This window comes from Squalius cephalus, assembly GCF_949319135.1.
Source record: "Squalius cephalus genome assembly, chromosome: 24".
Lineage (NCBI taxonomy): Eukaryota > Metazoa > Chordata > Actinopteri > Cypriniformes > Leuciscidae > Squalius > Squalius cephalus.
Genome location: NC_137145.1, coordinates 7,002,494 through 7,074,582, shown reverse-complemented (window position 1 = coordinate 7,074,582; position 72,089 = coordinate 7,002,494). Strand labels below are relative to the sequence as shown.

The window sequence follows — 72,089 nt, the reverse complement described above, 5'->3', positions numbered from 1 at the left end:
TGAAAAAGACGCGAGCTCTTTTACGAGTGTGTGTCGCAGGGCGAACACACACACACACAGAAGGATAAACAGAAAAGGATATGGGCGCCGGAAAGCGCAGCAGGAACGGCAGTCGAAGGCGGCGTCGGCCAGCAGCTTCTGTAAGTGACTCGTCCCGCTGAAGTGCTTCTCAGACGACGCGTTGCTTCTTCTCGTGATCCAACGATGCGTGAGCTTCGCTGAAGAGATGAAAAATCAGTGAATCAGCCTTTTCGAGCTCCCTTTATAGGACTAAGCCACGCCCGTTTCGGCGGGAAGTGGCAAGGAGGGCGCGAAGCGCCCTCATTGGCCTGACGTCACCGCAGGCCTCGCTCGATAGGCTTATGCAGTTGCCGCAGAGCAGCCAATGAGCGAGCGAGCCGTCTCGCCCATGGCTGTGTGCTGCTGCAATGCGCTTTACATTATTTCTTAATTAATAATTTTTTGCTTCAGTATTTCGTGAAAAAGAGTTTTTCCCCTAGCGTTTTCAACGCAGTACGAGAGACCTCTCGTAAGAGAACTATCTTTGTGAGGAGCAGTTTGAGTTTTAGACCATTAGAGTGAGGACAAAGACAGTAAAGTGAGGACATTTTGGCCGGTCCTCACTTTCTGAGACCCCTTTAAAGGCCTATTTGAGGGTCAAGACTTGGTTTTAGGGATAAGGTTATAATTAGGTTAAGGGTAGGTTTAGGGTAAGGGTTGGGGTTAGGCACTTAGTTGTGATGGGTAAGGTTAGGGTAAGCGGCTAGAGATTGCATTGTGTCAATGAATGTCCTCATAAAGATAGATGTATAAGTGTGTGTGTGTGTGTGTGTGTGTGTGTAAATGAATGAATACTGTATATACACACGCACCACACATGTTGGGTGTCGATGTTTTATGGGGACATACCAGAGAGAGAGAGAGAGAGAGAGAGAGAGAGAGAGAGAGAGAGAGAGAGAGAGAGAGAGTGAGAGAGAGAATCAGAAGAAAGTTCCACAAGCCGAGACTCAAACTCAGGTCTCTCGCAGAACATGTCGGCGCACTTGCCCACGAGGTGTGATATATTTGAGTAAAAAGTATAGTCTCATTAATACCTTTGGCTTATTCCAAATACTATAAATTGCATACTTTGTCTTCAATAACAAATGTACATTATTAGACAAATAAAACTTAGCTATACTTTGTACAAAATACTAACTATAATGTATTTTGAAAGTATACTTTCAATGCATTGTTACAATGATAATTTCCAGCACACAGTTAAAATACCTAAAATATATTTTTAATAAAGTGCAAATAAATACACTTTTAAAAAATATTTTTAGAAAATATACTAAAGTACAGTGTTAAAAGTTGTATAGTGAAAATTTGTAAAAGCATGATGCTAATATACTTTTAATATAAAGATAGTACAATTTTTGTTAGTATATTTGCAATGTATTGTTGAGAAAGGGAATATATTTCAAATACAATAAAGTATACTTTTTTAACTAGGGTAAACGTCATGATTTTTATATTGTACAAACTATATCCCCTTTTTACATTTTCAAAAAACATTATTTAGCATAATTTATAACATGTTTTCTTCATGGGGATCATAAAAAAATATCTCCACAAGGTCAAACATTTCTGATATTACTATCTTTGTGGGGGCGTTTGGGTTTATCAGGACACACACACACACACACACACACACACACACAAACTGTGATTTCTAATCCTGGAACCATGTTTGAGAACTTTGAGAGCCTTGGTGGAAGAGTGGGGTAACATCTCACAGCAAGAACTGGCCAGTTTGCTGCAGTCCATGAGGATGAGATGCTCTGTGGTCCTTAAAGCAGCTTCTGGCTACACCAGATATTGTTTCATTTCTGTTCGTCAAATGTCTGTGAAACTTTATGTCTTGTTCATACCAATATTTATACATTAAGACATTTTCTGAAAGTTAGAGGACATCACTTTTTTACTGAGTTTAGTTTACTGTCCTTTTTTTTGTCATTATGTTTTTGATCTTTAATAACACAGATGCAACATGACTGATGCAAGTGCATAAAGCATAAAGCGCATAATATCTCCCTTTACCATTTATTCCAGTACATTGAGGATTTATGCTGCTTGCTCAGTTTATTTAATAAGCTAATTTAATAAGATTTATTAACATTGTGTCACTTAATTTCAATGTGTGTGGAAATAAGTTTAATTATTAAAATTGAACATCAAATGCATCAAACTTACTCTCTGAAATAAGCTACATACTACGATACATGTAGTGTAAATTACAAATATAAATCATACAAAGATAATCATATCCTTTATAAGGGACAGCTTTACCAGTTTAATTAATATTGATGCTCTGTAAAAATATCAACCAGAGAGGATGCTGGCTGAAATATTTTCAGAGTTAGGATGTGTTTAACTGTCTTTTTAAACCAGGGATAAAATAAAGCATAGACCAGAGGATTCAGACCTGAGTTTGTGTACACAACCCATGTCAATAGATTTATGGTTGTGGAAGAGATTACTGATATAGAACAGATATAGTATGGAATAAAGCAAAGCAGATAAACTGTCACAATGATTCCTAATGTCAGAGCAGCTTTACTCTCAGATTTCCTCCTCACTGATCCTTCAGTTACACATTTACCACCCTTAATCAGAGAGTTTATAACTTTTACTTGCTGATTTGCAACATAAAAAATCCTCAAATATATAGTTATGATGAAGGTACAAGGAAAAATAAAAGACATGAACAGATCAATGACTCCCCAGGCAAAACCCATCATAACAGAACACTCTCCATAACACATGTCTGTTCTGACTGAAGTGTCTAAAAATCCATTATTAATTACAATTGTAGCATTATAAGTTGAAAAACAAACCCAGCTCAGACAGATGCTTATTAAGGTTTTAGTTGTGGTTATTTTCTGTGGGTACTGTAAAGGGTGACACACAGCCACATAACGATCAACAGCAATTAATACTAAATTACTGATAGATGCTGAGAAGACCAATCCAAGGATTATCATAAACAGTTTACAGAAACTGTCTCCAAAGTACCAACACGTCTCAATCAGTCTGGTGGCATCTATGGGCATGACAAGTCCCATAAGCAGGTCGGCCACAGCCAGAGAGAGAATAATCAGGTTTGTTGGAGTGTGAAGCTTCTTGAAGTGAGAGATGGAGATGATCACCAGCAGGTTCAGAAACACAGTCCATGCTGATAGCAATGATACAAACACATACATGATATTGTATTCATATTTAGAGCGCATTCCCTTGATACATGATGAGTTGATGGCAGGAAAGCAGTATTGAGTCTCATGATCCTCTGTCTCATTGGCCATGAGTGAGTTTCCTCCTGTTAGGAGTTTGTTCTGCTCTCCTTACTGTCCTTTCATTTATATAGTCTGAATCAGACAGCCCACCCATCTACTGCCCACTGATGATGTAACATATAAGTATTTTTTATTATTCTTTTTTTTTTTAATCTTTTTTTTCTCTCCTCCCTCCGTCGTCTCTGCCCTGGCCTGATCTTCAAAAAACTTCCCTCTGCTTTAGGGCCCTAACCTAACATTACCATATAGGCCTACCTGAAGTATTGCGAGAACCACTGATAGTTCACACGATATTGGAGGGGGGAATCATAATATATACAATCACAAATATATATAAGAGTCCACAGAAGCCTTATAAACCATTTCTCTTTATGCTCTTTCTCAATTGAAAATTACCTCTACGCAAAGGTTTTCTGTCAATTAGATTTTGTCACAGTTCTTTGAAAGTGACAGTGACAAAGGAGAATGTGTCTGAGATAGACGATAATGTTGAAGAGGACCCTGATTATAAGGCATCCTCCTCAAATGAGCATGAGACTCCTAGTGTTGACCTTCATGTTGTCTAGCAGATAAATTACCTTCCAAAATTGGAACATTATTATGGTCCCACTTTCCACTTGAATGACAGGGTACAGCTGTGGCAAAATTTGAAAATTTTTCTGCTTCAGTTGTTATGATGTTGATTCACATTTTTCTAGATTATTGTGCAGAGTGATCAGAGGCATTTTACATACTGTATTTGCAAAAAGTTTTATCACAAAACCCCAAATTTCACTGTTTTTGTCCTTGGCACCAAATGACCAGCTAACATAATTTAACTAATCTGGGGTGCGTTCTCCGAAACTACCTTAACGCTACGTCGTTCTTAAGTTGTACCTTAAGAAGCAGAGGCGGACAGAGTACACAGCTTCATTACTTGAGTAAAAGTACAGATACCCCTTGCTAAATTTTACTCAAGTACAAGTAAAAGTACTACAGTCAGATGTCTACTTAAGTAAAAGTACTGAAGTACTTGTTTTTAAAAGTACTTGAGTACCAAGAGTACAAGAGTACATTTTCTAAATATTGCATTACTACTGCCATAGAGCTTACATTTATGTACAGAAACGTCCTACATGGAGTTATGAAAAATGTTAATGTTAATACTAGGGGTGGAACGGTACACAGAAGTCACGGTTCGGTTCATACCTCAGTTCAGACATCACGGTTCGGTACGAGTTCGGTACAATGGAGGGAAAAGCAAAACAAAAATGCAGAAGGCAATTTTTTTTTTATTGTGCATGTCTCAGGCTGTACCACCTAGTGTCATACAGTCTCTCCCCTGAGCTAGCTGCAACAGCCTGCCCTGAAGTGTGTAAAGTAAGATGTAAACAAAATAAGACAATCAGCTATAAAACTGAAAATAAAGCATCTCTTATTTATGTGCGGACGCACGAGCGCGAGGGTGTTTTATAAAAAGGTTCACAAAACTAAATAAAAATGTTTAGAAATTATGTAAGATAACGTTAATTTAGTTGTAGGTTACGTTCTCATATCCATTTTTTTTTTCTAATGTCACAAGGAATAATCTGGTTTACTGCTTTACACGATTATTTTGCTGTGTGGTTTTGGTGTACTAAAGTGTTGTTTTACTAAAATAAACATTCACGAGTGTAGCCTACCTTACTTCAAACCGCTGATTCCTGATGGTTTAGAGGACAATTACACCCTGTCGCACCCTGTCGTTTCAAAGAATATACACCGGCGAGCGCGAAGTATAAATGCCTCGTCCATTTGGGGAGGCGCGCGCACGGTCAGCGGAGGCTCGCGCTGCGGAGGCAGGCGAAAGTATAAACCATAGACAGTATAAGAAGGTATAAACAAACCTAGCTTAAGGCGGGGCTACAGATTAGGTGTCCCTAAAGAACCCGCGTATCTAACAGTAGTTCCGCATTACATTAATTAATTTGCACGCGAGTTTTATTTATTTTTATACCGTATTCTCCGTGTAAATTCATGTACCGAACCGTGACGCCCGTACCGATTCGGTTCAATACGAATACATGTACCGTTCCACCCCTAGTTAATACCTTGGAGAATGTAAAGAAATTGAAAGTAAAATCAAGTCATTTTCATCTTTTTACCATGCTGCTTTATTTAACATTTTCACTTGCCCACAAGGCAATAGCACAATGGCAACGCTCTGACAAACCTCTGCTAGAGTTTTAATGGATTTTTTGCACCCACATTTGAACCCGACTGTGTTAAACACACCGCATACTCAAAAACATCAACGCAAATGCTCAGCTTACATTAATGTGTAATATCAGAAAAGAAAATTCAGCTAACAATTGTGTGTACATGTGAGTTTCTCTTTTTTTCATCAATCAAATCACAGGGTTCCAGACTGCGACCAAATATGCGACCATTTTATTGAGAATGTGCGAGTTCAAATTGTATGTGGTGGCATTTGTGCGAGTGCATGGTCATGTACTACTCAGTTAAATTCACGCATGAATTTTCCTGCATTGAACTTGTTTTAGCGCCCGCCAAAGTGAATTTTTGTCCCGCCAAAGTCTTATTTGATCGGTGAGTAAAGTAGATGAACTGCCGCTTGTGACAGGGCGCATGTTTAACTGAAAGAACGAGCAGAGAGAGAGAGAGAGCCGGTCGCGCGCGTCTCTCTCGCGCACTGTCGCTCGCTTTTTCTTTTTTCCTTTTTTTTAATTTATTTTTTTTTTAGAAGAAGTAACGGGTACTCACGGTTATGGATAGAAATGTAGCGGAGTAAAGAGTACAATATTTGCCTCTCAAATGTACTTGAGTAAAGTCATGAGTACTCCCCAAAAATGATACTCGAGTAAAGTACAGATCCCTCAAAATTGTACTTAAGTACTGTACTCAAGTAAATGTACTCCGTTACTGTCCGGCTCTGTTAAGAAGTACCTTATCGTTAATACGTGGTTTCTGAAACCTTCTTAGTTAAGTATACCTTCTGTAAGTCATACGTTCGTAAGGTTGGTCTGGAGCGCTCTTAGCTATACCTTATCGCTGCTGACGGTTCATACCGCTAGTGGCCACCACTACGCAAAAAGCTTTTTTACATCGCAGTTTAATTACACATAGAAATTTTTATATGAACATTTAATATAAAATCTGATTTAGTATTAAAATTACATTTTTACTTTACTTTAAAATTTTACACATAAAATACTTAAGTTGTTATAGCCTACACCCTGTGTATGGAAGTGTTTTCATTAATAAAGTTTCCATACACTAATGGTTGTTAGCTTTTTTTAATCCTAAGGCACATCAGCTGGCGAACCATTTGACAGAAAAGGCTTAGGAGTCTATATAAAGAAAGATGAGTTGCACAAACTTTATAGCTATGGCAGCGAGACAGCGAGTACTTGTTTTAAATCAAAGATGGCGCCGTCCGCGGAGCCAGTTAGTGTATGTCAACTACATGGCTGGTGGATAATCAGCATACGTTGCGGAGAACATTAACACACTTATGGCCGTGAGGGTTTGGGATTGCACACTTGCTAAATTATAAACACATACTCATATTTATTTCTGCATGTACATATTTCAATGAGCCCCAATAAATGCAGTTTGTACTATTTCTAAAACGCTTCTTTATAAAGAACATTGTTTTCTCAATACTTTACCTATACCGCTGTGAAGGAAAGAGCGCACAATCGATCATCGAGGCATCGATATCAACCTATTCAGCGCCTCCACCATGGACAGCGCCTGCTAAGGTCGAACTTAAGAAGGTTTAACTTAAGCAACATCCTAAGGTATAGTCGGAGAACACACGTAGGAAAGGTATACCTGTAGTTAAGGTGTACCTTTTGAGTCTTCGTAGCGCGCTAAGAGACAACGTAATCGGAGAACGCACCCCATATCATCAGCACATGATTGCTATAAGAGGAAGGAAGAAATGCTTCCAATTATTGTGTTCTTCTGTTAGCAATGGTTTCCTCCAAAGAAAGATGTGCAGCCATCGTCTTTGCATCAAAATGGTCTCACATGTAAGGAAATAACTGCAAAGAATTTTGCACCTGAAAGAACCATTTACCAGATCATCAAGAGCTTCAAGAATAGAGGTTTGGCTGCAGTGAAGAAGGCTTTAGGACGTCCCAGAGAGTCCAGCAAGTGCCAGTAACTTCTCCTCCTGAGGAATCAGCTAGGGAATTGTGTCACCATCAGTGCAGAACTGCTCAATATTGGCAGCAGGTGGCTGTAAGTGCATCTGCACACACAGCGAGGCCAAGACTTTTGGACAAAGTCCTGGTGTCAAGAAGGGCAGCAAAGAAGCCACTTCTCTCCAATAAAAACATCAGAGAGTGACTGAAATTCTGCAGGAAGTACAAGAATTGGACAGCAGAAGACTGGTGCAAAGTTATTGTATCTGATGAAGCATACTTATGACTGTTTGGAACATCTGGGAAATCGATTGTCCAGAGAAGAACAGGTGAACGCCACCATGAGTCCAGTGTCGTGCCAACAGTGAGGCATCCTGAGACTATCAATGGGAGTGTCAAATTGACCCCAAACCTATCCTTGATAAAATAAATTGTATAATATAAAGCTATTAGCACCAAAAATATATATTATTTTTTTATTTTATGTCAATCAGTGACATTTTATAGTGATTTGCTAATTTGTCCATAGGCGTGCAATAGGTATTCTGGATGTATAAGGGGCAGGGGTGGGGTTGGGGAGTTGGTGGCGTAGATAAAGTTCCGACGTCCCGCCCGCGGGCCAAATGGATGTTTAACAGGATTAACTTCTTGAAAGACAAAACTCCAAAAAATGTTTTAAACATGTTACATATCTTTGGAAAGCTAAGATTCTTGTGATTCGAACGATGTAAACCATTTTAGGCTACAATCAACACACGGTGTCTTTGTCAGACCACCTGCAACAATATAAACAACAACAAAACGGAAGAAACTGTCTTTACTCGGACGCGCGCTTCAATCCGTTGCGGATACTCTCTATTCGGTCTGGTGAAATCACAAAACATAATGCACACAAACGTGTACCTGATTGATATACAACCACTGATGAACATAATCGGTTTTGATGAGAAAAAAAAACACAGCGCTACCTGAGCTCTAAACCAGGCGGAGTCTCCGAGTAGGGTATAAACGGAGGTCGGAGCCAGCTGCAAATGGGTGGGTTAGCAGCAAGTGGGTGGAGCTTTAGCCGCAAGTGGGCTGTACAAACTTCCAGAGGATTTTGATTGGTTTATTTAGTATCACCTGTGTTGTAGTAGCTATTGGTTTATGCTCCACAGTTGGTGGCGGTAATGTGTAAGTTTTGTTGCGATCCATCAGAAAACAAAGAAGAAAACCGCTTTCACATGTCAGCGTGCCGTTGAGATGAAGGGGTAAGCTTGTTGTACAGTTTTTAGTTTTGTGAAAAAGCAGTATAAGTTCTGAAAAAGACCATTTCATAATGGCGTTTGTACACTGTTTTTAGTCTTGATGTATTAAAAAAAGAATAAGGGTAAAGTGTATCCAAATAAATTTCTGTAGTTTTTGTAGTAGCACACAAATTACAAAATCTGTAACGTGCATGACAAGATCTTTTCTGCATTCCATTTCTACAATTTGCTCTCCAGATTATGGATTCTGAAGACCATAATAAGGTATTGTGGCAGTGTAATTTTTGTACGTTTTAAGGACTGCATTGATTTTCAAATTGTAAATGTCTTAAACGTTTTGTAAATGGATTTGATATTAGAATACAACTCCTAACTTAATTGTACAATGCATGCAATTCTTTTAAAACTTGTTTTCATTGTAGTTATGCTTTTTTCTGCGTAATCCACAATGTAATGTAATGTAATTGAAACATTTGTTTTAATATCATAATTATTTTATAAAATGTATTACTCATAACAATCAGTGAAATAAATGTGAAACGCATGTTATTGTGCTTCTTATGGCTAGAAAGTAAATATTGACATTAAAAAATAAAATGCATAACAAGAACATCATTGATAATGTTAAATGTTATGTTCATATTTTTTTTTCACCTCAGGTGTTGCATGCTGGAAAAATAAGTTGTCTCACTACAAACAGCTCTTCTGGAGGATATACTCAATCTCCACTAGTTTGGAGTGTGGGTTTGAGTACAAATGCTGCACACCTGGTACGTTTTGTGTAAATTGGTGATGAATAAACTAGTTAGTCTAAAGGAAAACTAAAAATCTAATTTACTTATGTCATCCCTTGGAGTTTAAACGTTCTGGACACCATTCATTTGCATGGCATGGACCTACAGAGCTGAGAAATTATTCTTAATATTTGTAAATGTTCAATGTCAACTATAAACCCTAGTTCTTATTGTGCTTCTTGTGTATCCACCAGGTTATGCTGGGAAGGGAAAGCGAGGCGAGCTCCAGGGCATTTATTCAGAAACCTTCCACCCTGGATTTTGCAGTTTTCACTGCATGCAGATCAGTTCTAATGAGCTGATGTAGTGTCCTTACAAATAACAAAAAAAAGACTAAAAATAATAAAATAAAATAAACACTTTTGCAATCAATTCTGAGTGACTTGTACATGATTTTATTCATTGAAAAAAATTATTTATCCACCCTGAGATTTAAATGTAATGTATGTGTAACACGTTCAGAAGAACATTAGTCTGCTATTTAAAAAAATTATGCAGTAAAGATGGATGGTAACTTTGTTTTTGTTTTTTTACATTAGCCAAATGTTTTTCATGTATTTAAACATTCACTTCACTGAGTCCAATTGCATCACATTTTAATATGTTCATTTACTTGATACTGTAGAATTGTAGAATATATATCTAATATTCAGAAATATGCTTGAATAAGGCCTACAGCCTGATGAATTTAAAACACCATCACTTTAAGTATGGTAAAAGGTGTAAAGACGTGACTTCGTCATTGACAGTGAGTGGTATTGGACACACACAATAATAACAAAGTTGTAAGAAATCAGACCATGATGAGGAATGTAATATTTTATTGTTTATTTTCATTACTGTCGCTACTTCCTGCCATACTCATTCACCGCCGTCCTCGGCAATGACAGCTTAGGGATTTCCGCATAAGCTCCTCCCACTTGCGGCGTAAACTCCTCCTACTTGCACATTTCTGAAATCCCTCCTACTTGCGGCATAAGCTCCTCCCACTTGCGGCGTAAGCTCCTCCCACCTGCAGGTCTCCGGGCTGCAGGTACATACATACATGGAGTCTCCTGGGCTTTGAGTTGAAAACGTTGATTATGTCATAAGTTCTCTTTTAAAAGACAGAAGTGCAAAGTTGTTCAGGCGTCCAGTCAGCATGATCTCAGGCGCGTTTGGATCCTGTTTGTTGCTTTCGGTCCGAAAGTTTCGGAGCTAACGCGGTGTTGCGTGATAGCATCACTGGACTGACACGTGATATGCCGACATAATATTTTTCTTTTGTAGCTATTTTTCGTAGCTACTGTACATAAATGTCCTATTTTTATTATTTAATAGTTATTATTAATAGTTATTATTTTTACTATTAAAATTAAATTATTTATTAATTTATTATTATTATTATTAAAATGAAAAATCTTTAATTTAATAGTTTTTATTAATCTGACTGGGTGGGCCACCGGTCAATCTGGGTGGCCCACCCACCCAGGCCCACCCATAAATCCGGACCTGCTATAAAGCCTCCTGTTAGTTCACTGATCCATTACATTCCAACAACAATGGTTTAGTTACACTGTAAAGGGTCCATACAATCCAATTCAGCGAAGTATTTAGTCCATAACACATTTATATATCAATCCATGGAATGTAGTAGTAGCATTTCAAGTTAGCCGACAGAGCTGTCACAACTTTGACGCATTCTGTGATGAAACTACACCTCACATGTAAATATTACCGATTTTTTTATGTCAAAATGGCCGCTGACCCCTGAACTTTTGAGTGACAGCTGATTTGAGCGAATCGAGGCATGCAAGGGGGTTTTCCAGGCAGCATTAGCCAGCCAGCGTGCAGTATGAGGGATGGTCCCTCCTTCTCTTTGAGTGATATTTGACTGCTCCAGTTGGATCAGAGTTCGCAAATGACTGGCTTATCTGATAGCTAATGAACTATAGAGCTGGTAAGTCCCGCCCATCCGTAAAACCCCACTGGACCTCTAGGTTGAAAAATCGTCAATGCAAGTGAATGGGAGAAAATAATTATTTTCTGGTCCCGTTTGAATTTTGCCATGAATGTGAACATATGTTGTCTGTGAATTTTTTATATAACTTTTCGTGTAAAGAATGCTACAATTTAGCGTGTAGAAGTTTGATACGGGTAGACTTTGTGTGTGAGCACTTTGTGGACTACAACTCCTCGCTGCTTTCGACGCGTTTGAAACGTCAACACCACTAGCACACGGACACTAGCTCACGGATCCCGCTAAACATGGCTGTGTCTTTGGTGCACTTCACCGCCTTCTTTCAGGGAGAGGACAAAATCATTGAGGTTGGCGAAAACCACGGGTAAGTCAACTTTATGGGGTGACGTCACATAGGCGACATGTAGTCTTTCTCGTTATGTCTTTTCCACAACTGCTAGCCAAAGAATCATACCATATACTGTCAAACTTGTAACATGAAAAGTTATATAAAAAATTCACAGACAAATTATGTTCACATTCATGGCAAAATTCAAACGGGACCAGAAAATAATTATTTTCTCCCATTCACTTGCATTGACGATTTTTCAACCTAGAGGTCCAGCGGGGTTTTACGGATGGGCGGGACTTACCAGCTCTATGGAATGCCAAAGCTGACTTTATTATAAATAAATAAATACATAAATAAATATACGAAGAAATGTAAAAAAAGCAAAAATACATAAATAAATACATAAATAAATATACAAAGAAATGTAAAAAAGTACAAATAAATGAGTATTTATACTTTTATTTCCTTATTTATGTATAATTGTATTTTTTCACACATATATTTATTTTTTTATTTATACATTTATACATTTATTTATTTCCACTTTTATTTATTTCCACATTTATTTATGTTTTTATGTCTACATTTATTTATTTCTACATTTATTTATTTCCACATTTATTTATTTCCACATTTATTTATTTCTACATTTATTTATTTATACATTTCTTTGTCCGTATGCTAATGAGGGGGACGTGTTTTACCTCAGACATCAGCAATCGAGCTCAGAGTGGCAGTTCTGAAGCTTTGAGGCCACAGTGACACATTGTGGTGTGACCAAATGAAACGCAAGAGGTGTGCGGACAATATCACATTTTAAGTCATGTAATATCACCCTAACTGTATGTAGGGTGGGCTATATAGGGTTAACACACATAGCACACATGAACTGAAACTGCACTTCAACGGGTCTGATAGCAGACACTTGGACATGGACATAGTGTGACGGCAAGTAACCGAGGAGACAATAGCAATAAAACTGGTTCTTTATTGAATCAAATAGAAACCAGACTCAGAACGTGTAGGAAGAAAACGGGAACAGACACAGTCAATGCAGGCAGTCTCACGATCCTCAGGGAGAGCTCAGGTTGCGTTGGCAACGCAGGCTTGCGTGGGCAACTCGGTGAAGCACGGTCAGATGAGTGAGGTGAAATCCCAGTGAAGACGCGACGTGAAGACAAAACTGCATCGACGAACAATCCAAACAGAACTCAGGCTGGAGACACGAGGAGACGAGGAAGAACAGGAACTGAATGGGGAACATCCACAAACAACGATCTGACAAACACAAAACGCACACGGTGAGTATAAGTAGCCATCTGGAGATGAGGATCACCGGGGGGGGGACGCGTACCCACCAGATTTCGTCATGAGTCATTTTGTACCCACCACTTTTAACTTCCGTCCATATTTTGACCGTTTTCAGTGGTTGTGAGGAGCAATATGAGAGAGAAATTTGGTAATCGTCTGACCCAACAAAAAAACATTATAATATTCATTTTATTTTATTTTATGTGTTCGCATTTATGAGGGAAAAAAACAACGTGTCAGTTCACGGTTACGGACGTGAGCGCTCTGAAAGCGGCACTAAAAGACTGCTTTAAAACTTTCACAGAGATCTCAAACAGAACAGCTGCCTTTCTTTAAAGTGAATTTCGTTTTGTATTAATTATATCTTAATTTTAATCAATGTTTCATTAACCAATTGCCTGGATTTAATAAATAAGAAGTAAATATAGCAGAATCACGACATGGAGGCGCATGAAGTGAACTGGAGTTTGTCTCATAAATGAACCGAAACTCAGCGTATAATGCACATTCACATTCACAGCGTATTTAGACACATTTAGACGCATTCATAATCATTACTTTTACCGGTTCTTTGTGGCAAGCTTTATGCGTGCGGTCGTGCGCTTGAGTGCGGCTATATTACGTAAGCTCATTATCCTGTAGGCTATATAAGTAATTAAATTAATATAAAGGGCCGATTTGTCCACGAATGACTTAAATGAACAACTACTAGTCGACTAGGAAAAAAACTTTTAGTCGGAAGCAGCCCTTATTCCACATATTTTCGAACCAGGCAACAGGACATCTGGGTTGAGCGAGCGACCCTGCGGAATGAACGAGCGGAGAGGAATATTCAGAAATGCGCTCTCCACTCACGAGCTCTGATCGGAACAAACCCGAACCTCACTGTCTGCTGAACTTGCGCAGAAACATCAAAATATAACCAGCTTTTTAAAATGGTTTTTAAAACTAAACACTATTTTAGCACAAATTATGAGCTTATTGGCGATTTTTTTATAATTATTGACAAAATTAGAATAGTAAAAGTTTTTTTTTTTTTTTTTAAGTTTTGGGTGGGCCTGTTGAAAAGTGGGGCCGTGCCTGAGCTACAGGACATCGTCTTTCAAAACATAACCTGCGCGAAAGAGAGAAAAAAATGAATGCGTCATTGTACCCAGCACTTCTGAAAATGCACTTCCGAATGCGTCTCTGTCCCCAGCACATTTCAAACCAAACTGACGCCCATGAGTGTTACACACACACACTGTAAGCATACACAATCTCTCTCTCTCTCTCTCTCTCTCTCTCTCTCTCTCTCTCTCTCTCTCTCTCTCTCTCTCTCTCTCTCTCTCTCTCTCTCTCTCTCTCTCTCTCTAACGATTGTCAAACTAACTTTTGTGTTCAGCAGAAGAAAGAAATGCATACAGGTTTGAAACAACTTGAGGGAGAGTAAATGATGACAGAATTTTGTTCGCCACTTATCCCGCGAATAAGCGATTGTAATACAGTAGTAAAAACTGATTTGTCCCGCATTTTTGTGCACAGAACTGTTGATTTCTCCCTAGCTTACCGCATCTAGGTTTCCTTCGGAGGAGCATTGCCGCTTTACACAAGAGCCACTCACAAGTTAGATAGAAAAAACAAAGCCAATCAGTTTAGCGATGTGTGTAAAGCAGGCGGGACTCAGATATATTAACCATTTGTGTACCATGAATTGCGCATTTTTCTCAGAACGCTCTTGTAAGAGATTTTAATCTAAATAAGATGTTTCCTGATAAAATAAATAAAATAAGGCTAATACATAAAAACCACAAGACGCAACCGGACAACAGTGGTTATATATTTATATTTTAAGTTTTGATCGAAATTATTGATAGGGACATATCAGTGTCACTGGATATTGGTAGGGACACGTCCCTAGCGTCCCTACTAAATTCTACGCCCCTGGTAACACTACATTATAGGGACAAAATGTCACCACAAAGATGGCAATATCCAGAATACTTGTCCTTGTAGGGATTTATTTATTTTTGGAAAACAGCTGAAAGTGTGAAAATGCAGAAAGTTTTCTGTGATAGGCAGGGTTAGTGTAGGGGGATATAATATACCGTTTGTACAGTATAAAATCATTATGTCTGTAAAAAGTCCCCATAAAACATAAAAACACAACATTGCTTGGTCTTGTTTAAATGAGAGGAATGTTTGATGAAGTTGAAACCCTTGTCATCCCAGTCTCATCAGCTGAGGCTGAAAGAAGTGTCAGTGCTCTTAGGACACTGAAAACATGGCTCAGAACAATGGCACAAGTATTGCTGTGTGCCATGTCCAACAGGACAAACTGGACATTATTGATGTGAAACAAATATGCCAACAGTTAATTGCTGTAAGTTCACTTTTAAATGAAAATTCTGTCATCATTTACTCTCCCTCAAGTTGTTTCAAATCTGTATGCATTTCTTTCTTCTGCAGAACACAAAAGAAGATATTTTGAAGAATGTCGGTAACCAGTATTGAGGGTTTTTTTCTACTATGGAAGTCAATGGGGTCCATCAACTGTCTGGTTACCGACATTCTTCAAAATATCTTCTTTTGTGTTCAGAAGAAGAAAGAAATTCATACAGGTTTAAAACAACTTGAGGGAGAGTAAATGATGACAGAATATTCATTTTTGGGTGAACTGTCCCTTTAATGACAGATGCAGCTCAGCTTCAGGGGATGTCCCCGTCCCCACCAATTTCAAAATCAAACCTACGCCCTTGCTTAGTTTACATTAACAATAAATTAACTAATGTGAAATTCTGTTTTGGTTGTAGTGGCCTACTGATGAGAACCTTTATAGTTTTAGCATTATTTTGCAAACTATAACATATTATAGTTTTTTTTTAATGAAATTTAATATTTACTTCCATTTTTATATGTGTTTAAAGGCAACTGCAACAAAGTGCCAATTCACGCCAGTGACTTCTAGCAAGATTCCGGAGGTAGGCCATTTGTGATAAATTTTGACATAAGTTTGCTGAAATGATTAGCAATATGTGAAAAGTGCTTTGGAGCCACTGGTGCAGACTAGGTAGCTTACAATATCTTATAAAATCTCTATAAAATTGGCTAACTTTATATCAAATAAGTGACCTTTGCATCATGTCTAACTTTATATTTATTAGTACACAGCAAATGAACCAGTCAGAAGATGGACCATTTTCTTTGTTCAGTCTCACCAGATTAAATGTATCCAGGTAAGCACTGCAGTAAAACTCTAATTAATTCATACCAAATCTAGCATTCTAAACAACTTAAGTTTATATTTTTGCATTATTTTGATATTTTATTTGGCAGAAGACTCTCTACCGTTGCAGTCCCACCTGACCAGGAAGGTCCTAATATCAGCGTTCAGGTGGGTTAACTACTGTAGGAAGGAGAACGATCATCACACAGTGATTTCTTGCATGTGTCTTACTGTGTATTTGTCTCAAACAGGTACCACTTCACTGCAGACAAGCTGAAATGGGCTAAAATCATCGATTTCGGTCTTTGTCTATGGATCTCAGCATTTTTGGGCACAATTTAGGATTTGTAAGTATTCAAATTTAATCTGGCATAATTTAATTTAGTTCTTTTGTATGCTACTTATTGACAAAAGCTGTTTACAAATATATATTCTTAAGTTTTTGTGAAAATAATAATAAATCTCTCTCTCTCTCTCTCTCTCTCTCTCTCTCTGTGTGTGTGTTTTATATAGTGTTGAAACCGGGATCTCCTCTGAAGGACTGAGTACATTTGTGTTTGTGGACACGCATACAGACCAGGGAACATTCTGATGTTGTCAATCAAGTTCTGAACAGGAACCAATCTTTGGAGAAGTTAATTTATTCTCAAAGGTGGACAAAAACATTGTGTTGGCTTTTTAAAGATTATTTTGATGATGACTTTTACTCCTATGCTGTAGAAAAGATGGAGGAGTAGACAGTCAGACATTTATAATAATAAGAAATGTTTCTTGAGCACCAACAAATTTTTGTAAATAAGTGAAATTATTTCTAAGGTGGGGTTATGTGTCATGTATTGTGAAAATAACTGTTTTTTGTGCTGTGTTGGACATTTCCTTGACTGCTTAAAAATGTATTTATATTCTGCAGTTTTATGAACGTAATGGTTGATATTTTATTATAATACTTGTATAAGCTAAACAACCAATGACTCTACATTAATTTTGTTGAATGCAAACGTTTTGTTTATGATTTTATGTATGTTTTTAACAATGCGTGCAGTGAAGGACAGCACATAATGTGTTAATTTAACACGTTCACACATCTTTGTGCTAACCTTTCTGACATATTTACTTTGTTAAAATCATTAATACAATGAATGAGTTAAAATTAACACAAAAAACGTTATCCCTAAACTCACCCATTAATGTGTAAAAATTTCACACATCATTTCCAGCATTGGCAGACTGTTTATTTTGTAATTTATATATGTAATGTTTTAAATAAAAAAAATGGTATTTTGTGATAACTTTGTCTAATTGGTTTGTATGTCAGTAGTACTTATGTTGGATAAAAATAAAATTATTCATATATCAAAATTATGAAATCTAATTTATATTTAGTACAAATACAAAAATAATTACAGTAGTGTACTGATTAGCTTCGTTTTTACAGTAATGCACTGTATTACACAATTACAGTACCATGTACTGTAAAACTGAAATACGGTTCGGTACTGTAAATCTTAATTAACCTTTAAAAAACCTTTGAAAAGTCTAATAGTGTAGCGTAACATGATAGATAGTAAAAAACACACTAAAAAAAAAAAAAAAAAAAAAAACATAGCATGTGCACTGCAGCACAGTAGCCTACTATGTCTCTGTAAAGACAGATTGTGGAAACATTTTAATCGTTCACAATCTACACATATCTATACATATCTAAACATAAATATTTATTTCTTCTGTTAATGAATGTGTCCGCATCCAATTTAAGACTCAACCCAAGTCTTAAAAACTACATGTTAGCATTAGAGTTTGTGCTTTATCAGTGGGGGAAAAATAATAATAAAATCAACCCCCATTACATTTTTAAAATGTCCATGAGAGATGAAGATGGTTCCAATATTTTAAGAGTTAAGATGTGTTTAACTGATATTTTAAACCAGCGGTAAAATAAAGCATATATAAGAGGATTGAAACTTGAGTTAACATACAAAGTCCATATTAGAAATGTCATAGTGGCAGAAGAGATTACTGTAGTTCCTGTTACAGACAATATATAAGGGATATAGCACAGCAGATAAACTGTCACAATGATTCCTAATGTCAGAGCAGCTTTACTCTCAGATTTTCTCCTCACTGAACCTTCCATTACACATTTACCACCCTTAATCAGAGAGTTTATAACTTTCACTTGCTGATGTGCAACACAAAATATCCTTAAATATAAAACTATAATAAGGGTACAAGGTAGCACAAATGAAAAGAACAGGTCTGTGGATATCCATGAAAAACTTGTTGCTAAATAGCACATTCCATAGCACACATCTGGTCTTTGGGAATTTTCTAAATATCTGCCACTAATTAAATATCCAATATTGTAGGTAGAGGAGAAAAACCAGCAGAGACAGATGCTTATTAAAGTTTTAGTTGTGGTGATTTTCTGTGGGTACTGTAAAGGGTGACACACAGCCACATAACGATCAACAGCAATTAAAACTAAATTACAAATAGATGTTGAGATAAGCAATCCCATGATTATCATAAACAGATCACAAAAAGTGTCTCCCAAGTACCAACACGTCTCAATCAGCTTTATGGCATCCACAGGCATAACAATAAGTCCAACAAGCATGTCGGCCACAGCCAGAGAGAGAATAATCAGGTTTGTTGAAGTGTGAAGCTGCTTGAAGTGAGAGATGGAGATGATCACCAGCAGGTTCAGAAACACAGTCCATGCTGACAGCAATGCAAAAAACACATACATGAAATTGTATTCATGTGTGGAGCGTTTTCCCTTGATACATGATGAGTTGATGGCAGGAAAGCAGTATTGAGTCTCATGATCCTCTGTCTCAAAGGCCATGAGTGAGTCTCCTCCTGTTAGGAGTTTGTTCTGCTCTCCTTACTGTCCTTTCATTTATACAGTTTCTGGATCAGATTACCCAACCCATCTACCGCCCACTGATGATGCAATGACATAATTATTTTCTTTTAATAATTCCAATCTTGGTAGTCAAATTACTGTGCACTAGAGCCAAAAATAAAGACATGCGACTAAAAACATTGCTTTTGCACGATGCTATATCCACATCTAAAAGAACACTGACATACTGAGCAGTGAAACAAAACTTGAAGAGGTCCTATTATTCTTTTTCACTTTAGTTAGTTTGTAATGTTGCTGTTTGTGCATAAAAAAGATCTGCAATGTTACAAAGCTCAAAGTCACTCCAAAGGGAGATATTTATTTAACAGAATCCCCTTTCCAAGAACTATAACAAGCTACTTGTTTAGACTACAATGCATTTTTTTACAGATCATATGAAGTCACAATAATGTTACTAATTCAAATAATCTCCACCCACGGAATACGTGAAAAAGTGGGACAAAGCCTGGTTTAGCTGTGTTAGGGAATACAGTGTTGTCGCTATGTCAAAGATACACAGTTTTTTTTACACTGTTAAAAATTATTGTAAACGCTGTTCTTGAACATTATAACCCCAATGTTTATCTGTGTGCTGCACATTTTACGGAGAACTTCCAGAACCAGTACAATGCAGGCAACGCACAAAAGCTTCTCCTGAAACAAAGCAATTCCCACTTTGTCAGGACAATCTGTTGTATGTGGACAATAAACTTGTAAGTATGTATGTCTTATCATTTGTAGCTGCATTTTCTATTAAGAGTTCCAATTATAGCTTTTTAAGCTTTGCTCCGCTCGCCTGCTAGCCAACATTAGTGTTGATATAATGTTTACTGTTGGGTTTAAGCTCTTACTTTTGTAAGGCTATTTCACCGCCCCTTAGGAAATTAGCTACAGTTTTGTGATCAATTACTGTTTGTATTAACACATTTTTCTGACAAGTATCATTATTAAATGGTGTACAACTTCGTATCTAAGGTTCTGCACGATCCTCTTGTTTGTTAACATTCTTAAAGGGTTGGTTCACCCATGTTGTTCCAACCCCGTAAGACTTTCATTCATCTTTGGAACACAAATGAAGATATTTTTGATGAAATCTGAGAGCTGTATCACTCCTTCATAGGCTGTTAGGTAATTTCATCTGCCGGCCCAGAAAAGTTAGTAAAGACATTGTTAAAATAGCCCATTGTTAAAGTGACTACAGTGGCTCAACCTTAAGTTTATCAAGCTACGAGAATACTTTTTGTGCGAAAAATAAATAAATAAATAACGACTATTTTCAACTCTTCATTTTCTTCTGTGTGGGCCTCTGACGTGAGTTCACAAGAGCGCCACGACACATGCACGAGAGCTGAGAAGATGACGCTCACGATCATTTGATGTCGTTAATTAAAACCGAGCTCAAAATCACATTTTAAAGGGTTTATTGCATGAAAAACAGGCTTTTTAATAAAAAACAAGTGATCAATGCATAGTTAACAAATGTGAAAAACATCATACTTTATCATTTAAATTCCAAAATTGTTTGTGAAAGTTAAATGTGGCAAAATAAATACTGTAAAACTGTAAAAAATATTTTTAAGCCTAGCTAACAGTTGCTAGGAGTTGCTGATTTGTTTCAAATTGGTGCTATTTTTTAGCCAACAAGACAGTGATTAAGGTAATATAAAGTTAGATTTGGTGACTCAGAAACCGAAAAAAACGTATGATGAAAAAATTTACTTGCATGGTGTCAAAACACTCTTAGAAATCTTATCAAAACTTTCCACAAATCCGCGGGAGACAGTCTTCTGGCAGCGAGAGAAAAAGAGCGGAAACACAACCTGCTTGACCCTGACTATCTATGTAAAAGGTCTGTTACATTTAACCCTGCATTAGGTTGTCCCCACGCTCCCCTACGATTGAATAATCAACATTAACTTAGACATAGTTCACCTAAATATAAAAAGTCTGTCATTATTTATTCACCTTAATGTCTGACGTTAGGCCATTCACTTTCCATTCACTTTCACTGTCCAGAAAAAAAAGATGCAATGAACATAAATGGTGACTGAGGTTGCCAATAGGCCTATTTCTTCTGTTTTAAGAAAGCATCACATGTATTCTTCACGGAGAATTGATCCCAAAGTCCAATGCTAAGATAAAGAAAATCCAACATGTAAAGGATGTGAGAGAAATGTTTATTATAAATATAAAAATATATTTCGTTAAACACTGAAAAGTATCAGTACAACATAGTTCAGTGTAGTAAAAATAGACTGCTTTAAACAGTGTTTTATGTATTTTAATGATTATTAAAGTATCACGACATTACATAATAAACATGCTAGCATCAAACTCTTTAAAAATCAATTGAGTAGAGTAGCCTGTATTCTTCGCATGCTGAACCACATACTGCTGCACCAGACTCACCTTTACCCATTTATCACTGATATTACAACTAAGCATCACAGTATCTCTGTAAATGTGTACAAGGCCCAATTGTAGTCTTTGTATTGTGATCATGTTCACTGATGCAACTACAGCAGCTGTGACTTCATATAAATGTCAGTGACTGTGGCACGGAATGGGAACAATACATAGGGAGTCAGTGGATACTAGCTGCAGTAATTCTGTAATACAGAAACTCAGTGTACATTTAAGTGCAGCAATAAGTAAACATTTATGTTTCACTGGACATCAATGTCAGCTGACAGCTGCAATTGTTGATATAACATGACGTAAAAGCAGAATTTTCTGATTTGATGTGTCATTGTTGTCTCATGAATACCTGTAGCAATGTTGTTTGGAAAGGGAGAAAAAAAAACATTTCATTGCCAAGGTTAGTACTGTTGACAGTACTGTTAGTACTGTTGACTTGGAACTCAATGGACCCCTTTGATTTGAAACAGCCCTATATTATAAGAACATGGCACACCAAGCTGACAGTCGGCTGTCGTTGAGCATCTTTCAGCTGTGTTGTACTGTGCTGTGTTTTGAATGATTCACTTCCGTTGCAAAGATCATTAGTTATTAACTTGGGGGCCGCTTACACAACAACATTCTAACAGAAAACCCTTAATGCGCTCCGGCCTGTTCATTTGCACAACAACAGTGCCTGGTGGCTCAAGAATGCAAACCTTGGAAGGTTCCAAGTAGTTCCTGTATCAGTATCGGGCCCGATACTGAGCTCATGTACTCGTACTTGTAAAAATGCTCCGGTGTTGATCAGCATTGTAGCTGTCAGTGAGAGAGATCATTTTATTTGGCTGTACAGTTTAGGGAATCGGTGCACAAGAATAAAAATGAAAGTGACGAAAGCAAGCAAATGACAAAGTTAAGAAGCCACGCACAGATTTTACATAATCTTATCTGAGTATTACACAAATATTTGTGTAATAACATGGTCATCTGGAATGAAGAAAGTAAAGATTTCCTCTCATGCAGGCATAGAAAATACATGCTAGCTGGCTGTGGTCTGTGCAGTGTTTTTGCAGTGTTTCAGAATCGACTCAAAAGAGCGATTAATTTGTGAATTGAGCATCACTCATGTCCAGAAAAAAAAGAGACAGCGCGCTTGGAATAAACTACACATTTAACAAAATATTGCGTTAAAATAAAGTAACGATAGGAACGTCGCCCAACGTAGCAAAGTAAACGTACATTTTTTCATTAGAAATGTACTCGAGTTAAAATGAAAGTACCATCATTTAAATCTACTCTTAGAAGTACAATTTTGTAAATGTAACAAAGTAAGACATATTGCTTGTCTATTTCTATAGCAACCATCTTCTAACTGCAGCTTCTAAACTTTCACCCGCTTATCGGAAACTGTCGTTGGACCGATTGGACAGGCCTTACACAGGTTTGCATAAAATTCTGTTTGTTTTCCACTGTCTATTTTCATACATTTTGAGGAAAACTGAATCTGTTTTTGTGCGAGTGAGAGGAGAAGATATACTGTATGCAGAAAACAGCATATGTCTGGTGTCTATATTTAAGCATAATACACATAGATTTTTCTACGAATGTAATTAAAACGGATTGGTTCACATAAATTTAAACACAAATTTTCTTTCTTATTCTAAAATGAACTCTATGCACTACCACATTAACTACAGTAAATCAAAGGCTATCACTAATATTTTAATCTATTGCCTATTTTTGTTTTATAAGTGATGCACCATGATGCACAAATGTTCCACGACTTGAAATTTAACAAAGGTTATTTTTTATTCTAAGGAATAAAAAATATCAAGAATTTTCAATAACAATATTCAAAATTCAACATTGGTTTAAACTTTGAAAACATAACGGTTAAAATCAAGCATTTTACAAAATTGATGAACCCTGCATATATATCTGGGGCATCATGAAATAATGAAAGAAATGTAAATTTTTTGGTGGAGGATAGCTTTAATTTATGGCTACAAATCAAGTAATTGGGCACACATTCAGCGGTGCACAAGGAAGGACTACAAAACCTCTTGCATCTTAGCTTTAATCCACATTGAAAAATATGCAATGCATTAAGAAAATAATTTTGTCATTATGCATCATCACCAGTGGGCGGTAGATGGGTTGGTCAGGCTGATCTAGACACTGTATAAATGAAAGGACTGTAAGGAGAGAAGAACAAACTCGTAACAGGAGGAGACTCATGGCCTATGAGACAGAGGATCATGAGACTCAATACTGCTTTCCTGCCATCAACTCATCATGTGTCAAGGGAAAACGTTCCAGACATGAATACAATATCATTTACCTGCTCATATCATTGCTGTCAGCATGGACTGTGTTTCTGAACCTGCTGGTGATCATCTCCATCTCTCACTTCAAGAAGCTTCACACTCCCACAAACCTGATTATTCTCTCTCTGGCTGTGACCGACCTGCTTACTGGACTTATTGTGATACCCATAGAGGGCATCAAGCAAACTGAGATGTGTTGGCACTTTGGAGACACTTATTGCGGATTGTTTATAATTATCGTTAGGTTGCTCCTTTCTACATCTCTCAGTAATTTAGTTTTAATTGCTGTTGATCGTTATGTGGCTGTGTGTCACCCATTACTGTACCCACAGAAAATAACCATAACTAAAACTTTAATAAGCATCTGTCTCTGCTGGTTTTGCTGTTTAGGTTACAATATTGGGTGTGTAACTAGTATCGGATATTTTAAAATCTCATACAAAACATGTTATGGTCAGTGCATGGTTATGAATAGTCTTGCTTGGACATTCACTAATTTTACCTGTTTCTTCCTATTTCCTTGTGTTGTGATCATTACTGTATATTTGAGGATATTTTATGTTGTACAATGTCAAGTGAAAGTTATAAACTCTCTGATGAAAGGTGGTAAATGTGTAATGGAAAGCTCAGTGAGGAGGAAATCTGAGACTAAAGCAGCTCTGACATTAGGAATCATTGTGACAGTTTATCTGCTGTGCTGGATTCCATTCTATATCTGTTCTTTAATTGAAACCACTGAAATTTCTTCCACTACAATGACATTTCTAACATGGACTTTGTTTATTAGCTGTGGTCTGAATCCTCTTATCTATGCTTTATTTTACCACTGGTTTAAAATATCAGTTAAACACATCTTGACTCTTAAAATATTTCAGCCAGCATCCTCTCTGATGGAAATCTTTACAGATTATCATTCATGATTGTGGTGGTGGGGGATTGATTTATTTTATTTTTTGCACTTAAAGCACAACCTCTGTTTTCCATCCCTGAAAATGCACAAATACAACACATGTGATTTCAGGAGTTGCTAGGCCATTCACTTTCCATTCACTTTCACTGTCCAGAAAAAAAAAGATGCAATGAACATAAATGGTGACTGAGGCTGCCAATATCTCTTCTGTGTTCTAAGAAAGTATCACATGTAATCTTCACAGAGAATTGATCCCAATGTCCAATTATAAAGTAAATCCAACATGTAAACAATGTGAGAGAAATATTTCTTATAAATGCATAAATGTATTTCATTAAATACTGAAAAGTATCAGTACAAAATAGTTCAGTATAGTAAAAATTTACTGCTTTAACCAGTTTATATGTTTTATGTATTTGAATGCTTATTAAAGTATGAAAACATTACATAATCTGCATGCTAGCATCAAACTCTTTAAAAATCAAATGAGTAGTCTCCTGTGCTCTTCGCATGAAGAGCGGCTGCTTATGTAGGCTGGTATACATAGTGTCTTAATTACATATTTATGTATAAAAGCATCACATGTACAATGAACAAAATTATAAACGCATCACTTTTATTTTTGCCCCCATTTTTCATGAGCTGAACTCAAAGAACTAAGACTTTTTCTATGTACACAAAAGGCCTATTTCTCTCAAATATTGTTCACAAATCTGTCTAAATCTGTGTTAGTGAGCACTTCTCCTTTGCTGAAATAATCCATCCACCTCACAGATGTGGCATATCAAGATGCTGATTAGACAGCATGATTATTGCACAGGTGTGCCTTAGGCTGGCCACAATAAAAGGCCACTCTAAAATGTGCAGTTTTATCACACAGCACAATGTCATAGATGTCGCAAGTTTTGAGAGAGCGCGCAATTGGCATGCTGACTGCAGGAATGTCCACCAGAGCTGTTGCCCGTGAACTGAATGTTCATTTCTCTACCATAAGCCGTTTCCAAAGGCGTTTCAGAGAATTTGGCAGTACATCCAACCAGCCTCACAACCGCAGGCCACGTGTAACCACACCAGCCCAGGACCTCCACATCCTCATGATGAGAGGATCATGAGACTCAATACTGCTTTCCTGCCATCAACTCATCGTGTATCAAGGGAAAAAGCTCTAGACATGAATACAGTATCATGGATGTGTTTTTTTCATTGCTGTATAAGTATGACAACATATTCAAGCTTTAATAAGATGATAAAGCCAAGCACAAATTAAATATTTAGCAGATAAATGCTGAACTTAATATATACGATAATTATTCACCACATGATGTCAAATACATTAGACAACTCACAATGCTTGTCTCGTTGTCAATAACTCCGCCTCTCACTTCTGTGGCTGGGGTTCTGAAACTGGTGGTGCTGAGGGTCTGCAGCTGGATATGTCTCTAATGAATGAATGGCTCGATGACTCACTCATAAAGACAGTGACTTACCGCCACCTACTGGCGATTTCAATTTAATATTAAAAAGTTTCACTTCATTTTTACCATCATTGCATATTTATTGAACATTGTTTTATTTAAAGCATTATTTATTTTATAAAGGTAAAAAAATGAACTGGAAAAATCAATTAAAGGGGGCAAATATTGTCCCTTAATAGAAAAGGTGTGACTGCAGTCTAAGTGGAAGAGAGGGGACAGAAGGAAGTTAAAAGGGGGTACGTCACTCTAAAAAAAATTGGAGAACCACTGAACTAAGGAAAAGGGATATGTAGAATTGCACAAAATGCTACTGCTAAAGAGTGCAATGGGAATACAGCCTGTGACCTTAATTTAAATTTCTCATAAGATTAACTGAATTGGCCTCGAGAGAAAAATTATAATGACATTTTTAGTCTAAAGACTACATATAAATAGCTACCAAAATGAATGTCGGCAACTGCAGTTTGACTAAAAGTAATGACTAAAAGTTGACAACAAATGCAATAACTTTTCTTCAACTAAAACTAGACTAAAACTATGAAAGACAAAATGACTAAAATGTGACTAAGACCAATAAGCTTTTTCGTCTGAAGATGTAGAAAAAGGGTACAGAATTCAGTTCAGTTCTCATCAACCACACTACAACGATGTGTTACTCACAGTAGTACATCCAGAGCAGGCTCTGGTGATGGAACAAGAAGTGGAAGCACTCTTAGCAAAAGAAGCTATAGAACTGGTTCCTCCAGCCAACAGAGACTCAGGGTTTTACAGCCAGTATTTCGTTGTTCCAAACGTTCCTGAATCGTTCGGTCAAGAAACTTAAGTTCAAGATGTTAACGTTGAAGCAGATCGTGACTCAAATCAGATCTGAGGACTGGTTTGTCTCAATAGATTTAAAAAACGCATACTTCCATGTCTCCATCCTTCCACAACACAGGAAGTTCCTGAGGTTCGCAAAGCCTACTAGTATTGGGTTCTTCCATTCGGTCTAGCTCTATCACCCTGCACGTTAAATGAATGCGTAGATTCATCTCTGGCGCTCGCTCAGGCTGCAGGGCATACGCATTCTGAACTACATAGACGACTGGCTTATTCCTAGCAGAGTCGGAACAGTTGGCGGTTCGGCATCGAGATGTCGTTCTCGCTCATGTTGAGACTAAATGCCAAGAAAAGTGTGAATTCTCCAGCACAGAGGACCACCTTTCTTGGTTTGATATGGGATTCAGTGACAATGAGGGCCATGCTTTCGCCTGCTCGTGTTGCCATGATCCTCTAAGTCGTAAAAGAGATAAAGCTAGGCCAGTCACTCACTGTAGAACAGTTTCAGAGGCCTCGTTTACACTGCAGGTTTTGATGCCCAACTCTGATTTGTTGCCTATATCCGATTTTCTTGACTGTCTGTTTGCACGTTCTTTAAATTGTGACCCATATCCGATTCATGTGTTTACACTTGCCATAGGCTACTATCTGAAACATATCGCGCATGTTTAAAGGGCTAAATTCTCTTGCACATATGGACGAACACGAAATATTCTTCATGCTCTGCGATATGCGAAGTTGCCAAACACCACTTTTGAATAAGAAACATTGTCTATAAAACTCGTTAAAACTTCACAAATCACAAGCATATCGGTGAGAACACTCGTTAAAACAGCATACACACGCCCAAACTTGACTGCACATCACATATTTGACATTATTGATAGTGCTTTCATTCGTAATGCAACGGACAGATCTACGGGACATAAATTAAGCCTTAAATTAAGGGGTTATTGGGCTGTTCTTACAGCCGCGTTCAACATTATACCATTTGGCCTGCTGTACATGAGGCCACTGTGGTGGTGGCTCAAGACCAAGGGATTTTCCCAGAGGGGGAACCCACTTCGTATGATCAAGATCACTCTGCAGTGTCTCCGCACCTTGGTTATATGGAGGAAACCTTGGTTTCTAACCCAGGGTCCAGTGTTAGGAGCTCTTTGTCATTGAGTTTTGCTATCGACAGATGCTTCCCTCACTGGCTGGGGAGCAGTAATGGATGGCCGCTCAGCTCAGGGTCTGTAGAGGAGTCATCATCTCATCACATAAACTGCCTGGAAATGATAGCTGTCTTCTCAATGTTGAAGTATTTGCTTCCAGACCTGAGGCCATCATGTGCTTGTTCGCACAGACAACACATCGGTGGTCTCTTATATAAAGCATTGGAGGGTCTGTGTCCATTGCCAGCTATGCAAACTGGCACACCAGATCCTCCTGTGATTCACCCCAGCCCAGAGATATAGAACCTGTGGGTTTGGCCTCTGAGGGCAACTGAGGTTGTGGAGACCATACTTCACTCCAGAGCTCCTTCCACGAGGAAACTGTATGTATTGAAGTGATGGGTTTTTACTGCGGATCTCGACAGTGGGGCCCAGTTAACTGCCCGATTGGTAGAGTACTGGAGTTACTGCAGGTTTGTTGTTCCACAGGGTTATCCCCTTCCACACTGAAGGTGTGCGTGGCGGCCTTAGCTGCCTGCCATGTCCCTTTGGTAGGTCTATCCCTGGGGAGAGACTGTTGGTGCACGTTTCCTCTGTGGTGCTTTTAGGCCAGGAGGAGTATGGCAGCTAGAAAACCTTATAAGGAGGTATTCCTACAGGATGTGGTATGCAGCAGGCTGGTCCTCTCTGCTCACATTCATTAGGTTTTACAGGATTTTCGAGTTCCCTCAAGGGAACGTCCCAGGTTACGACGGTAACCCTAGTTTGCTGAGAAGGGAATGAGTTGCTGCGTCACTTTGCCTTACTCCCTGCATCCCTGTGATCGACTTGCTTCAGTCTAAATCGAAGCTGACGCCAGTCATATCGGATGTGCTTTTATCCTTTCCTGGTCACCCGCCTGTGACGTTAACTCTCAGCATTGGACTAGTTGATACAAGTGTTTCAGATACATTTACGCAGGGGCATTCCCAAACCATCATCGATGCAGCGTCTCGTTCCCTTCTCAGGGAACTAGGGTTACAGTCGTAACCTGGGATGTTAAAATCTGTAATCATTTGAAATGATGTGTATTGTGAAAAACACTATACAAATAAATGTGAATTGAATTGAAAATAGATGTCATTTGGAAGCTTAATGTCTGAAATTTACAATAAATGTAGCCAATTTGATTAACTCCTAAATAGTGCTGAGTTATTTGATGAAAAATAGAAGAAAAAAATCATAATTTACAAAATAAACAAAAAGGCTACATTAGTTCCAAAAGCTGTAACTTTTGATTACTTTATGCTATCACCACAAAATTTGATCCAGCTCACATTTAAAGTGACTCCACCAAAACATAATTTTCCTCCTTCCTTATTTCCTTCCTGAGTTATTGTATGTCAAAAAGAAATTATATTTATTTGGTCTTTTCTCAGCATTAGAATGTCCAAATGTAATGGACATTCTTGTTATGCCTGTTAAACAGAGTGTAAATCAAAACTGCTTAATGTTACCAAATGAAATGAAGCGTAACCCATGAAGAGAAAACGACTGTGAAGCTTTGGGGGTGTTGGACTCGATCTACTCCATCTGTGTTTTGATCATCGTTCTGAATCTGATCAAGGTGTAGTCTTTGACAAAAATGTGATTTTCTCAACTTTTTTGTTTAAAATGTTGCCTTTCTTTATGAAACTTAAAATGAGTTAAAGTACAGTTAAAGATATTTTTTAAGTACAAAAAAATAACATTTGAACATAGAAGTATACTGCAAGTGCAAAAATAATATATAAATAGTAAACCATAAGTATAATGTTATGTTCACTTAAAGAAAACTGGTAACACTTTATAATAACGTTCAGTTGTAAGTCATTTATAAGTGGTTAGTTAATGATGAACTAATCATTTACAAAACATTCATAAATGATTAGCAAGTGATATACTAACATTTTATGTATGTTTTGTATGTTTTATAAATTCTGTTACAAGTCATTTACAAGTGATTAGTAAATGATTAACTAATCATTTATGAAACATGACTATGCATTCATAAATGATTAATAAGTAATATGTTCATTATTTTATGTTTTGTAGATTCAGTTATAAGTCATTTATATTTGATTAGTTAATGATTAACTAATCATTTACAAAACATGACTATGCGTTTCATAAATGTTTAATAAATTGTTAATTTTTTTGTATGTTTTGCTCACATCAGGTACACAGTGGTTAAAGACTCCATGTGTTTCAGAGAAGACAGCTGTCTATACCCTCACCAGTCAGCACTTATACTGCAGTACACACTACAGTGTTCAACACCTGTTATAGATGATGTGTAAACGCATGAATACATCATTTACAACACTTTCTGCATCCCCTAATCTAAAGTGTAAACTATTCATCACTTGTAAATGTGTTACACACCATTTGTAGATAAGATTCGTTGATCTTGTGCCTTATTGATTCTTGAAGTGGTAATCTACGAATGATGTGCAACACATTTACAAGTGATGAATAGTTTACACTTGATCTGTATAAAGGTCTATGAGAGAGGAAGATGGCTCCAATATTTTAAGAGTTAAGATGTGTTTAACTGATATTTTAAATCAGCGGTAAAATAAAGCATAGATAAGAGGATTCAGACTTGAGTTAACATACAAAATCCATATTAGAAATGTCACCGTGTCAGAAGAGATTATAGTCCCTGTTACATACAATATATAGTATGGAATATAGCAAAGCAGATAAACTATCACAATGATTCATAATGTCATTGCAGCCTTTCTCTCAGATTTCCTCCTCACTGAACCTTCCATTACACATTTTCCACCCTTTATCAGAGAGTTTAAAAGTTTCACTTGCTGATGTGCAACATAAAATATCCTTAAATATAAAATTATAATAAGGGCACAAGGAAACAATAATGAAAACAACAGGTCTGTGTATATCAATGAAAAACTGATTACTAAATAACACTTTCCATAGCACACATCTGGTCTTTGGGAACTTTCAAAATATCTGCCACTAATTAAATAGCCAATATTGTAGGTAGAGGAGGAAAACCAGCAGACACAGATGCTTATTAAAGTTTTAGTTGTGGTGATTTTCTGTGGGTACTGTAAAGGGTGACACACAGCAGTGGTTCCCAACCTTTTTAGGGGACTGTACCCCCAAAACACTTTATCCTTCCTGAAGTACCCCCACAAGCGCATGTGATCGGTGTGATTTTTAGATTTGGTGTAAATTTTAGGTTTGCACAGTGTAACATCTCATTTACCTGTAAATAATAATATTTTTACTTCCTATAATAACTCATACTTGTCTTCATTCAATATTTGTATGACTTTTATTTTCACATCTTCACATGTCCAGACCAATTATACAAAAACAAAGATCACATTTTATATACATAGTAGCAGCCTACTCTAAATATATTTAGACCTGTGTATGACACAAAAGGACTCACCAATTAATGAGAAACTGTCTCTCACTCATAAGCTTGGTCAGTCTTGGGGGCAGTGTGGCAACAGCAGCTATCAGGCTTTTCTCTAAGTTGAGTCTGTTCCTGTGCTTGGACTTGATTACGGCCATGGATGATAATGTCACTTCACATAAATATGTAGATCCAAATGGCAGGAGTTCATTCAGTGCATGTTTCCCCAAATCAGGATATTCCTTCTCCAAAAAAATCAGCGAGATATGCAAGGCGGGCTACCCAGTCTGTGTTCTCAACATAACAATAAGGGGATGTGAGTGTTCTGCCAGAAAAGCGCTTACTTCGTTGCGCAGCTCCAAAAGCCTCTGTAGTGCTTTCCCTTTCGATAACCAACGTACGTCGGTGTGAAGCAGTAGCTGTTGGTGCTCAGCGCCACTGTCATGACAGAGCCTTTCAAACAGTCTGTGATTCAGAGGCCGCGATTCGACAAAGTTTATCACTTTCACTGCGTCATTCAAAACTTCATGTAACTCAGGACTCATTCTCTTACTGGCCAGTGCCTCTCTGTGGATGATACAGTGATTCCACTGAACGTCGGGGTTTACTTTCTTAATCTGCGCTATTAATCCTTTCACCCTCCCAGTCATTGATGCAGCACCATCCGTGCACACATGAATACAGGACTTCCAATCCAGATTGTGCTCTGAGAAAAAGGTGTCGATAACGTGAAACACATCTTTACCGGTAGTGCTCCCCGTTAGCTTCTTGCAGAATAGAATGTGCTCGTTAATTTCAGAAATGTCTCTGTATCGCACAAACGTAATAAGCTGGGCTTCCCCGCTAACATCTGTTGATTCGTCCAACTGCAGCGCGAATGAACCAGACAGTTTTAACTTTTCCACTACTTGATCGACAATATCAACGGCCATGTCATCAATCCTCCGGCACACTGTGTTATTGGACAATGGTACCGTTTTCAGTACATCAGCTGCTTTGTTATCAATCATTGTTTCTGCAAGAATTACAGCAGCAGGCAAAATTAGCTCCTCAGCAACAGTAAATGGCTTTTTGGATTTAGCCACAAGTAGCGACACAGCATATGAAGCCTCCAATGCTTTGGTTGACACTGCAGTCGCTTTCTTTAATTTTTCTTGACTTCCCTTAAATTCCGATAGCTTTCTTTGAAAAAACTCTGCTGTCTTACCGACACAGGAAAGATGCTTGGTATTTAGGTGTCGTTGTAAATGGCCTGTTTTCATGCTATTATTAGAGAGCACATCCCCGCAGAGGAAACACAGCGGCTGAGGCGGTTCAGTAGATGTGGACGTAAAACCGAAAACGACATACTGTTCATGAAATTGCTGGTACTTTGACTTATCAGCTTTCTTTCTTTTTTCCATTGGTTCACTTGAGCTGCCGCTAGCACTGCTGCTGCTTGGAGCGGCGCGTTTTTTTAGCCATTGATCCATAGCTAGCTAGTGTTTCTGTTTTACTCAAAGCTAGACTCTCTGCCTGTTGCTATGGTTACACTACCACTCGGCAGCGCGCGCGCGGCCACGGACAAGCGAGCTGAGAATCAGTTGGCGGGAAGGACAGGGTGACTTAACTGAATGGTTTCCATATTATAACATGATTATTATAATGTTTTGAGAATCATCCCACGTACCCCCTGGGGACTGCTCACGTACCCCTAGGGGTACACGTACCCCCGGTTGGGAAACACTGCTCTAAAGTCCCGCCTGGCTGATTCGGCCGGATCAGGTTCGGCCAGATGTGCGGGCATTTGAATGAAACTACGATTGTTCTATATCCAGGGGCTCCCTGGAATTACGGCATGAGTGGATTCGGCCTGTGATTCCAACACACTTTGCTAATAGTGTCTGTCAACGAAAACACACTATGGAGATGACTCGCTGCCGCTAAGGATGGCTCTGATCAGCATGGTCAATGGTAAACAAGACATTTATTCTAAATGACTTTTATCACCTTGCACAGCTTGGATTTTCCCTTCATTACAGAGACATGGTTAAATCCTGGGGATCAAAGTCCCTTTTCTGAACTTGTTCCTACTGACTATATGTTTTTTAACACCCCTCGGTCTACGGGACAGGGAGGAGGTCTAGCATCTTCGGTCAAAATTTTCTGTTTTGAATTTTTTTAAGTCCCTGTAAAGGCAATTCTAAAAAAAAAATTCTAAACACATTATAAATTTTAGAAATGTATTGCTAAAACATATTACAAAGACTGTGAACTGTGAAGTACTGAATTGTGGAGTTAGACTGTTAAACAGTTTTTCACCATTGCTGTGTTCCGGATTTTTTTGGGCGGGGCTAAAATGGGGGCTCAATGACGCATTGGAGCCCCTGAGCTCCTGGACAAGCCCTTACTTGATGACGCACTGGAGCCACTGAGCTCCTGGACACGCCCCTACCTGATGACGCACTGGAGCCACTGAGGCTGCCCCGTCCCCTATCAGTTCACCGCTCAATCGCGAGTTAGTGTCAGTATTATTTACTACAGCCTACAGTTTGCTAGCTAGCTATGCCTTCGTCACGGAAATGCGTATTACTTGGATGCGATCACTTACAAAACAGATCGGTGTCCTTATTTAAATTTCCAAACAACCATCATATCAACAAGAGGTGGATTCATTTTGTGAAGAGCCACCTTGATGGAGAGCTGAGGATCACCACCAACACCGCCTCTGTAGTGATCATTTTACACAGGATAGTTTTATAAACTTTCGTCTGTGACAACTGGAATTCACTGATAATCCGCTGTTACTGGTGAATGGGGCCGAGCCGACTATCTCCCGCCTCGGTGTTCATCCTCTTGTCGCCCCGAGTCCGACAACAGACCTTTCTCACAATAACCGGAAATACGTAATCGTTGTGGAAGCGGAGTTCCTGTCAAGCATCAACACACCAGAAAAACATAAACCCGGGCAAGTTTAAAATGGATCAAAGAGTCTACACAACTTCATTAACGGATTTGCCAAATATTACATTTGCTGATGTGACGACTCGTGGAGGAAAACTCCGTCACCAAAAAGAACAAATGAAATAAAGGGTAAAAAATTTTCCACGAGGAATTTGTCCATAAATATCAAGGTAAGTAGAGAGTGAAGCTAACTGTTACAGAACTGTTAACTAAAATGACACATCATTAGCGTGTCAATAGCTCTTGCTAGTTGCTTGCGCCATTTGTTTATGTTGCCTTGACTGCGGAGAAAGTAGATTACCACGACAATTGCGTATTTCCGGTCACAAATACGGAAGTTGTGAGAAAGGTCTACTGGTGCCATCATCGGCAGTGCGTGCCCGCAAGTCAACTTTCCCGCGAATGGCCGTGGTTTCAGCGCAGCCAGCGGACACAGCGTTTGAGAGCAGAGACCACTGCTAATTTTTTCAAGATTTTGATAGCTTATTATATTTACTTGGCTGCTTTTTTTTATCATTCAAATTTGGCTGGGTGGCTAATAACACATTTTTCTGTGGTGTGACAAACTCAGAACACATACTTAATTTTGACTTTGCAGGGACTTTAAAATCACAGCTTCATTGGAATGTTACGAAACTTGGTGACTTTTATGGCATTTGGTATTTGAACATAAAAAAATTATCCGAGCATGCTAAGTGGTCGTAAAAAAAATAGTCACACTTGTGCTCTTCGGTCAAAAATGACTGACCATAGGAAATGAATGGGAAATTGACAAAAACACAAAAATTCTGAGAATCTGTTCGTGTATAATCTACAAATCGGCCACGATGCAGAAAAAAGTGCTCAACAATGAAGGGGTGACACTCTAAAACATCAAGAGTGCAAAACAGACACACCCACCCACACACACACACACACACACATACACACATACAAACACATTTTTATACACATACACACCAAAGAATTGTGATTAAAAATAAATGAATTTTTAAAAATCACAGCTTCATTGGAATGTTACGAAACTTGGTGACTTTTATGGCATTGCATTAGGTATGTGAACACACAAAAAAAAATGAAGGCATGATTCGAGCAGGCTAAGTGGTCATAAAAAAATTAGTCACACTTTTGCTCTTTGGTCAAAAATGACCGACCATAGGAAATAAATGGGAAATTGACAAAAACACAAAAAATCTTTACAAATCGGCCACGATGCAGAAAAAAAGTGCTCAGCAATGAAGGGGTGAAACTCTAAAACATCAATAGTGAAAAACAACATAATTAAAGGGGACCTATTATGCCCCTTTTCACAAGATGTAAAATAAGTCTCTGATGTCCCCAGAGTGTGTATGTGAAGTTTTAGCTCAAAATACCCAACAGAATTTTATTTACAGCACATTTAAATCATCATTTTTTGGGTCTGTGAAAAACGCACTGTTTTAGTGCTTCTCCTTTAATGCTAATGAGCTGCTGGTTCACGACACAGGGGGCGGAGCCTAATCAGCCGCGATCAGAGCCAGAACAGGGAAGATGATAATAATAAAACAGACAGTCACAGTAATGGTGTTCATTTCCACCATAAAAATGCCTACAGAGTCAGAGAATATATGCTGTATGGAGTTGGAACAGGTACTGTATAGTTTAGTTTAATTACGATTATAACCTATTTGGCATTGCTTGTATACACTATTAATGCAAGCCTGCTGTAGGACTCCGTCTGACGATCTGAATTGTCTGGGGGGTATTCCAGAAAGCAGGTTATGTGACATACCCGGGTAAGTTTAAGGGTAAGTTAGAGGATAACCTCAACTTTCGGTTCCAAAAACGGAGGTAACTTTCTGGGTATGTATGTAACCATAGGAACTTACTCTCTGAAGATAACCTGCTCGGTAGCAGGTTATGTTCCAGGGTTAGTTTGTTTCAGAAGGTTACTGAGCATGGCGTGCCCTTTTGATGACGATCCTGTGGACATGGAGGCACAAATTATACTAGGTTTTTTTCGCCGGGAGAGAGTTATAAGACCGCGAATTGATGTATTTTCATTTCCTAATGATTATTTGAAAGAGCGTTATCGATTTTCAAAAGATTTGTTAATTTATTTAACATCTCTTCAGACCACATATTGCAAATGTCACAAACCGCGGGTCTGCGCTTAGAACAGAGAACATTCTGTGCATATCACTTCGGTTTTTCGCGTCAGGGCATTTTTTGTTCAATGTGGGCGATGCAGAGCATGTGGGAACGGCAACTGTGTGTAGAGCCGTTCGCACAGTATGTCTGGCACTTAAACGATTCTTACACACGTTTGTACAGTTCCCTGGCCATAAACCTCTGCGTGTTATTAAAGAGGAATTCCACAGAGTGGCAGGTTTGTCCTTTGTAGTAAAATCTATGACGCATATTAAATATGTAGTCATACTATTTATATCTATACATGTATTCATCCTGAGTACAGTATGCCGCTCTCTTTTTTTTGTTGTCATTTTCCATTTTGACTCGTGAAATCGGCGATCCATTGAAAACGCCTTTATGCACGCGCATTAACTCTGGGTAACCAGTAGGAGGTTGATTAAACTAACTCTTCTCAGGTGTTTTGGAACCGACATACTCATGGTATGCGGGTTTGGCTAATGTATGGTATTACAGATTATTTTGTTTTATTTTTAACTAAAAAATAAAAACACAACATTTAGTTGTGTAAAATTATTTATTTTAAAATAGGCTTACATGTTGACTAAAGCCATGATCTTTCTTAATTTGCCTGACTGAACTTGGGGCGTTGGCAGTGGGAGTTCCCCTACGTAACCTAGACAGCGAACATCCCGTTACGTGAGAAAAGATTAAGAAAGGACATTTTGGGTACTAAAAAAGCTACTCTCCTAATTTCTACAAAATAGCAGCGGAATTTCCATGAATTAAAAGCGATTTTACCCGCAGGCAGCATCGTTTCTACTAGCAGCAGTGATTCAATCTGCGTCTGAGGAGATTGTAGAAGGCTGTTATTTGCGCATGCACCAGCGCGTGGCACAAGTGTGTCATTACTGGCAACAGAACCAGGAACTACTGTATAATCAAGCAGCGCTTAATATAGTGTTATTATGCCAAAATACTTATTTATTTAGTTTCAAATGAAACCATTGTAATCCTGAAAGTATTCCCCCTTTTTTCAAAAAACTATAATCTGATTACAACGTTTTTTGACGTAACTGTAACGGATTACAGTTATTGGATTTTTGTATCCTGATTACATAACGCCGTTACATGTATTCCCTTACTCCCCAACCCTGGTAAACAGTATAAGAAGTGCATAAGTAACTTACATAAATTTCTGTAGAGTTGAGGGAGCATTTTCTTTGAAAACAAAATGAATCCACCTCGTCTTCAGTGGCTGGCAGATTTCAAGAGTAAATATAGCTGCAAGCAGCAATTACCGGGGCCAAGCAGAATAAGACGACAAGACATGGCTGAAAGTGTCAGATCAACTGCAACAATGAGCAATTAAAGACATTTAAAGAGGATTTTAGACGAAATGGCTGAAAAATCATAGAAATAGTAATTAAAAATATGATTTAATTGATTAGCACTTTCGACAAATAGGTGGCGCAGTTACAAAACTGATGTGATGTGGTCAGAGTGAGGAGACAATGACACATACAAAGTTTGGTGTCAATATGTCAAGGCATTGCAGAGATAAAGCCTGAATAGTGCTTTTAGCATCATGCCTCAACTTTGCTGCTGCGCTATACAAAAACGGTTTTGTCAATCAACACGAAATCCATAACTTTTAGTCGGCACAGTCTGGAGAGGATACGATTCGATTTTGGTGAAAATCGGACAAACGGTCTAGGAGGAGTTCGAAAAAGTATGTTTTGACTGAAAATCAAAATGGCGGACAGGAAGTTCGGCCAAATAAGGTAAATTTGGTATCTATGTTCTCGGCTTCACCCAAGGAATATATTAAGACCTATATTATTAAGTGGCATTACAATAGGCCGATGTATTCAAAAGTTATTAGCATTTTTAGATATTTTGTTATAACTTTTGACCACTAGGTGGCGCTGTCTCTAAATATTTTGGGTACCTTCAGGGGATGGTGCTGATGGCACATTCTGAGTTTTGTAATATTACACCAATGCATTTGTTTAGTATAGCATTTTATTTCACAAAACTGCATTGAAGTCAATGGAATTTCATGTTTTGTTCTATTATAGCGCCACCAAGAGGCTCAGTCCCACTATTTTTTTTGTGTGTGTCCTCAGAGTGAGCCCATACATATGTGTGTCGATTTTGGTGAAAATATCTCAATTCGCTTCGGAGTTATAGACATTTATATGAAAAAACACGTAAAAAATGACTGACACATGACTTTGATTGGATTTTACTACCCCTTACTATCAATATTTTCACATTAGGGCATGAGCATATAGTTAACAAGCTATGATTCCAAACTTCTGACGGGACTCGGCAACGATTCAGGAGTCTAATGAGATGAGTTTCGTGAAAATAAGTCGATCACACCCAAAGCTATAAGCATTTGAAAAAAAAAGTTCACCACTAGGTGGCGCTGTTTCGAAACTTCTCACGCTCCTTCAGGACATCGTGCTGATGACCCAGACCAAGTTTCGTAACAATTCGTTCATGCATTCTTAAAATACAGCATTTTAGCACAAAATTCAAAATGGCCGACAGTCAAAATGGCCGATATGGTAAAATTCATATCAGTCGAATCAGCATGTTGCCCTGAATCTAACGAGACCAATTTTATGATTTTTGGACAAACTGTTCAGAAGTTATAAGCAAAAATAGCCATTTTTCATATCTCCGGACCAGTAGGTGGTGCTGCGCCGAAATGCAGCATGTTGTCTCAAGTCATGCTTGTGAGGACATGTACCAAGATTGGTCTGAATACGATACAGCGTTGCGGAGATACAGCCCTACGACTGTTTTCGCAAGCGCTACGTAAAAAATTTTCGTGGGTTTATCAACAATGGTTAAGCGAATCAACTTGAATTCCATAACTTTTTGTCGGCATGGTCTGTAGATGATCTGATTCAATTTTCGTGCAAATCGGACAAACCGTCTAGGACGAGTTCGAAAAAGTAGCTTTTAAGGAAAATTCAAAATGGCGCCCATATTTTTATGACGGAAAATGACGTCATAGGGTGCAATCGAATCGTCATGAGCTCAGGAATCAGAGGAAAAAAGAACTTTGTTGATTGGTCTTACGGTTCAAAAGTTATTACCAAAATATGAGTGAAATTTTGGACAGGTGGCGGCGCTAGAGGGAATGACTTAGAAACACCAAAATTGGTGTATTTAATGTTGAGATTGTCATCTATCAGAATGTCAAACCAAAACAACTTACCCGCAATCGGTTCTATGGGCTGCCATAGACTCCCATGGCGGAAGAAGAATAATAAGAACGGGAACAGATACAATAGGTGCCTCCGCACCTTCGGTGCTTGGCCCCTAAATAGAGAGAGCTATGTGAATGAATACATCCAGCTACAACACCTTCAACGCTTGGGAGATGCTTCGACGCTTCTCGTGAGTGCATTGCTGCAGCAATGGCTGATGTGTACAACTCGCAGTTAACTCGATCAGGGCGGGTCTAAGTTATAACGGCAGTGTCAGTCAACACTTATGGGCGGGGTCTGTGGCTTTAGTGATGTCACTAAAGCCACATTCTGAAAACAGGTCGTTTGGAGAGACTGCTTATGATTTATGGGGATTAAAAAAAAAGGAGTGAGTGGATTTTTATCACTGTAGGGTGGTTGTGTACACACACTGCCGACACACATTTATGTCCAAACACCATACAAAAGTGAATTTTGCATAATAGGTCCCCTTTAATAATTATAATTAATATATATTAGGGCTGTCACGATGTTAGATTTTTCACACCACGGTTATTGTGGCCAAAAGAATTCACGATATCGATATATCGCGATATCTATAGAATCTATGGGGGGGGGGGGTAGTTATCAGTCAAATTAATTTTTACTTTGTTTATATAGTTTTTCTTTTTTACCCAACAAACATAAGGATACTGATAAACACAAGGCACATGCATTTTTACTTCTTGCGTACTCAATCTATGGCAATTTTTTGTGAAGGAAGACAAGCATGTGAAGTTTATCTGGTTTCAAACTGAAGCCAAACACTGTCTGAAGGTTTCCTGAAGAACTGAAAAGCTCTTAAACCTGTTGTTACATGGCGCCAATAAAGTCATGCAGATAGCAGATTTGAATAAAAAAAATCAAGTGCAAATACAATAATAAGATGAGTAAAGAAAACGGGGTTCTTAATTTTAATAATCACCCTTTATTAAATATATAAACACAGAAACCCCCTGTTAACAGTTAATGTCACGTTTCCCATTCCATGATGACTAGTAAAATAATAGCCGCGTCGCGTCTATGACATCTCGAGGTATCGCACACCGGACACGCACTTTCTCAGTTTATGGCCAGCAATATCATTATGTTTAAGGACATTATGGAATTGAGATAATGTCTGTACTATGTTATGAGTATACTGTACAATTAAATACAATAGTTGCTGAGTCTGTGATCTGAACAGTGATTTTTCTGCGCTCTGTGTCGCGGCAGGATTTTGAACAAGGTCCTGAGCCGTTGCTGGGCGCCGCGGACAGACGCCGAATAGAACCGCGCTGTGCTTCTCGTCCGGTGTGTGTACACTCATACAGAATGTGTTCGAATTTTAAAGACGTGGCGCTGCGCTTCTCGTCCGGTGTGCGACCACATCTAAGGTGCTGTTTTCTTTGAAGCCGAAGAACTCTGTTGTTAATACTGGCGAGCTCAGCTTACTTTTTTCGGGTGTGGACAGAGTGTTTCACTCTAGCTGCGCGGGCACGGACGAGCGTTGCGTCTTAGAAAACGCCAATATCGCCAATACCGGTATATTGTATTGCTCTAAATTAACACGATGTCGATATTTCATGCTTTGAATATCACGATTATCGTCAATACCGGTATATTGCGACACCCCTAATATATAAAATATATATATATACCGTCTTTATTTATTTATTTTTTCTCCCGCACACTCGTGCCTTTTCCTAGTCCATCAAACAACTGTGGTGAGTAGGATCAGTCAACAAACACGGTAAGTCATGTCATCATCTTCTTATTGTCACTTGCACTTCATGTCACATGTAGCCTATAGCATAGCCTTCTCTGTCAGCACTAAAGGATTTACATGGGATAAATGAAGGGAGATAGTCAGGCTGACGGAGAAGATTTCAGAACTAGAGACACGCATACAAACTTTAATTGAGGATAGTAAGAATGCAGGGCTTTAGATACTGCTTTGGACGCAATTAGCTTGGTGAACTCTGTACATTGTTCTGTTCCGGCTGTAGAGCCCGTGCAGCAGGACAACTAGGTGAACGTGAGACGCTGTAGTCGCGGGACAAAACATCGCTCTTCAGCTCCGATTACCACACCAAATAGATTCTCCCCGCTCAGTAAAACACCCACTGTGAATATTAAAAGAAATATCTGATCATCCTCCATAACGCGGTCGCAATTTACACCTCATATCATTAGTAAACTGTTGCATTACCAAGGCAATGACTGATGCATTTATATTGCACTCCAAAGAACAGAGGTTAAGCAAAGATAATGGTTTGGCCTGACGGTGGAAAAGCATTTTAAGTGTCTTTTACTTTTTATTTACTCAATTAAAATTGTGATTAATTTGTTTCATGTTTATGATGACAATGTCTTCTTGTATCTCTGCGCAAACTTAAAAGACGCAAACCTGTTAAAATGTTGACGGCGTGCACATGCGTATTACGCGCTTAGTCTATAGGTATGCGCATTTGAATATGATGTCATGAACGCATGAACTAACTGTTCCGCATTTGTCATTGAGAGAATATGATGTAATTCAGATATATTTAAGATGGAAAAATGCGGTTTTACAGATACTAGGAACGTGACTTTCAAATGAAGATTGGTATCCAAGAGCACACCCAGGTTCCTAACCGACGACGAAGACTTGACAGAGCAGCCATCAAGTGTTAGACAGTATTTTAGGTTATTACGTGAGGACGTTTTTTGTCCAATAATTAGAATCTCTGTTTTCTCAGAATTAAGTAGTAGAAAATTACTAGTCATTCAGTTTTTTATATCAGCTTTGAATTCCGTTCATTTTGTGAATTGGTAAGTTTCGTCAGGGCGTGAAGAAATATAGAGCTGAGTATCATCAGCATAACAGTGAAAACTAATGGAATGCTTCCTAATAATATCTCCCAAGGGTAGCATGTACAGAGTGAACAGCAATGGTCCTAGTACTGAGCCTTGTGGTACTCCATACTGAACTTGTGATCGATAAGACATCTCTTCATTTACTGCTACAAAATGATACATGTCAGATAAGTATGATTTAAACTATGCTAATGCAAGTCTGTTTAAAGAATGTTGTGGTCAATAGTATCAAATGCAGCACTAAGATCGAGTAACACCAATAGAGAGATACAACCACTCTCGGATGATAAGAGCAAATAATTTGTGACTTTAATGAGAGCTGTCTCAGTACTATGGTACGGTCTAAATCCTGACTGGAAATCCTCGCAGATACCATTTCTTTCTAAAAAAGGAACATAGTTGTGAGGATACTAACTTTTCTAGTATCTTTGACAGAAAAGGTAGATTTGAGATCAGCCTGTAATTGACTAATTCTGTACGATCATGTTTTTTTTTTTTTTTGTTTTTTTCAAGCGGTTTAATCATAGCCAGCTTAAAAGTTTTTGGTACATATCCTAATGACAAAGATAAATGAATGATATTAAGAACAGGATCTATGACCTCTGGAAGCATCCCTTTCAATAGTTTAGTCGGTATGGGGTCTAACGTACACAGTGGTTAAAGTGGGATTTGGCAGGTGGGGGAACCCTCAAATTTTGTGTAGGTGCAACAGGGAAAAATGACTCACGTGGGACAACATATTGAGTATTGTGGTATAGTAATACTTTTTGGGACAAGAGTGTCACTGTGGCACAATACTTATTTCATACTTATTTTAATGTTTTTATTTAATGTTTTATCCACCTACATCTACACTGATATGATGATGTTAAAATTGCTGAACACCACGATATGGAACACAACCTTGTTTTTCACAATGTAAATGTAAAGATAAAAATGTGAAGTCAAAACTGACTCAAATGTGAGGTAGTTAGGGGGGTTCGGGGGCATGCTCCCCCAAGAAATTTTTGGATTTCTCTCACCTACATATGTGCAAAAAAAAAAAAAAGAAAAAAAAGAAATAGCTTTAAAATTTTGTCATTAGATATTTGTCAACACCTGCTCTCTCCTCATCTTCATCTTTCTCTTTCTCTCAGTCTTCTTATCCTGCCCTATTTTTCCCCTCCTAAAGATGAACTTTGACTGATAGTCTTTTCATTTTCGTCTGTGTCAGTGAAGAAAGTAAACAAAGGATCAACTGATATTTATATGTTTTATGAATCATTTTCTGAGACGAGTTAATTGACTCAAGGCTACCAGGAAAGCTGTAGCCTAAGTCAGTATTGCCAATAGGAACCTTCTACAAGCTGTGTAGTACAAAAACGTCTGTTTTTAAATGTTAAAAGTAATTTTAAATAATACAAATTATAGTCTACGTTTAACGCAGTTGCTGTAATTGGCAGACTTTCCCTTAGGCATCAAGCGCTGTGGAAACAAAGCATTCTCATAAATATAATATAATAATAAATAATAGGCTACATAATAAAATATATTACAAGGGAAAACAAATGTCCAGCGAATATCGAACCTGAAATTAACTGTAGCGCGCTCAACCACCGTGAGTGCATTCACGCATTAGTAATCGCTGGCGTTCAGCGGGGAGGGGAGGCGTGAACCGGTGTAGATGCACTTAAATCAGACAGGAGAACCGTGACTGAGAACGTAACGTCGGGAAGCGTGTTTGTGAAGGCGGGCCAGGGGGTGGTATTCAGTTTGATGAATGATGAGAATCATTGAATTTGATGAGAATGATTTGATTTGATTTGATTTGATTTGATTTTAATCTATTTATTTATTAATTTATCTGAGGTGCTGGAACGCAGTTCCGGACCGTTCCGGCCCACTTTAACCCCTGAACGTACATGTTGTTGATTTAGATAATTTGATGAGTTTAGAAAATTCTTCCTCTCCTATAGCAATGAATGAATCAAAGTTTTCCTCAAGGAGACCAAAATGCACTGCCTGATACGATACTGTAGTAGACGGTTGCAAAGTTAATAAAGTATAAAAATACAGTTATAATAAACATCCCTAATATTATCAATCTTGTAAGTTCATTAAGTCATGACTGCTGTGCTGCTTGGAAACGTCGGGGGTTGAAGTTTTATTTTTCGTTCTACTGTTTCAAATAAATACCTAGGTTTTTTTTTTCTAATAGGGTTGAAAAATAAGCTGATCTAGCAGCTTTTACGGCCTTCTCTGTATGCAATCTTGCTCTCTTTCCATGAAATGCAAAAAAAAAAAAACTCTAGTTTTGTTTTCTTCCAGTTGCACTACATTTTTCTGGCTGCTCTCTTAAGGGCCAAAGTGTGCTCATTGGACCCCGGCGTTGGACTATTTTCTTTAATCTTCTTTAAACGCAAAGGAGCGACTATGTCTAAAGTGCTGGAAATGAAAGAGTAAAGTTTCTTTCACAATACTGAGTTCTTCTAAGCTATTTGGGATGCTGAGGAGATGAAACTGATCAAAAATATTATTAATGAAGCAATCGTTAGTGGCAGAAGTGATAGGTCTAACATATTTGTAACACGGAGTCGGCTTTGCAGCCTTGGCTAAATGAAGTTTACACAAGACTAGATAATGATCTGAGATGTCATCGCTCTGCAGAAGAATTTCCACAGCATCAACATTTATTCCATGTGATGATATTAGATCTAAAGTATGATTAGGACTTTATGTGCAGCCAGTACTAACTCTGATAGAAATTCAGCAAATTCTTTGATAAAGTCTGTATGGTGGCCTGTATACAGTAGCCAGCACAAATTTCAACTGTGATTTATCATTTACACTAGATAGTTTTGCATTAAGCACCAACATGCCAAAATAATTATATTTGAAACAAAACTTCTCAGTAATTCTGAAGATATCACTATAAAATACAACAACACCTCCTTTGCCTTTCAGATGAGGCTCATGTTTATAAAAGTAATCTTGGGGGGTGGACTCATTTAAAGGGGTCATATAATGGTACATGCACTTTTACAAGTTGATTGTACTGAAATGTGTGTTGGCAGTGCCTTTACACAACCATCATAAAATGATAAAAATCCATCCAGTATTTTTTTTTTAATCTTCTTACATGTTTCCCCCATCTCAAATCATGCCCCTCCCACGATTGTTGATTGACAGCAGCGTTTCAACACAGACCCGCCCTCGCTCGTGAGCGAGCTGTCAAACATAGTCCGCGTGGACCGGCGCAGTCATTGTTGATACGCTGGAGCACTGTCTATGAGCAGAATGGCGTCTAAGCGATTGTGGTGTTCTGTTCTTGGGTGTAATAAGGAACACAGCAGTCATTTTGATGTTCCTAAATCCGAACCGCTGAAGACGCAGTGGCTGAGTTTGTTTTTGAAGGGAATATTCCCCACGATCAACAGCAATGATTTCATGTACTTGCGTGAATCATTTCACACACCAGAATGCTTTACAAACGAGGGTCAGTAACGTTATAAAGCTGGTTTTGCTAAGAAGCTGCTCCTGAAAAAAGGATCGGTACCAACTATTCGTGTTCCTGCTGCACCTCCAGAATAACTGAAGTGAGTGTAACGTTTTATTAACCTTTATATTAATATTTATATTAATCTTTGCAAATCGCTTGCTGCACGCTTCACGATGAATGTGGCTGTTTACACTCAGGGTACATTACGGCATGTTTTCTATGTACAACGTTCTCAATATAATTCATAATCCCACGTTTATAATGAACAACGCGTTATGGTTATTGTGTTATTGTGCTACAAACGATGTACGCATAGAACAGAGGGGCGGGGTGAGCAAAGCTCATTATCATTTAAAGACACATGCATTTAAACGGCGTGCTGAAAACAGAGCTGTTTTTGACCAGGTAAAATGAGTGTTTTCTTACCATACTAATGAGAATTTTTAATTAAAGTATATTACAGACTTTTAATTTAGACCCTAAAGAATCATATTAGCTTGTACAAAAATGGCATTATATGACCCCTTTAAAGTAAAGTAATTGTCTGGTTTTAGCCAGGTTTCTGTCAAACACAGCACATTCTAATCTGTAATCATATCATTAACAATAAGTGCTTATGAATTAAGGGATCGAATATTCAGCAGCCCAAGCTTTATCATTTGTTCATCTGTATTATATCTGTTATATCTGTTATCTGTTATATCTGTTTATTTGTTGAACATCAATTACATTTTTACCCTCAAATGGGTTTGGGAGTTTTTTTGTATTTCCTAATTCAGGGAACAGACACAGTCTCTATATGATATCTAGGTGAAAGAGTCTCTATGTGATGGGATTTATCTGACCTCGGTGACATGAGACAGCTAGCAGATGGTCAGTTTAGCCAGTCTGTCTGCTTCCTGACCTGAGCCCCAAATTGTCATGTTTGAGCTCAAAGACTATGTGCCATATTACTAGAGAGAAGAGCAGCACCATCCCAGGAGGGATGAATTCTACCTTGGCTACATGAGTAGACTCATGGGTCATGGCTTCAGAATGACACCGGTTCAACGTATAACGTGATTGGCCAAATCAATTCAACAAGGTAACAACACAAGCTTTGATTGGATCTCACTCCAGCCAACGTTTGTGATCAGCTAGCGAAATTAAATCTATTTGTATTAGGGATGGAACGGTACACGGAAGTCACGGTTCGGTTCATACCTTGGTTCAGACATCACGGTTCGGTACAAGTTCGGTACAATGGAGGGAAAAGCAAAACAAAAATGCAGAAGGCATTTTTATTTTTATTTTTTTTATTGTTCATGTCTGTACCACCAAAGGAAAATAAATGTCTTAAGCCTTGTATTTTTAAAATAAGTTTTATTAATAAAGTAAAGACATAGAAAAACATGAACAAATGTTGGTTTCACAAAAACATGGTTTTAGTCTAAAAATGTATTGATGGTGTGCTAAGCTAACATGCTATCTAGCCCAAGATCATAGACAGTAAAAGAAATGGACACAGCGACCCCATTGGATTCAACAGAGAAAAGTGAAGTCAATTAGAAGCTCTCACTTCCTGATGGCTGAGCGTACTGCACAGACTCAAACTGAGCTTGACGCTGTAGATGTGATGTGAGCAACCCGTCTGTCTTCTAGTAGCTGTGCCAAGAGAAATCTGAATCATTCCCTTCCGAAACTTGCAGAGACGGAGAGCGTGAGTAGGAGCTGTCCATGAACTAGGAGCAGGAGCAACTTTTACTAAGCATTCTGATTAATAATTTTGTCATTTTGCCTCCACGTCCCCCCGGTTGCCCGCGAGCTTCTCCTCCTGTCTATACGGTAATCTCTCTACAGTGCAACAGAGAGTCGCGTGGTTATGACGCAATCGTTAGCCTATTTTTACAAAAAAAGGCCATAATGTAAGATACAAGGTAATAGAGCCTTTTATACATTTTCGTGTTTCTTTAGAAATAAATAATGGAGAAATGGAGTCTTTAAACGCCTCAGATGTAAAGTTATTCGCTGTCAAAGTTACGGCAAAATGAATGGGAGTCAATGGAATGCTAACAGAAGGTGATGGTCTGCTAATCAATGGCGGCCCTCGGGGAAGCTTCAGTTTCTGGCTGATGGATTACCCCCTTGCCCAAGATGCACCTGCCACCTAGCTGTTATTTTTATGAAAAAAAATTAAATAGGAATGCTTACTGAAATGTTTCTTTTTTCAAGAAGGGCATTTGATACAATTTCAAATATGGAGTGAGAACTTCGATAAAATAAATTAGGGATTGAAACAGCATGAATAGCCTGTGAATAGCCTGTCGTTAGTAATTATAAAGCAGACAAAAGAAAAGCATATTTACAGCCATAACCAGGCCAGAGAGGTGTGAATGTGTGCAGGGGAGACTGAGACAATCTTTATAAACATTTAATTAAATACAGAGTTTTAGACTTATCATCTTCAGATTTTAAACATAACATGGTCAGACATGTGGCTTTAGCTGCAGTGCATTTCTAGATTGATACAATGCCAACTTCAGTATTATTTTCATGAAGATATTTCATAAAAATACATTTCTAATAACTTTACAAAACTTTGAAGCCATTTATAATTTTTTTTCATTATGACAATAATAAATTCTAAATATACAATAAACTGTGAAGTGTCAGCTTATAAATGAGACCATACTTGTGCTTTTAGTGCAAAGGGTTAATGGACTGTATCTGTTTTAGTTTGGGTATGCCATTTCTGGGCATTTTTCAAAAGTGGGGGTGCAGGCTAACGGGTTAATTGTTAAATTCTAATTTGGTGTGATATATATATAGTGTAAATTACAAAGATAAACTGTTAATCTACCTTTATGCCTGTATAACAATAATGCAGTTTATGTGAAATTGCTCTCAGAGTGAAGGTTTAACCTATTTAATTACAATTAATATTGTGTAAAAATATCAATCAGAGAGGATGCTGGCTGAAATATTTTCAGAGTTAGGATGTGTTTAACTGTCTTTTTAAACCAGAGATAAAATAAAGCATAGACCAGAGGATTCAGACCTGAGTTTGTGTACAAGACCCATGTCAAAACATTTATGGTTGTGGAAGAGATTACTGATATAGAACATATATAGTATGGAATAAAGCACAGCACTGTCACAATAATTCCTAATGTCAGAGCAGCTTTACTCTCAGATTTCCTCCTCACTGATCCTTCCATTACACATTTACCACCCTTCATCAGAGAGTTTATAACTTTCACTTGCTGATATACTACATAAATAATCCTCAAATATAAAGTTATGATCAGGATACAAGGAAAAATAAAAGACATGAACAGATCAACGATTCTCCAGGCAAAACCCTTCATAACAGAACACTCTCCATAAAGCATGTCTGTTCTGTGTGAAGTGTCAAAATATCAGCTATTAATTATAAAGGCAGTAATACAAGCTGAAGAGCAAACCCAGCTCAGACAGATGCTCATTAAAGTTTTAGTTGTGGTTATTTTCTGTGGGTACTGTAAAGGGTGACACACAGCCACATAACGATCAACAGCAACTAAAAATAAATTACTGAGAGATGCTGAAAGAGGCACATCGGTAAATATTGAATAGAATCCGCATAAAGTGTCTCCAAAGTACCAACACGTCTCAGTCAGCCTGGTGGCCTCTATGGGCATAACAAGTCCCATAAGCAGGTCGGCCACAGCCAGAGAGAGAGATCAGGTTTGTTGGAGTGTGAAGCTTCTTGAAGTGAGAGATGGAAATGATCAGCAGCAGGTTCAGAAACACAGTCCATGCTGACAGCAATGAAAAAAAAAACACAAACATTGTATTCATGTCTGGAGCGTTTCCCTTTGATACATGATGAGTTGATGGCAGGAAAGCAGTATTGAGTCTCATGATCTTCTGTCTCATAGTCCATGAGTGAGTCTCCTGCTGTTAGGAGTTTGTTCTGCCCTCCTTACTATCATTTCAATTATACAGTGTCTGGATCAGACCAACTAATCCTCTACCGGCCACACTGATGCTGCGTAATGACAATTATTTTATTTTAATAATCTCAACATATATGATTAAAAATTAAGAATGAAGACAAAAACTATTTGACAAATAAATGACAAAAAATAAACCAATTTAAATAAATGGCTTAAAATTAAGTACAGTACAGTTGGTCTTTGAATTATTCATAATCTGTATAAAGGTCTATGAGAGAGGAAGATGGCTCCAATATTTTAAGCCTTAAGATGTGTTTAACTGATATTTTAAACCAGCGGTAAAATAAAGCATAGATAAGAGGATTCAGACTTGAGTTAACATACAAAGTCCATATTAGAAATGTCACCATGGCAGAAGAGATTACTGTAGTCCCTGTCACATACAATATATAGTATGGAATATAGCAAAGCAGATAAACTGTCACAATGATTCCTAATGTCATTGCAGCCTTTCTCTCAGATTTCCTCCTCACAGAACCTTCCATTACACATTTTCCACCCTTAATCAGAGAGTTTAAAAGTTTCACTTGCTGATGTGCAACATAAAATATCCTTAAATATAAAACTATGATAAGGGTACAAGGTAACAAGAATGAAAACAACAGGTCTGTGTATATCCATGAAAAACTGATTATTAAATAACACTTTCCATAGCACACATCTGGTCTTTGGGAACTTTCAAAATATCTGCCACTAATTAAATAGCCAATATTGTAGGTAGAGGAGAAAAACCAGCAGACACAGATGCTTATTAAAGTTTTAGTTGTGGTGATTTTCTGTGGGTACTGTAAAGGGTGACACACAGCCACATGACGATCAACAGCAATTAAAACTAAATTACAAATAGATGTTGAGATAAGCAGTCCCATGATTATCATAAACAGATCACACAAAGTGTCTCCAAAGTACCAACACGTTTCAATCAGCTTGATGGCATCCACAGGCATAACAATAAGTCCAACAAGCATGTCGGCCACAGCCAGAGAGAGAATAATCAGGTTTGTTGGAGTGTGAAGTTTCTTGAAGTGAGAGATGGAGATGATCACTAGCAGGTTCAGAAACACAGTCCATGCTGACAGCAATGAAAAAAACACATACATGATATTGTATTCATATCTAGAGCGTATTCCCTTGACACATGATGAGTTGATGGCAGGAAAGCAGTGTTGAGTCTCATGATCCTCTGTCTCATTGGCCATGAGTGAGTCTCCTGCTGTTAGGAGTTTGTTCTGCTCTCCTTACTGTCCTTTCATTTATAAAGTGTCTGGATCAGACTGACTTACCCTCTACAGGCCACACTGACGCTGCATAATGACATAGGCCTAATTATTTTCTTTTAATAATCTCAACTTTGACATTGAAACTGCTGTTCATAAGAGACAAAAGAGAGACATGAAATTGTTTTTACACATTGCAATTACCAAACAATAGGTGTGTCAGTATAAAGTAAAAGAACATTTACTTTGTCACATCTGCTGTAAGTGTATCAGCACAGTCATTTACATTTACATTTTATTTTCATTTTAAGTTTAGTGAATTCTTATGTTTTTAGATTGTAATGTTACAATGTTAGAATGTAATGTGATTTGGTTATTCACTATGTTTGTTTTCATTGCCTTCAGTATGAACATTGTTTGTAGGACAATATTGGCCAGGATGTAAAAACATTTTTTAATTAAATACAGAATATATATATTTTTTAATTAAAATAGAAAAAAATGTAAATAATGAAATTTTACCATATATTGGTATTTTACAACCCTACCTTATGGCATGCTTTAAATGCTGAATTTTCCATGTTAAGCAGCAATGATACATTATTATCACTGTTAAATGGTTATTTAACAACTGACGACAGACCGGGTGGAAAGCGCCTCCGTTACGACTGTAACCTCGGGTCCCTGAAGACGGAACGAGACGCTGCGTCGAATTGACGCTAAGGGAACATTTTGCGTGATGATGTCTTGAAGCACATGTACAATCAGTCCAATGGTGTGGCAGAACGTCAGAGGTGGATGACGTCATGAACCAGGAAACTATAAAGCCTGTCCAAAACAAAGCAGCACTAGCTTCTTAAGGTCTGAGCAAGTCGCTTACAGGCATGTAGGAGATATGGCAGGTGACGCAGCGTCTCGTTCCCTCTTCAGGGAACCGAGGTTACAGTCGTAACCGAGGTGTTCCCTTTCAAGGGAACTCGCGTTGCGTCGAATTGACGCTAAGGGAATGTCTATACCAACACCACCATAGCGAGAAGTGTCTGTCCTGTGTGAAATCATAAGAGCAGCACTAGGATGAGAGCCCCCGAGACCCCGGAGTAGATCCTAAGTCCATAGAGTAAAATCTGACAAATGTATGTTGTGAGGACCACCCTGCCGCATCACAAACATCCTGAAGGGGCACTCCTGACAATAAGGCCTTAGAGGCCGCCATACTCCTAGTTGAATGGGACCGAACAGCCATAGGAGAAGGCTGTCCGGTCAACTCATAAGCAAGTGAGATGGCCTCGACCACCCACTTGCTCATTCTCTGCTTGGATGCTGGGGACCCTTTATTAGGGGGTCCAAAACATACAAATAATTGTTCGGTTTTATGCCACAGGACAGCTCTGTGGACATAAGCATCAAGTGCCCTAACTGGGCATAGCAAATTGTTCTTTTCCTGGTCCTGACAGAAGGCCTGCAGTACTATGGATCTGGCCACATTAGTGGAGACCTTAGGAACATAACCTGGTCTGGGATGGAGGAACATTTTCACCATGCCAGGAGCAAATTCCAAGCATGAGGGTGCCACCGACAAAGCCTGAAGATCTATTCTTTTAAGAGATGAGATAGCGAGGAGGAACAGAGCTTTCAAAGTAAGAAACCTGGCTGAAACTTTCTCCAAAGGCTCAAAGGGAGCCTGGGAAAGGCCTTGGAGGACAATTGCCATGTCCCATGTCGGAACCCTGCCTCAGCCTCAAAGTGCCACGGAGGAAACGAGATACCAAGGGGTCTTTACCCAAAGACATTCCACCCAAAGGAATGTGGTAAGCACCTATGGCCGCCACATAAAATTTTTAAGTGGACGGGGATAGACCTGCAGTGAACCGCTCCTGCAGGAACTCCAGCACTGTACCAACCGGGCAGTTAACTGGGTCCAACTGACGGTCGCTACACAATGAAGTGAAAACCTTCCACTTCAGGGCATAAAGTTTCCTTGTGGAGGGAGCTCTGGATTGAAGGATGGCCTATACAACCTCAGTTGAGAGAGCTGACCCTATGAGTTCGGCCTCCTCGGAGGCCAAACCCACAGGTTGCATAGTTCGGGTCGAGGGTGAAGAATAGAGCCCTCTGCTTGGGACAGAAGGTCCCTCCTGACAGGAAGCTCCAGTGGGCGCCCGTCGAGGAGAGACTCTAAGTCGGAAAAACCAACCTCTGCCCAGCCAATGGGGGGGCTATAAGGAGTAGGCATAGATGGTCCCTGCGAATTCTCTCCAGAACTCCTGGGAGCAGAGCGATCGGGGGAAAAGCGTACAAACGTAGCCGTGGCCACGTCTGTACCATCGCATCCAGTCCAAGAGGAACTGGATGCGAGAGGGAGAACCAGAGTGGACAGTGAGACGTCTCTCGAGACGCAAACAGATCCACTTGTGCCTGGCCGAATACACTCAATATCTGCTCCACCACCTCGGGGTGGAGCCAGTACTTCCCTGGGCCTCGGCCCCTGTCTCGACAGGACGTCTGCTCCTATATTCTGGGCTCCAGGGATGTAAGCTGCTCTGATTGAAAGCAGCTTCCCCTGAGACCACACTAGGATTTGGTGCGCCAGTTTGCACAGCGGACGCGAGCGCAAACCCCCCTGGTGATTTATATAGGCGACCACCGATGTGTTGTCTGATTGGACCAAAACATGGTGGCCCCTGAGATCTGGGAAGAAATTCTTGAGGGCAAGAAATACAGCCAGCATCTCCAGGCGATTGATATGCCAGGAGAGATGATGGACCCCCCATAGACCCTGAGCTAAGCATCCTTTTAGGATCACTCCCCAGCCCATGAGGGAAGCATCTGTCGTTAGCATCTCGCAACGACAAGGAGCTCCCAACACGGGACCTTGGGACAAGAACCAAGGTTTCTTCCACATAACCAGGGCCCGTATGCATCACCGCGTAACCCTGATCATGCGAAAGGGGTTGCCCCTCGGGGAAAATCCTTTGGACCTGAGCCACCACTGTAGGGGTCTCATGTACAGCAGGCCAAAAGGATTCATGTTGCTGCCATCAAACCCAACAGTCTCTGAAACTGTTTGACAGTGAGTGACTGACCTAGCTTTATCCTTTTCACAGCTGACAGGATAGACTCTATGCGTGCAGGTGATAGGCATGCCCGGATCGACATAGAATCCCAAACCACGCCTAGAAAAGTGGTCCTCTGTAGTGGAGAAAGCACACTCTTCTCTGCGTTTAGCCATAACCCCAATTCTCTCATGTGGGCGAAAACGACATCTCGATACTGAACCGCCAACTGATACGACTGAGCTAGAATCAACCAATCGTCGATGTAGTTAATGATGCGAATACCCTGCAGACGAAGTGGTGCCAGGGCTGCATCTAAGCATTTCGTGAAAGTGCGGGGTGATAGTGCTAGGCCGAATGGAAGAACTCGATATTGCTTCCCGAAAGCAAACCTCAGGAACTTCCTGTGATATGGAAGGATGGAAATGTGGAAGTATGCGTCCTTGAGATCTATTGTGATAAACCAGTCCTCGGATCTGATCTGTGGCACGATCTGTCTCAATGTTAACATTTTAAACTTTAGTTGCATGACTGACTCGTTCAGGACTCTCAGATCCAAAATGGGACGCAACCCCCCATCCTTCTTTGGAACAATGAAATACAGACTGTAAAACCCAGTGTCCCTGCTGGAGGGAGGTACATGTTCTATGGCCCCTTTCTCTAGCAGGGTTTTCACTTCTTGTTCCATTACCAGAACCTGCTCGGGGCCTACCACAGTGGACAGGACCCCCATAAACCTGGGCGGGCGAGACCCTAACTGTATTTGATAACCCTTTTCTATGGTCTGCAGAACCCAACGAGAATCATTTGGCAGTAGTTTCCACGCTGCCAAAAAATTCTACTAGAGGTACCAGCCTCTCGAGACTGGTTTCTGGATTAAGTTGTTGTTGAGTGGTCAATTCGTCACCCTTTAATGGTGCACCGGCGGGAAACGACTGAACTGACTGCTCTGGGACCCTCCTCGGAGGGGACGGGCATCCCAGGACCACTACGTTTCTGGGTGGCCTCTGAGATATGTGCTTGCCGGAGACCGCTGCGCCCTGAAGCACACAAGGTGGCAGGGTTAGCGTAACAGTCCCCTGAGGGCACTGAAGGGAGACGGGCACCGTATAGTGAGGTGTTGACCGCTCTGCTTCGGGGGGGGGGGGGGGGGGGGTGAGACTAACCTCATTGGCCTGCGCCCTCGGGCGTCAGGACCTTTTTCCTGCAGCCTTCTTGGAAATAATGACAGTCCGCAGATCCGTCTTACCCCTTGAAGGCTGCGGTTGAGCGCGCTGCTTTTGAGTGGCACGGTGTGAGGAGCTGGCTTTAGACGTTTGGGGCTGCTCCTGCTCAGCAGCCCCGGAGACATGAGTTCGGCGGTGGAGGAGTTTCTGGAATGCAGCCGCTTGCTTGGTTGATTCCTGAATAGTCGATTCGGCCGATAGTTTTAGCCATCTCCTTGGCAGTTCGCAAACCGTGTCTGGGCCAATACCCCCGCCCTCATCCAGGTCTCCTAACAGTTTGGCTTGGTGAGCCTGCAGCAGCGACATAATGTGAAGGCACACTGCAGCCTGACCAGCCGACGCATAAGCCTTACCCACCAAAGCTGACGTAACTCTAACGGGCTTAGTGGGTAATACCGGGACCTTAAGGGAAGATGCTGATTCAGGGGAGAGATAGCTCGCAAGCGTCTCTTCCACCTTTGGCATCTCCCCATAACCGTGCTCTTTATAATTCGATATAGAGGAATAGTGAGATGTTTGTGTACTGTAGACACTATTTGAAAATGGTTTCTCCCACGATCCCGGCACCTTGGTGTGGAGGGATTGGAGTGTCCGCAATGGAAGCACTTCACCGTGATCACAGCCAGCGCCCTCGAGCGCTGACCGTGCATGCAAACAATGCACAAAACGTGCATCACCAACCCATGATCCACCTGGGTCCATCACTGATGCTGCAACTTAAAAAAAATAAACATTAAAAATAGAAAAAATTACAAAAAGTTCTTCGATTTATCGATTGTTATTTTGTAACAGAAAATAATCTGTCACCTAAAATGTGGGTTAGAATCTGCCCAAATATTAGACATTCATATTCATATCTTAAAGAGGTACTTCACTCTGGTGTACTCGCAACTACAATACTATTTTGTCCATCATATCGATGGTATCATGATACAGTGATTCTGAAATAGCCTACTCTATTCATTGCCAGACAATCTGATCTACGATATATCTTGATGTAGACCTATGTGTAACAGGAGAGGCAAAAAAGTGTTTGTTCAAAGTATTTATTGTATTTATTCAAGACATTGTGATGTCTGTTTCAAAAACTGACCACTGAGATGAACATGTCTTGCAAAGTGCACAGTGCCTGAAAACAAAACATTTCTGAACTTCTGAAAATAAAAGAAATACATAAATAACAAAACTAGTGGTGGGCCGTTATCGGCGTTAACGTGCTGCGTTAACGCAAGACTCTTATCGCGCGATAAAAAAAATATCGCCGTTAATCTATTCTCAAAGTTGGGTTGGGAGCTGCCTCTATACTACACAAGCTATGATGACGCAATCTACCCGCGGCCGCGAGGTAAACCCGGCTGCAACGCATCATAATTCGTCGTCATCTTAAGTAAACTGCTGAAAGTGAAAGCTTTGGTTTTGAAAGTGAAAGAAAGGTTTGGATTTAAGCCGTCCAACGAGCAGCAGCAAACTATATAGACAGAGTGTGTGGGGTAACAGTTCAGTAAGTTAACACACGACTAATCCGTTCTACCACCTCAAATTCAAAACGAAACATATCAGCGCGCGCGTATTATTCCCAATATATCTTAGTGGTGTAGCACATAATCTCTGTCTGCGCCCGATTTTAAGAATCGTTGTTGTGTTTCTTTTTAACTGAAAAGACATCAGTTAGACAATATTCTAATTTTAAAGGAGAACTTGGAAACTTTTTTAACTTAATAAACCTGCCTAGAATTCATTTGGATGGTTAAACAACCTGTTCTGGTGATATTGGTGACTTTCCCCGCTCCCCCCAGCCATAGGCGCCGATGTATGTTTTCCTCCGTGGGTGCTCATGGGAGCACGCCCTTTAAAAAAAAAAAAAAAAAAAAAAAAAAAAAATTTTTTGCATTTCAGAACCTTAGGAAATGGACAGCTGCCGACACGAACAATACACACACCTATTTACTTGATAATAAAGCCGTAAAGTAGGCTATCTTTCAACTCAGGACAGCGCCACTTCTCACAAATACAGACAGGATTGGAGATGAAAAGTTTAACTGACACGTAACCGCGATCAGCTAAGCCTTTCACAACATTGTTTTCTTCAGTTTTCACTAGCTATTATTTTCTTCAACTCCTCAGCATCCATCTCGACTGCAAGCAGATCGCGCGCGCGGTTATGATGACTTTTTAAAAGTGAAAGTAGGTATAGAGACTCCTGGGAGGGCGTGGGCTCAAGGCTCAAATAAACTGATGTGGATTTTAAATTACTTTATTAACTTGAAATACAGGCATATTTTTGTACATGTGTTCCTAAAAATGTGCATATATTTTTACGTTTGCACGTGATTGTTTTAAACCCGTGTTTAGACCCGTGTTTCCCCCGTGTCCGACCCGACCTGCACCCGTTTGAGTAAAATTTGCGGGTCACCCGTCGGGTACCCGAACCAGTGCAGGACTCTGTCACACAAGTCCACACAGTATAAATTTGATTTGTTGACTCACCATTGTGGTTAATTCTTCAGGAGGAACGTGTCTCTGCAGAGCGGGGTCACTAAAGAGGCGTTTTCATCCAAGAAACGCTGTGATTGGTGGAAAGGATATGGAGCAGGCGACTGACAGCGACATAACCAATCACAGTGTGACAGACGCTTCACATAGCACCAACTGCAATGTTTAATTTTAAATGAATGTAGCCTACTGGCAGTCCGGCACACGTGGGTGCTCGGTATTTTCCGTGGGTGCTCGAGCCCCGGAGCACCCACGGTATCGGCGCCTATGCCCCCAGCGTTCCCAGGCGGAAAACCAACCTTGCAACTTGGGGACCATGTTGGGGACTACCGTCCCGGCAAAATAGAAATTGGAAGTCTCGTGAGAAGCGAGAACGAGAACGAGAATGAGCGCGAAACACGAATTGCTTTACGGCAATTCGACATAAACACACACGCATGTATTATTATTTTTTTTACAGTCTATGTGTATTACCAGATTACCCACCTCGGTAGACATAGCTCCACAGATACAGTTGGCTTGCTCCGATCATAACAAACGCACATGAGCAGCGGTAGAGAGGGGGAGGAGGCCACCGCAAGTGAGTTTTTTACGACCGTGTTGTGAAATATACACAGCTGTAGGGGGAGCTCGTGAGGAAAACATGCGGCAACAAAAGGAAAAATCAGCGAAGAAGTGACTAGAGTTCGCTAGAGTTGCCGAGTTCTCCTTTAAATTTGGGGTTTCATAAGCTCCAAGCCATAATAAACATTAGACCTACTTAAGTAGACCTACTTAACTTCTGCAGCTAGTGTACTTAAATTGTATTTATCTGCAAAATTATGTTGTATACTTACAGTTTTGCGCAATATATGTTCTTTAAACTACATACACCCTTTAAAAAAAAAAAAAAAAAAACATTTAGCAGTTGTTTAGCAGGGTCTGTGTAACCTGTTCTGAAATGGTTTTATTATCATCACAAGATCACAATATAGGGATCATACAAACGATTTATTTTTAAAATTAAACATTTTAAAATTCTATGATTTAGTGGATTACAAGGTTACATTGACAATGTATAAAGCATATTATAAAATGCTGCCTGATAAAATTGAGTATGTTAGAGAAACGTTATTGTAAGTATGAGTTAAAAGGAACATGTTTGTTTAAAAAACTGAAGGTACGAACAAATATTAGATGCAGAACTATCTCTGTAAAAGGAGTGAATTTATGGAATTGTTTGCATATAGACCTTAAATTGACACAAACAATAAGTGGATTTAAAAGGCTCCTAAGAAACAAGATGATACTTTCATATAGATAAGTTTCGGGTAATCAATTTCTATGACTTTGTTGTTTCAAATGTTTGCAAGAAGAGAATTGAGCACTGTTTGACTGTTTGTGAAAATTGAGAGGGATAGGCGTTAATAAGCCTTGAGCTTCAGCCTATACCCTTTGGTTTAATCAAAAGTTATGTATATGATGAGTTGAATATTTGTTATTGTATATTTGTTAGTGATAAACCAAATAAACGAAATGAAATGAAAAATTATAATATATATCGTTATCACAAGAGGCTGCAATGTATATCACAATATGGATTTTAGGCCATATCGCCCAGAAACCCGTTCTCAAAGACTTACTTTTATAGTCATTATTTGGGTAGCACACATATTCTGAATGCCTTCGGCAGAATTCAAATGAGCCATTTTAATCTAGATTAATCTAGATTAATTTCAAAATTAATCTAGATTAATCTAGATTAAAAAAATTAATCTATGCCCACCTCTAAACAAAACATTTCTGGACTTCTGGAAATAACAGAAATACATAAATAAACAAATAATGAATGTGAAAAATAAATAAATACACATTTCAGTTCTTAACAAAGAAGTTCACCCTCTGCAGCAGCTCAGGCGACAAAAGCACCTCTAGGGTCATCATGGCCAAATTCGTGCTCTTTTGTCCATTCCGGATTAAATGAGGTCTGACATTTCGGCATATTAACGTTATGATATTGTCAGGTTTCAGACAAGACGCAAACAGGAAGGTAAGTATATAATGTAATTTATTCAGCAGAATGGATTGGTTCCAGAGATAACGGTGAGTAAGCAGATTATAGACAGTTTATGAAGACTTAGCTGTAAAGTAACAATGTCTCTCTTGCAGGTGATGATGACTAGGATCTGGAGCGGAAGACAGCAGGCTGAAGAAGGTCGGGGATTCAGGTAAGTAACGGGATAAGAGAGGTGAGTCTGTGTGTCCATGTAGAGACCAGACCAGACGAGGACTGAAGGGGTGAGTGCAGTTTATGAAGGGTGAGCTGGTGATGGGATCCAGGTGGTGGTGATTAGAACTCAGGTGATAGTGAACGAGTGGGCGGAGTGAATGATGACGATGGTTGAGGACTGATTGAGGGTGTAATCCTGACAGTTATGATGTAGCCAGCATGTGGACTCCATGTCATGGAGGCTTGTTTACGTTTTGTATCAGATATTTATTTCACACTGCTTTCAGCCAATCATTTGTTTGCCAATCATTGAGCGGGGTTTTTTTAGGCCGATTCAGCGCTACTCCAAAAAGGAGGACAAATGAGTGTCCGGCTTGAAGCTGCACCAGACACCGTACAGGGGGTTTAAAATCCGGACTGTCCGGCCAAAATCCGGACGTATGGCCACCCTAATTATGTTATGTTAGAAGAAAGAAAGTCATACACTTTTGGAATGACATGAGGCTGAATAACTGTGTGAAGTCTGAAGTCTGGTTCTTTTTGTCTGGTCCAAAAAAAAAAAAATTATACATTTAATCCTGGTTCACTTAGCATGCACACTGTCATTTTTAATGACACTGGATAGACCAAACCTAAAAACATACATTAAATATATATATATATATATATATATATATAATGGCTTTTGTGACGTATATTTTGCAACGGAACTTACCGGACATCCAAAACAATGCTGTGTGTGCTAGGCTTAATGCGCTCATGTATGTGTGTACATATGATGGCATTTCTATCAGCTGAGAACTTGTGAAGAGCTTATAAAATGTATGAAGGAGTCACACTCAAGTGGAGATTTGAGATTTAGGAGATGTTAATCAATCTATACCTTCATATGCATTTAAATGACACAAATTAATTTATGAACAGCCGCTCACTGGTCACTAACAAGTTTGTTGCATAATTTTTAATGTGAACTTTGGTGAATCAATCAGTGAAGTGTTGTAGTAGATGTCATTGATAAATGTGTAATTTTGTTGATTCTGGTTGTGTAAGATTCACCACATTAAGCAAAGCATTGTCCCAGCTTCTTTAAAAGTTGTGTAAATGTTAGTACAAAACGTCATTAAAATAATGTTCTTAGAACAGCGTTCTTGGAACGTCTTTATGACGTTATTTGTGATTGATGAAAGTTCTCATAACGTTGATAGAAAACGTTCTTAGAACAGCGTTCTTGGAACGTCTTTATGACGTTATTTGTGATTGATGAAAGTTCTCATAACGTTGATAGAAAACGTTCTTAGAACAGCGTTCTTGGAACGTCTTTATGACGTTATTTGTGAATGATGCAAGTTCTCATAACGATGATAGAAAACGTTCTTAGAACAGCGTTCTTGGAACGTCTTTATGACGTTATTTGTGAATGATGCAAGTTCTCATAACGTTGATAGAAAACGTTCTTAGAACAGCGTTCTTGGAACGTCTTTATGACGTTATTTGTGAATGATGAAAGTTCTCATAACGTTGATAGAACACGTTCTTAGAACAACGTTCTTGGAACGTCTTTATGACGTTATTTGTGAATGATGAAAGTTCTCATAACGTTGATAGAAGACGTTCTTAGAACAACGTTCTTGGAACGTCTTTATGGCGTTATTTGTGAATGATGAAAGTTCTCATAACGTTGATAGAAAACATTCTTAGAACAACGTTCTTGGAACGTCTTTATGTCGTTATTTGTGAATGATAAAAGTTCTCATAACGTTGATAGAAAACATTCTTAGAACAACGTTCTTGGAACGTCTTTATGACGTTATTTGTGAATGATGAAAGTTCTCATAACGTTGATAGAAAACATTCTTAGAACAACGTTCTTGGAACGTCTTTATGACGTTATTTGTGTTTGATGAAAGTTCTCATAACGTTGATAGAAAACGTTCTTAGAACAACATTCTCGGAACGTCTTTATGATGTTATTTGTGAATGATGAAAGTTCTCATAGAAAACGTTCTTAGAACAACATTCTGGGTACGTGCTTATGCTGTTATTTGTGAATGATGAAAGTTCTCATAACGTTTATAGAAAACATTCTTAGAACAACGTTCTTGGAACGTCTTTATGACGTTATTTGTGAATGATGAAAGTTCTCATAACGTTGATAGAAGACGTTCTTAGAACAACGTTCTTGGAACGTCTTTATGACGTTATTTGTGAATGATGAAAGTTCTCATAACGTTGAGAGAAGACGTTCTTAGAACAACGTTCTTTGAACGTCTTTATGGCGTTATTTGTGAATGATGAAAGTTCTCATAACGTTGATAGAAAACATTCTTGGAACAACGTTCTTGGAACGTCTTTATGATGTTATTTGTGATTGATGAAAGTTCTCATAATGTTGATAGAAAACATTCTTAGAACAACGTTCTTGGAGCGTCTTTATGACATTATTTGTGATTGATGAAAGTTCTCATAATGTTGATAGAAAACGTTCTTAGAACAACGTTCTTGGAACGTCTTTATGACGTTATTTGTGATTGATGAAAGTTCTCATAATGTTGATAAAAAACGTTCTTAGAACAACGTTCTTGGAACGTCTTTATGCTGTTATTTGTGATTGATGAAAGTTCTCATAATGTTGATAGAAAACGTTCTTAGAACAACATTCTCGGAACGTCTTTATGATGTTTCTTTGTGAATGATTACAGTTTTCATAGAAAACGTTCTTAGAACAACATTCTCAGAACGTCTTTATGATGTTATTTGTGATTGATGAAAGTTCTCATAGAAAACATTCTTAGAACAACATTCTGGGAACGTGCTTATGCTGTTATTTGTGATTGATGAAAGTTCTCATAACGTTGATAGAAAACGTTCTTAGAGCAACTTTCTTGGAACGTCTTTATGATGTTATTTGTGATTGATGAAAGTTCTCATAGAAAACGTTCTTAGAACAACGTTTGAGGAATGTCTTTATCACGTTATTTCTGATTGATGAATGTTCTAAAAATGTTGATAGAAAACATTCTTAGAACAACGTTATCAGAACAACTTTATGACGTTATTTGGGATTGATGAAAGTTCTCATAATGTTGATAGAAAACGTTCTTAGAACAACGTTTTCGGAACGTCTTTATCACGGTATTTATGCTTGATGAACATTCTCATAATGTTTAGAGAAAACATTATCATAACATTCTCAGAATGTCCTGGTATTATTTGTTAAGTTACCCATTAACATTAACATAACCCTAACCCTAGCCCTAACCCTAATCCTAACATAATACAAATATTGTTTTGATTCAAGATGGATGGCGTGCTCAATTCCTTTTGAGTTTGATTTGGGTGCTCTTCGGTCCAAGGTAGAACATCTAAGAGGCAGTGTGGAGAAAAAATTCTCTGATAGCCGAGGCACTCCTTAATTAAAATGTCTTTATTGCAAAAATGACATGTCCTAACCTGAAGAAGGCCCCATGCCGCTACGCGTGGGCATTTTAAAATTGTCCAGTTAGGACATGTCATTTTTGCAATAAAGACATTTTAATTAAGGAGTGCCTCGGCTATCAGAGAATTTTTTCTCCACACTGCCTCTATAATACAAATTATTGCTTGGAACCTGAAAGGATTAAAAATATAATTTGTTGGGGATTGCCCCACTGAAAACTGGTGGATTATATTATTGACCGCTGCAGAACTCTGGTCAGGGAGTCGGAGTCATCAGAAAGAGTTTAGTCGTTTATTGCACAAGAGTGACCATATACACATAATAGTGTACTTGAGGTAGTCTCTGAAACAAATAATATAACAGAAATAAATATTCACAGTCTAAAATTATTCAACAACTTAAGAGATTGCAAACTCAAATATAAACATCTCTGTAAAGTGCACTGATGCATGAGATATAAATCGAAAAATATATTAGTATGAGTCTGTAATAACAAACTGCATAATGCAATGAAGCTGACAAAACACCCAAATGTGGATTATAAAAATTGGAAAAAAATTCTCAGTAATACAGGCAGTAATAAATGACAACCAGTGAAAAATATTATCCACGGAGAAATTCACTTCAAGCTAATAACAAGTAAACATGAACAGTACGAGCCGCGATGCTAGCGGGATAATCCGCTCGTTAAGCAGGATCAAATTACACTCAGAAAGATCGCTAAACATCAACCACACCACAAACATGGTCTAACTTTGCGCAGTTGGGATACAGTATGACAATCTGTTATTAAAAATATACATAAAAGGAGCACTTACTTTGTCATAAACTTTCTCTTGCACATAAACACTGCACATGAATGCGTGCACGCGATATGATCGCTCAACTGGAGTAGCTTAGTGAATAGCCAATTGCGCTGAGTCCGTGCTGAGAACGCTGCACTACGTTATTTGCGTACAACGCAACTTAAAATGTCACACACATAACCAACTTAATATTTAAAAGGGACAGAATTCACAATATAATAATTGGTACCAGAGAAAATATTGGTATAAGAAACTGACTTCACCCTCAATGTTTGTTTGTAACTTTAAAAATGTTCAACCAAGGAAAAAAAATAAGGCTTTCGGGGGGTGCAAGGACCCTAGGTTGATTTTACTATCCCTTTTAGTCAGGTCTCAGTGTGAAGTCCAATTTTCCTATTAAAAGTTGGAAAAAAAATCTGGTTGTAAGGGACAACCACTCTGGCCCCGGTTTCCCGATAACGCTCACTCTTAGCGCGCTAAGAAAGCTCGAAAGATATATCTTACCAAAGTTGTTTATGTTCCTAAGTGTGTTCCCCGAACCATACCTTAGGAAGCTGCTTAAGATATACCTTCTTACGTGCGACGTTACCCGGCGCTGTCCGTGGCGATGGTGCTGAATTGTTTGATATCGATGGCTCGAGAATCAATTATTCTCTCGTGCAGGGGCTGTTTATGTGAGAAAGCGGTGATCTTTATAAATGAAGCACTTCAGAAATAGTTGAAATATCAATTTATTATGATTATTGGATATTATAAAAAATTATCCAAACTATAATAGCCTATAATAGCCTAGCCTACATATTTTAAAATTGTAACATATATTGCTGCCACAATAACCTTTTCAAAAATTTACGTGCCTTCTTCTCTTTCCCATTTTTGTTCGCTGAGGTGGAGCTGCGATGAAATATTGTTCTTGTAAATACTTTCCAGCATTTCAGTAATAAAAGTTTACATCTTGCGTACGGTGCTCGGCAGTGATCAAAAAGGATTTAAACCGTGAATTTTGAATCTCTTGTAAACTCAGAGATGTGGATTCAGACGCAATTAAATTACCACACGACCTGTTTGTCAAAAAACAGAAGGTACTAATTTGGCCAGGGATTTTTACGCGGGTTGGGTGAGAAAAACACTGATATTATGGATTCGGACGGCACTAAAATCACCGACTTACCCCTGTAAATGTTTAAAATACCGGACGAGCCCATGAGAAACAATATTAGCGTCCGAATAGGACTTAACTGACAGTAGCCTATGCTTTCACTGGCCTTTAAAAGAGCGTTTTAATTAAATTAATAATATTGTATATTAAAAATCTAACAACAATCAGTGTAATGACAATTTTATTCTTTGCATGAAAACACTTGAATTAGCCTAATTTAATTTTGTCTGGGTGTATTAAAACTTCAGAATTATATTCATATAGACCTGCAACAGTGATAAGGTAAAGCTAAGAGTGGTCCAGACCAACCTTACGAAAGTGTGACTTACAGAAGATATACTTAGCGAACTAACGTTTCGGGAATCATGCCATAAGGTGAAGAGAGAGGTTAAGGAATAGGTTAAGAACTAAGAGATAAGAACGCTTTGGGAAACCGGGCCCTGGTCTTTTTTTTTAACACTCCATGATGCATAAAAGAGCCATATTCAGATATATCAGCCGAATGGTTTAGTGCACTAATGGCTCCATATATGTATCTCATAAATTACCCCACTAATAATGCCCAGAATGGGACCAAACTTCTACAGTAGTACAAATAGGTTCTGTACTCAGAAACGAGGCATTGGAAAGTTTGTAAGTTAATCAGGAGTTTATTTTAATAATACTTGCTGACGGTTCATTCTTCTGCTAAACCGGATGCCAACATCACTTCATTGAGTTGAGAAAAGCATGTAAAAGTCCTGGCAGAAACCGATGCATAAGGATGTACTGTAACGAAGAATTTTTTTTTTTCTAAGTGTTGACAATTTAGTGTTAACTAATAATTGTTGTAAACTGATACTACCAACAAAATATTAGCATGCCTGGAACTTGGCGTCATATTATACTACATGCAGTGTGTGAATAGGCTACTACAAATGATGGCAAAGTGCCAGTGCAAAATCAGTTTTTGTGTGTGTTTTTAATAATTGTTGTTTTGGTGTGTTTGAGTGCTCATTGTTACAATTACACAGCAAAAGTTCAGTGACATTTTTATTTATGCATGGAAGAAGCACCAAGGAAAATTTAACTACACGATTCAGGGAGCAGGCTACACAGTGAACTCAGAGAAAAGCTGTGAATAAAATACAATATTCAGAAGTAAACAGTGTAGCTGACAGAGTGTTTATGCCAGAATGTTTATTTTTAAACAATTACCTTATTTTACCGATATATTTAACAATATCTTTTTCATTTCTAATCCAAACAACGTCAAACTTGACACTGCACTTACTTGTGCCCGTAGCAAAAAACCTGTCAAGTTTGAAAATGTTGTTAACAGACAGACAGACAGACAGACCTTCCTAATTTATAGATAGATGTATAGATAGATATGCTATTCACATGTGAAGCACTGTTAAATATATTGAAATACATTTTGAAAATATATTATTTCAAAATACATTGAACATAAATCTTTTAAATTGTTCCTCATGTTACATCTGTAAATATGTGTACATATTGTGTATATTTCACAAAATATATTCATGCCTTATATCATGTTTAGTTTTTATTAAATGTTTTTTTAATTTTATTTCTACACCATTTATAAAGCTATATAATATTATAGGCTTTTATATATTACATTATATTATAGCCTATTATATAAATGATTTTGTAAACATTGTTTTACACTCGCTTCATACTCATTCCGTTAACAGTTTGGTGATGGCCACTAGCCTATACACTTAATAATGTTAACCTCACATTTCAGGATATTTTATCTGATTATCAAATAATTCCCTCCATCAATTATGTAAATGCTGCGTGACTTCTACATCTTTTAATTGGCGGCGCACTTGAGTTGCATTTGAACCAGATTTGAACTGGAGTTACTATGGAAACGGGCGGGGAGCTCAACTGACACAAGCTCAACTGACGACAAGCAGCAGCTCCGTCTCTCACTGTTGTCTTCGCTAATTTCAGGTAAGTTTAGTCACCAAAATTACACAAATAGTACACAAATGTTTCTGACACATTCTTTCATGTAAATGACATGCTTCCGTTGAATATTTACTTTATAGAAATGGTTTAGTGTCTTCGGGAAAAGTCAGTTAGCATCTCAACTTTTAGGCTAACGTTAACTAACTTAGAGGTAGTCCAAATAGGTGGTTCGTGGAAAAACGCCCATACAAATAAGCTGCCATTGGACGCATAGTGCCCCCGATGGATCGCAGGGCGAATATGGATGACAATTGCCCATTAAATAGTGGGCATTTGTCACTTCTTGATAACCCCTGCTCCCGCAATGCACTGTTGCAATAACCCCAGAGTAGTGGGTGTACGGACACCTTTAGTTGGCGCTATTGAGCTAATGCCCCCATAAACCACCCCTCCCCCCCCACATCCAACTAACCCACTATTTTGTCCAATAGCCCACTATATAGGGCAAATGTCCCGTTGACACCCCCCACCACCCCACCCCACTCCCAGGCCACGCCCCCATCCCACGGACCCACTATTTGTCCAATAAACAACTACAGTTTTGAAATGTTCCGTTGTCCTCCCCCCCCAACAACTGCCAAGCTTCGCCCCCTTCCCATGAACCCACTTTTTGTCCGATAACCCGTAAAAAATGTTTGAAATCCGCACAGAGTTGAAATTTCAATCTGGCCTATCTCTGGAACCAAGTCGAGTTGGGGCCCCATACTCTGGGCAGACGGGGGCCTTATAGTAAAATGTGCTCATTCTATTCTGTGGGTGGATGGAGCTTAAACAGCATAAATTTGAGAAATAGTAGAACCTTATTGAGTAAGAAACATAGGGGGAACAGAATCCGACGGCAAAAAAAACATCTGTCGGAATTCGTTCCCCCACTCCTATTATGAGAGGTATTGATGTAATGGCTTAAAATATGCTGATTCTATTTTGTGTGTGGATGGAGCTTAACTTGCATCAGTTTAAAGAATATATTTATTTATTTTTCCTTTTATTATGATTGGACAGTATTGTAAAGTTCGACGACCCGGGACTTGAACTCGGGTTGCCCAAAGCTAAAAAAAACAAAAAAATGGTCAGGTCACTGACCACTAGGCTATTAAGACTACTAAATTGCTACAATTTGATCAATATTAGAACCTTATTGTGTAAGAAACATAGGGGGAACAGAATCCGACGGCAAATAGTTCAGCTGTCGAAATCCGTTCCCCCACCCCAAAGATGAGATATGTTGATGTATCGGCTTAAAATGTGCTTATTCTATTCTGTGGGTGGATGGAACTTAAACAGCATCAATTTGAGAAATATTAGAACCTCAGTGTGTCAGAAATATGGGGGGAACAGAATCCGACGGCAAAAAAAACATCTGTCGGAATCCGTTCCCCCACTCCCATTATGAGAGGTGTTGATGTATGGCTTAAAAAATGCAGATTCTCTTTTGTGTGTGGATGGAGCTTAACTTGCATCAGTTTAAAGAATATATTTATTTATTTTCCTTTTATTATGATTGGACAGCATAGTAAAGTTCAACGACCCGGGACTTGAACTCGGATCGCCCAAAGCTAAAACAAACAAACATTGTCAGGTCACTGACCACTAGGCTATTAGGGATCGTAATTTACTGCAATTTGAGCAATATTTGAACCTTATTGTGTAAGAAACATAGGGGGAACAGAATCCGACGACAAAAAAAACAGCTGTCGGAATCCATTCCCCCACTCCCATTATGAGAGGTGTTGATGTAATGGCTTAAAAAATGCTGATTCTATTTTGTGTGTGGATGGAGCTTAACTTGCATCAGTTTAAAGAATATATTTATTTATTTTTCCTTTTATTATGATTGGACAGTATAGTAGAGTTCGATGACCCGGGACTTGAACTTGGGTCGCCCAAAGCTAAAAAAAAAAAAACATTGTCAGGTCACTGACCACTAGGCTATTAAGGCTAGTTATTTATTGCAATTTGAGAAATATTAGAACCTCAGTGTGTCAGAAATGGGGGGAACAGAATCCAATGTAAAAAAAAAACAGCTGTCGGAATCCGTTCCCCCACTCCCATTATGAGAGGTGTTGATGTATGGCTTAAAAAATGCTGATTCTATTTTGTGTGTGGATGGAGCTTAACTTGCATCAGTTTAAAGAATATATTTATTTATTTTTCCTTTTATTATGATTGGACAGTATAGTAAAGTTCAACGACCCGGGACTTGACCTCGGGTCGCCCAAAGCTAAAAAAAAACAAACATTGTCAGATCACTGACCACTAGGCTATTAAGGCTAGTAATTTACTGCAATTTGATCAATATTTGAACCTTATTGTGTAAGAAACAGGGGGAACTGAATCCGACGGCAAATAGTTCAGCTGTCGAAATCCGTTCCCCCACCCCAATGATGAGAGGTGTTGATGTATCGGCTTAAAATATGCTGATTCTATTTTGTGTGTGGATGGAGCTTAACTTGCATCAGTTTAAAGAATGTGTTTTTTTTTTTTTTTGCCTTTTATTATGATAGGACAGTATAGTAAAGTTCGATGACCCGGGACTTGAACTCGGGTCGCCCAAAGCCAAAAAAAAACACAAAAACTTTATCCTGTCACTGACCACTAGGCTATTGAGGCTAGCTGCTTGCTACAATTTGATCAATATTAGAACCTTATTGTGTAAGAAACATAGGGGGAACAGAATCCGACGGCAAATAGTTCAGCTGTCGAAATCCGTTCCCCCACCCCAATGATGAGATATGTTGATGTATCGGCTTAAAATATGCTTATTCTATTCTGTGGGTGGATCGAGCTTAAACAGCATAAATTTGAGAAATATTAGAACCTCAGTGTGTCAGAAATATGGGGGGAACAGAATCTGACGGAAAAAAAAAACATCTGTCGTAATCCGTTCCCCCACTCCCATTATGAAAGGTATTGATGTAATGGCTTAAAAAATGCTGATTCTATTTTGTGTGTGGATGGAGCTTAACTTGCATCAGTTTAAAGAATGTTTTTTGGGTTTTTTTTGCCTTTTATTATGATAGCACAGTATAGTAAAGTTCGATGACCCGGGACTTGAACTGGGGATGCCCAAAGCCAAAAAAAAAAAAAAAAATCATTATCCTGTCACTGACCACTAGGCTATTGAGGCTAGCAACTGGCTGCAATTTGATCAATATTAGAACCTTATTGTGTAACAAACATGGGGGGAACAGAATCCGACGGCAAATAGTTCAGCTGTCGAAATCCGTTCCCCCACCCCAATGATGAGAGATGTTGATGTATCTGCTTAAAATATGCTTATTCTATTCTGTGGGTGGATGGAGCTTAACTTGCATCAGTTTAAAGAATATATTTATTTATTTTTCCTTTTATTATGATTGGACAGTATAGTAGAGTTCGATGACCTGGGACTTGAACTCGGGTCGCCCAAAGCTAAAAAAAACAAAAAACATTGTCAGGTCACTGACCACTAGGCTATTGAGGCAAGAAATTTACTGCAATTTGATCAATATTAGAACTTTATTGAGTAAGAAACATAGGGGGAACAGAATCCGACGGCAAATAGTTCAGCTGTCGAAATCCGTTCCCCCACCCCAATGATGAGAGATGTTGATGTATCTGCTTAAAATATGCTTATTCTATTCTGTGGGTGGATGGTACTTAAACAGCATCAATTTGAGGAATATTTGAACCTTATTGTGTAAGAAACATAGGGGGAACAGAATCCGACGGCAAAAAAAACAGCTGTTGGAATCCGTTCCCCCACTCCCATTATGAGAGGTGTTGATGTATAGGCTTAAAATATGCTGATTCTATTTTGTGTGTGGATGGAGCTTAACTTGCATCAGTTTAAAAAATATATTTATTTATTTTTCCTTTTATTATGATTGGACTGTATAGTAAAGTTCAACGACCCGGGACTTGAACTCGGGTCGCCCAAAGCTAAAACAAACAAACATTGTCAGGTCACTGACCACTAGGCTATTAGGGATCGCAATTTGCTGCAATATGAGCAATATTTTAACCTTATTGTGTAAGAAACATAGGGAGAACAGAATCTGACGACAAAAAAAAACAGCTGTCGTAATCCGTTCCCCAACTCCCATTATGAGAGGTGTTGATGTAATGGCTTAAAATATGCTGATTCTATTTTGTGTGTGGATGGAGCTTAACTT

At 38.6% G+C, this 72,089-nt stretch overlaps 2 protein-coding genes, 1 long non-coding RNA gene and 2 pseudogenes across 6 annotated transcripts; 2 read left to right on the top strand and 3 right to left on the bottom strand.

The window, feature by feature from the left end:
• Positions 1-2,339: 2,339 nt before the first annotated feature.
• LOC307152081 (trace amine-associated receptor 13c-like) lies at positions 2,340-19,161 on the bottom strand (the record flags this gene model as incomplete). The annotated part of the gene is made up of 2 exons (XM_079860473.1): positions 2,340-3,209; positions 19,027-19,161. The coding sequence occupies 2 exons, from the start codon at positions 19,159-19,161 to the stop codon at positions 2,340-2,342; spliced, it is 1,005 nt and encodes a 334-aa protein (XP_079716599.1).
• On the top strand, positions 8,457-9,826 carry LOC307152838. 2 transcript variants are annotated; one of them, XR_013820063.1, is made up of 4 exons: positions 8,457-8,715; positions 8,950-8,976; positions 9,372-9,482; positions 9,701-9,826. It is a non-coding gene; the product is annotated as an uncharacterized lncRNA (long non-coding RNA). The 2 variants fall into 2 exon arrangements; XR_013820064.1 differs by lacking the exon at positions 8,950-8,976 and having other exon boundaries at positions 8,458-8,715; positions 9,701-9,824.
• Positions 19,162-23,857: 4,696 nt separating the features above from the next.
• On the top strand, positions 23,858-24,868 carry LOC307152080 (trace amine-associated receptor 13c-like; the record flags this gene model as incomplete). Its single annotated transcript, XM_079860472.1, has 1 exon — positions 23,858-24,868. The coding sequence occupies one exon, from the start codon at positions 23,858-23,860 to the stop codon at positions 24,866-24,868; it is 1,011 nt and encodes a 336-aa protein (XP_079716598.1).
• A 24,423-nt stretch (positions 24,869-49,291) lies between these two features.
• Positions 49,292-50,307, bottom strand: LOC307152079 (trace amine-associated receptor 13c-like; annotated as a pseudogene). The gene has a single exon. The product of its transcript is annotated as a trace amine-associated receptor 13c-like (transcript).
• Positions 50,308-50,538: 231 nt separating this feature from the next.
• Positions 50,539-51,606, bottom strand: LOC307152078 (trace amine-associated receptor 13c-like; annotated as a pseudogene). Its single transcript has one exon. The product of its transcript is annotated as a trace amine-associated receptor 13c-like (transcript).
• Between the last annotated feature and the right edge of the window lie 20,483 nt (positions 51,607-72,089).